The following is a 72089-nucleotide window of genomic DNA, read 5'->3' on the forward strand; positions in this document are numbered from 1 at the left end:
ATTTTATGGGCCCAAAACCATAAATCAAGAAATCGGTCTATATGGCAGCTATATCCAAATTTGAACCGATCAGGACCAAATTGACGAAATATGTGAAAGGGCCTAACACATCTCACTGTCCCAAATTTCAGCAAAATCGGATAATGAATGTGGCTATTATGGGCCTTACACCATAAATCGGAGGATCGATCTATATGGCAGCTATATCCAAATCTGGACCGATCTGAGCCAAATTAACGAAGCATGTCGATGGGCCTTACACAATTCACTGCCCCGAATTTCATCAAAATCGGATAATAAATGTGGCTTTTGTGGGCCTAAGACCCTAAACCGGAGGATCGGTCTATATGGCATCTATATCCAAATCTGAACCGATCTGGACCAAATTAAAGAAACAAGTCAAGGGGCCTAAGACAACTCACTGTCTCAAATTTCAGCGAAATCGGACCATAAATGTGGCTTTTATGGGCCTTAGACCCTAAATCGGAGAATCGGTCTATATGGCAGCTATATCCAAATCTGAACCGATCTGAGCCAAATTGACAAGGGATGTCGAAGGGCCTAACACAACTCACTGTCCCAAATTTCAACAAAATCGAATAATAAATGTGGCTTTTATGGGCCTAAGACCCAAAATCGGCGGATCGGTCTATATGGGGGCTATATCAAGATATAGTCCGATATAGCCCATCTTCGAACTTAACCTACTTAGGGACAAAAAAAGAATCTGTGCAAAATTCCAGCTCAATATCTCTATTTTTAAAGACTGTAGCGTGATTTCAACAGACAGACGGACGGACATGGCTAGATCGTCTTAGATTTTTACGCTGATCAAGAATATATATACTTTATAGGGTCGGAAATGGATATTTCGATGTGTTGCAAACGGAATGACAAAATGAATATACCCCCATCCTTCGGTGGTGGGTATAAAAATGATTGATTGGAACGACGATATCCTCAGTAATATAACGATATTCACCTGTTCTGGATGCCGGGCCACAGAGATATCACAGGGAATTGTAAATCGGTGAGCTTGCGAGACTGGGAAATACCCTTCCAGGGATACTGGAATCTGTGGGTATACCTCTAGCGACATGTAAGCTAAGTTTCCAGGACCAGGCCCGAAGGACAACGAATGATTGATCATCACAAAGAGGGCACTGTAAGCATTTCACAACTATGTGGCCTATTCTAGACTTGAAGAGGTCTACCGCATTGCTGTCACTGTTTAGAACAGAGGTCTCAGTCGTTGTGTCCGTCTTGTCAGCAAAACTACAGACAGACTAAAGGTTGCCAGTAACGACTTTTGCAGACGCTGTGAGGATATCGTACAAGAAGAGACTGTAGAACGACTTCTGTGTGTGTATCTCGTACTGGCAGTCAGAGGGAGTTCCACTTTAGGTTCTTATTTCTTTGAGAACCTAACAGACACATTTATAACCCGCTTTCGCTGAAACTTAGAAAAGTGAGTTTTATGAGGACCATATTTAGTTGCCGGTTTATATGACAGCTATATCAGGTTATGAACTCATTTGAACCATACTTAGCACAGTTGTTGGAAGTGAAACCAAAACACCGCGTGCAAAATCTCAGCCAAATCGGATAAGAATTGCGCCCTCTAGTGGCTCAAGAAATCAAGATCTAAGATCGGTTTATATGGCAGCCTAATCAAAACATGGGCCGATTTGGTCCATTTACAATCCCAAGCGGCCTACTTTAATAAGAAGTATTTGTGTAAAATTTCAAGCTTTCGACAGACGGACGAACGGACGGACTTGGCTAGATCGACTTAAAATGTCATGACGATCAAGAATAGACGTACTTTATGGGGTCTCAAAGGAATACTTCGAGGAGTTACTAACAGAATGACGAAATTAGTATACCCCCCATCCTATGGTTAAAGGTATAAGAATTCCATCGGAATCGCGTAATAAATGCAGCTTTTATGAGCGCAGGACCCTTAATCGGCAGATCGCTCTACATGACAGCTATATCTGAATATAGACCATATTCAAGTCGGATATCGGGAGGCTTAAAGCTACTTACTGTTTCTAATTTCATCGAAATCGGATTATAAATGCGCCTGTTACGGGCTTAAGACCCTCAATCGGCAGATGGCAGCTATATGTTAATATGGTCTGATATGGGCCATATTCGGTTTAAATATCGGGGCCCCTAGCACAACTTCTTGTTTCGGACAAAAGAAGTGGCTTTTACTGGCTAAAGACTTAAATCGATTGATCGTTCTATATGTCAGCTATATCTAAATACAGTCCGATTTAGCCCACTCAGGAACTTTACCTGCGTTTAGAAGAAATACGAGTCTGTGCTAAATTTCAACTCAATATCTTAATTTTTAAAGACTGTAGCATGATTACAACTGACAGACACACGGACATTGTTAAATCGCCCTAGAATTTTTCGACGATCCGCAATATATATAGTTTGTAGGATCGGGAATGAATATTTCGATGTGTTGCCAACGAAATTACTTAATGAATAGTTTTCCTATCCTATGGTGGTGGGTATACAAATTGAAGTCGAATATCCCCGAAACCAGTGGAGAAATATCGAGTTGACAAACTTTTGGGGATTTCAGCTCTAACCATTCCAAATTTCACAGATATATGTCTACCCGTTCCCACACGGCATATATTTTACGTGTTTTTTTTCTGTTCTATCCCACTGTGCGGCGTAAATCGAGGGAAGACGTTAAGCGAGACGACGTACATCGAGGTATTACTAAACTGTCCTGTCTCCTAGCTTGTGTACGGTATAGAGAGACATATCTGGTATGAGCTATTTAAGCCGAAATGCGCAGGCAAGCTATTGAATAGGCCTCATGAATAGTTCAGCTGGTAAAGCATCGGCTTCTGCTGCCTTGTTCGGTAGCTGTGTGACTGTTATGCTGACCACAATCTGACTAGACGGGGTAATTTCTATGGATTTCGTATGTTAACATATTCGTTACCAGCATTCCTCCTTTGTCGCTACAGAAGATTGTGCCCGTACCTATTGGTCCATTTGTCATAATACGTCCCAGTTTTCCCAGTTTTCAGAATGAGGATTTACTTTTTGGAAAGTAGGTGAATGTTGCTTGCTGGTTTTCCCTATTTTGTCTTCTTTTGTATATATTTGCCAACTGAGTTGCCCTATTGACCTCTTTGTTTGTATATGTCTAAAGTTTGATTTCCATTTAATTGGTCTAAAACGAATTTCCATAAGCTAAATACAAATGATAACTAAACTTTCTCCATGATGGTACGAAGCTGTTAAGTAAATTCTTCAATAAATCTACCTTAAGCTGTTAAGATCACATCTTCTTCACTCTTAAGCTTATGACCTGTCCATTTGTGTTTCTAATAGTATCCATCAGTTCTCTTCTTTCCTTCTCATCCCGTATGGTATGGACAATATTAATCCGCTTATATGATAAATGATTAATCACTTAAAAAGCCATAAGGAGCGGAACTACTGCACAAGCAGATGTCAGCAATAAAAATCCCTGGATTCATTACAATAAGTGACAAGATATAGAAATACAAATATATATCTTATATATATATATCAACATTTATTTAATGTCCCAGATATACAACAACAACCATGCAATATACTTGCAAAGCAATTTATGTGCCATAAACATAAAAGAGAATCCTTAACATCTTTACTTACCATTTCACAGGAATGCAATCCATGGTAACGGTTACACTGTCAGGGAGAAAGAACAAAAGGTAAACTGGTTAAAGTTGTGGAGTGACACTTGAAAAAGGTAGATGTGGGTTTTATAATTTTGATTTAAATAGGCAAGACGTCAAGATAATGAATTTCCAGTTAATCCTATTAGAAATCCAAGGTTACTTTAAAGCCTGGGCTTATATGGAAGCTACATAAAGGATGGAAAAAAATTCAGAAAAATGCATGAAATCTTTATTTGAATCGATTGTACAGTTCATATAATTTCAAGTTTGAAGATTATTTCATGCAAATGTTGACCATAACTGCGCCGCAAATGGCCCATCCGCTTAGTCCAATTTTTGCATACTCTTACCAATATTTCGGCTGGTATCTCACGAATAAATGTTTCAATGTTTTCTTTCAATTCGTCAATTGAAACGGGCTTGCCTGTATAGACATGAACTTTAACATAGCCACACAAAAAATAGTCTAAAGGCGTTAAGTCGCATGACTGAAGTGGCCATGTGACCGTTCCCGAAAGTGAAATTAAATGTACACCGAAATCGCCTCTCAATAAGTCCTTTGTTACGCGAGCTGTGTGGCATGTGGTACCGTCTTGATGAAACCACATGTCATGCAAGTCAAGCTCCTGGATTTTGATAAAAAAAGTTGCATATCATATCACGGTAGCGCTCACCATTCACAATTACGTTACGATTCGCATCATCTTTGAAGAAGTACGGTCCAATGATGGCACCAGCCCATATACCGCACCAAACTGTGACTTTTTCTGGATGCATTGATAACTCTTCAAATGCTTCTGGCTGATCTTCACTCCAAAATCGACAATTATGCCTAATTACGTACCCACTGAGCCAATAATGAGCTTCGTTACTGAAGATGAAGAAGCGCGTGATGAAATTTCTTAAAAGAGCACGTATTTTGATAATAAAACTCAAAATTTTCAAGCATTGTTCGTTTGTAAGGCGATTCATGGTTAAATTATAGACCAAACTGCAGATGTTTAACAGTGAAACAAAACACGAAACGTGAGTAAGCTGTTTAAACTAGTGTTGCCAAAAAGAGAATAGCTAAATAATTACCCTTAAAAACAGTTTGCGACCATTAACAATCCTTACCGACCTAGTTTAGGTTAGGTTGAAAAGAGGGTGCGGATCTTAATCCGCCCCATGCCACTATGGACATACACCCAAGCCACTAATCGGCTTGTTGTGCGCTATAAAAACTAACAAGTGAGAGCGTTAGGCCATGCCGAATCTTATATACCCTCCATCATGGATAGCATTTGTCGAAATCTTTGCGCGGTATCTCTTTTAAGGCAAACAAAGAATAATGAATAAGAATTGTTATGCTATTGGAGCTATATCAAGTCCGATTCGGACCATAACTGAATTGAATGCTTAACATTGTAGAAGTCTTTGTGTAATATTTCAGTCCATTCGGATAAGAATTGCGGCTTGTAGGGGCTCAAGAAGCAAAATAGGGAATATCGGTTTTTATGGGAGCTGTATCAAGCTATAGATCGAATCAGACCATATTGGACACGTATGTTGAAGGTCATAGAAGAAGCCTTTGTACAAAATTTCTGCCAAATCGAATGAGAAGTGCGCCCTCTAGCGGCTCAAGAAGTCAAGATCCCAGAGCGGTTTATATGGCAGCTATATCAGGTTGTGTACCGATTTGCGCCATACTAAGCACAGTTGTTTGATGTCAAAATAAAACACTTCGTGAAAAATTTTAGCCAAATCGGATAAGAAATTCTCCCTCTAGAAGCTCAAGAAGTCAAGACCTATGATCGGTTTATATGGCAGCTATATCAGGTTATGTACCGATTTGCGCCATACTAAGCGCAGTTGTTGTAAGTCATAACGGAACACATCATGCAAAATTTAAGTCTAATTGGATAGGAATTGGGTCCTCCAGATGCTCAAGAAGTCTAATCGGGAGATCGGCTTATATCATGGCCACAGTTGTTGAAACTCAAAATCAAACACTTCATGCACAATTTCAGCCAAATTGGATAAGAATTGCCCCCTCTAGGAGTTAAAGATGTCAAGACCTAAAATCGGCTTATATGGCAGCTATATCAGGTTATGGACCGAATTGAACCATACTTAGAGCAGTTGTTGGAAGTCATAACGGAATACGTCATGCAAAATTTAAGCCAAATCGGATTGGAATTGGAACACGTCATGCAAAATTTAAACCAAATCGGATAGGAATTGCGCCCTCTAGAAGCCCAAGAAGTCTAATCGGGAGATCGGTTTATATGGCGGCTATATCAGGATATGGACTGATTGAGACCATACTTGACACAGTTGTTGGAAGTCAAAATAAAACACTTCATGCACAATTTCGGCTAAATCGGATAAGAATTGCGCTCTCTAAGAGCTCAAGATGTCAAGACCCAAGTTCGGCTTATATAGCAGCTATATCAGGCTATGGACCGATTTGAACCATACTTAGCGCAGTTGTTGGAAGCTACAACGGAACACGTCAAGCTAAATTTAAGTCGAAGCGGATAGGAATTGCGCCCTCTAGCGGCTCAAAAAGTCTAATTGGGAGATCGGTTTATATTAGGCCATATAAGGTTATGAACTGATTTAGACCATACTTGGCACAGTTGTTAGGAGTTATAGCAGAACACTTCATGCCAAACTTCAGCCAAATCGGATGAGAATTGCGCCCTCTAGTGGCTCAAAAAGGTAAGATCCCAGATCGGTTTGTATGCCATGGACCGATTTAGCCCATTTACAATCCCAAACGACCTGCACTAATAAGAAGTATTTGTGCAAACTTTCAAGCGCCTAGTTTTACACCTTCGAAAGTTAGCGTGCTTTCGACAGACCGACGGACGGACATGGCTAGATTGACTTAAAATGTCATGACGATCAAGAATATGTATACTTTAAGGGGTCTTAGACGCATACTTCTGGGTGTTACAGACGGAATAATGAAATAAGTTTACCCCCATCCTATGGTGGAGGGTATAAAAAGAAAATTTTAAAGTAGGAATTTCGTTCTACTTACAAAATCCTTAATTGTTTTCCATACCATCACCCTAAGTTGGTTCATGTCCGGTATTATGTCCCCACCTATGTATCGGTGTCTTTTAGCCGCGAAAGCCGGGTAATGACATAGGAAATGCTCCAACGTCTCATCATCTTCCCCAAATCGGGGATCTTCCCCACATGCCCTACACACGCTATCACTTGCCGCACCGATTTTGCATAAGTGAGCACGTAGTCGTATGTGTCCCGTTATGATTCCAAAAGCTATACTGACCCACGATGTGACGCAGACATGGGTTCCTGGGCATGAGGGGATTCCAAGAAGTGGACGAGTGAGCCAGGAGAGGTTCGTCTGCGCCGAGCGGACCAGTCATCGGTCTTGCCTACGTGTTATATGTCAAGCTACTGAACACAGTAGAGGGAAGGGCCAGGGCGGCGTCGGTGGCGAGGTGGGACTCGGTAGATGGTTGCCGGACTGCAAAGGCGCTATGACCGGTCATCGACCGAAGGATGACGGAAGAGTTGCTGGCGTTCGATAAGAGGTCGACGAGTACATTGACAGGGGTCATAACCGGACACTGTGCCATAGGCCGCTTGCCGGCGGATACCGCACAATTACTTCTGTAGGAGTTGCCTCGTTTAGGTTGAGGAGGAGGCTATTGAGCACTTGCTGTGTTCCTGTCCGGGTCTGCAGAGACGTAGGCTCTCCTTTCTGGGGAGCCGTTTCCTCTGTGATCTGGGTGAACTTTAAAACGTACCTCTGGTATGTCTCCTGAGGTTTGTTGAGGGAACAGTATGATTCCGACGGGGGGTGCCACAAGCTCCGACGTAGATAGATCCGTGCTTGCGTAGGGACGGGTGATTCTTCACCTCTCGCTCGGGTTCTTCACTCCTCCTGTCTTTTTCCTTTAATCGTGTATAACCTCTCGTACGTGGTTCTTTCTTTTCCCTTTCTCTCTCTATAGGGTACCACAATGGGCCAAACTGGCCTTCGAGTGAACTCACCTTTGGTGGGAAACCCATTCAACCTAACCTAACCTTACCTACTTCTAACTTCCTTTCAATAATACCCTCATCCTCTCACGATCCGGATCACCCCATAGAATTCGTTCATTGTCCACGCCCTTAACTTGGACTGCGTTGACCCGAAAGTCTTCAGGTTAACCAAGTTTATTGACGGCTGTCCTCTGGCCTTCACTGCCAAATCGTCTGCCCATTTATTACCACTTACTCCGTTATGGTCCGGCACCCAAATGATACGGATTGTGCCATCCTCAGAGAAGACGTTAATCTCCTTTTTACATTCTAAGACTATTAGTGGCCTTACCGTCCTGGTTGTTATTGCCCTTGTGGACATTTTACTGTCCGCAAAGTTGTCTACACTCGTCGTCCTCGCGTTAGCATCGCACCACCTCACGCATTCCGTGTTCGCACGGATCTCCGCCTGCAGGACCGTATTATGGTTAGGCAGTCTAAAACAGATCTCAGTCCCTGGGTTCTTAATTTTGTCCCCCAGGTCCACTCTGTCCTCTAGTTTTGATCCATCCGTGTAATATGATCTTTCAGATGGCAATACTAGGGTTCTGTGAATCCAAGAGCGTGCCGCTGGCAGCAGTCCCTCGCCCCCGCACTCGCCCTCAAGTCTCATTTCAGGTATCCGATCGGAAACCTCTTCTCATCCTTCCAGGTTTCCTATAGTCGCCTCGATTATACAGCGATGATATGACCTGCTTCTATCCTCTATCCATTTTCTCATCGCCTTGAGTCTGGTAGCGGCAGTGGCTGCCTCACACTTAATCTGTATGTCAATGGGTCGGATATCTAGTATAGTCTCCAGTGCCCTAGTGGCCGTTGTCCTTATCGCTCCGCCTTTGTCAAGACAACATGTTCTCTGAACCTGTTGTATGATCCTTATGTTGCACTCTTTCTCCATAGCAGTCCACCAAACTACTGAGAGCCAGTGGACTATCCTCGGATTCAGGCCCCATTTCGACAAATGGATGTACAAAGCCGAATCGAAATTTCAATTATTTTTTCGATTTGAAGCTACAGTGAGTTGGGCCCCCCTATATAGGCTTTTCCCCCGTCCTACGGTGAAATACAGTTTTATAGCCTTGCGAATGCAAATTTTGCCTATGAACATTCCACTAAGGAACAGGGGCAAACTTCTCACATATCAATGAGTGGCTTCTTTTTATAGCCGAGTCCGAATGGTGTGCCGCAATGCGACACCTATTTGCAGAGAAGTTTTACATGGCGTAGTACCACACAAATGTTGCCAGCATTAGGAGGGGAAAACCACCGCTGGAAACGTTTTCTGATGGTCTCGCCAGGATTCGAACCCAGGCGTTCAGCGTCATAGCCAACCTCTGCTCTAGTAGCCTTATAATGTATTTTTTTTTCAGTGCAGCAGATTCTGTTTGGCCACAACAAAATAAAGCCACCAGCATATATCGCTTTGTCATAAATGTTGTTGGACAAATAAACCATACGAAAATCCAATGCAACCATGTCAGGATACAAAACTTCCACATGAGAAATGATGGCAATAATCTTGGTGACACTAGCAGATATAAAGCGACATCACAATCAAATAACAATACCCCCTTCGCACCAGTGGCAATGTAGTAGCAATGAAAAATCAGAAATGGTGCCCAGCAAAATTGAAAATTTATATGACACAGATAGATAGCCAAGGCAGCAGTCAGTCATTGGTGATGGTGGGGCAGCATGAAGTTAAGTATGATATTTACTCGCCCAAACGATGATGATCATGATGTTTCCCTTCAGTATTGTTCACTTAGTGTCCATAAACCCAGAAATGATTTGCCGGTAACAAAAAAAAAAAAAATGTAAAATAAAAGAGAATAGCCAAGAGAAGCATAATAAACAATAATCTTTATTAGAACATCATGTTGGTGAGAGTGTTAGTGAGTGTCAGAGTTTATTTGCAAAAGATTTTGCCAGGATATGACAGCAAAGACCATTTTGCAGTGTTTGTAATGTTGGTAGGCAACATGTTTGCCATTGCTGTTAGCGCCCCAAAGTATGCTCTAATATTTTAAACAATTCAATTATAAAGTGTCTTGTGTCACATTGTTATCACAGAACTAAAGCTTTCTTAAGCCCTGCAGCTATGCAATCAATTGCCATAAAATTAATGAAATTATTTCATTAAATAACAATCACAACCACCATGGACAAACTTTCGCAGTCTTCTTTCTTTCCTGCTTGCTATCTATCGCTTTTGGTGTTGGGCCTCTAACAAGTGTTGTCAGGTTCAATAATATTGTCTTCAACTGATATGCCTGAAGCAAAAGACGAGGAAGGAAAAGTTTTTGCCTTGTGCCTCCCTTCTTACCGCCTTCTAACCAAAATTGATAATTTTCATTTTCACTTACCTTGCGCTTGAGTTTGGCCAACTTTCTGGAGAGGTAAGCGGCTGCATTTGAAAATGAAATTCAAATACATAATTCAGAGGAATTTTGTAAGTTTAAGTTGAACTGTTTTTGAAGAGTTAAGTGATGGAATTTTAGCGCGGTGTCAAAGTAGGAGTGGTTTTCAATTTTTTGTTAATTAAGCGGTAGAAGTAAAGATTAGAGGCTATATGGTAGTCATAGTAGGGATTTAAACCTAACTCTGATTTCTCGTTTCTGCAATGAAGACTTGACGGTAGCGGCCTTGGAGATACCACACAAAACCATTACTGATACTGGCCTCTATGTACATAACGTACGATGAAGACAACCCCCTACAGACATAGTCCGGGCTCTGGTCAGTTGGTGCGAAATCAAGGAGGAGAAGCCAACATACATCACTGTCTCTGCGGAATCAAGGATACCAACAATAGAGCTGAATCACTTTTTGATTACATTTTATCCACGGGCCTTTTTGTATGCAATAGGAGCATTGCCCCTACTTTCCACAACCGGATCAGGGAACAGGTTATAAATATAACGCTTGCGACAAACAGTGACTCGATAAAGATCTTTGGCTAGAAAGTCTCCAGAGGTCTCTTCTAGTCGAGCACGAGATAGGGCGGAGGAGACCATACAGGAACCCGAGGAAGACCCATTAGCTGAAATTCAGGGAACAGATGCAGAAGCTGGGGCCACACGGAAGAGGCCTGGGTCGAGAAGTGTAAGCCCCTGGGCAAGTTCAAGCGAAATTCTGCGGAGAATTGGAGGCACTAGTGGGACTTTTGATTGCTCAAAGAGCTCTCGAAGGATCCTAGCACGCCTAGCTTCCTGAGGAAGAAGGTCCGGATGTATACGGCCATTGTGAGACCGGTACAGACGCATGATGCATTGGTAGAGTAGAGAACCGTAGATAACAAGGAGGCCACCGTAGCGCAGAGGTTAGCATGTCCGCCTATGACGCTGAACGCCTGGGTTCGAATCCTGGCGAGAACATCAGAAAAAATTTTCAACGCTGGTTTTCCCCTCCTAATGCTGGCAACATTTGTGAGGTACTATGCCATGTAAAACTTCTCTCGAAAGTAGTGTCGCACTGCGGCATGCCGTTCGGACTCGGCTATAGAAAGGAGGCCCCTTATCATTGAGCTTAAAACTGGAATCGGACTGCACTCATTGATATGTGAGAAGTTTGCCCCTGTTCCTTAGTGGAATGTTCATGGGCAAAATTTGCATTTGCAGATAACAAGACTCGTGTGAGAGAGTTCGTGGAGATCCATAGACTGAACTGCGTTGGAGTCACTGTGGCTCTGAGATTCACACCGCAAGCGGATCTGGAGGCGAAACTGGATACGCAGTTCATTAAGGCCTATATTCCGAACTGGACCGCTAAGGTTGCACTTAGGCTAGAGGAGCTCGGCTCTGAATGTCATGGATACGGTAGGGTAGACTGAGGCGTATTTCCAACTATCTGGCACCGGCTTCAATTGAGATGAGGACATTCAAGATTACCTTTCCCGGGAGGGTTGAATAGAGGGCGAATGCTGTTTTTGAGGAAGATGAGACCTCGGGCTTCACTGATGACTCCAAGTCAGGGACTGGATTGGCCAGTCTGACCGACGCACTCAATATCGATAAGTCTCTGAGATTGTTGGACGTGTGTACGAGCTTTCAGACAAAAGTCGGTGCCATTACGGTAGTCGCAAGAGAAATCCTGGTAAGGGAATTGCAAATTTGCCCATGAACATTCCATTAGGGAAAAAGGTGATGTACGATTCGAGCTATAAGGTCAATGATAAGGGACTTCCTTTTTATAGCCGAGACTGAATGTACCTACCCGTATAGTACCTACCCGTTTAAAGTTTTTTTGTGAAGTTCTCGCCAGGATATAAATCCAGGCGTACGCAGCCATAGACAGACATGTTAAGCTATGCGCTATGGTGGGAAGTATTTTTGTGCTAAAATTCGAGCGTTTAGGTTTACTCGTTCGAAAGTTAGTTAGTCTATTAGGTGCGTGTCCCTAACGAGTAGCGCAACGTAAAACCAGTCATTCACGTTGGGCGCCGGAACTGAAGGTACTAAGGGCCAAGAGCGAGAGAGAGAGAGCACATGGAAGATGACTGGGTCGAATACCGTGAGCCCCTGGCCAAGTTCAAGCGAAATTCTGCAGGGAATTGGAAAACACTATAGAGGCATCTAGGTTGCGCAAAGTGCTTTCAAAGGATCCTAGCGCGCCCAGCTTCCTGAGGAAGGAGGACATAACTTACATCGAGAGTGTACAAAAGACGGTGGAGTCGCATTTTGCGGCAACCAGGAAGAGGTCGACGATAGAGATATCGCAATACCTACAGAAGCGGTCTTGGTGGAAGACCTCATCAGGGATATTGTGCGCAGTCTGTACTTTTGGGCTATTAAATCGGCCAGATCGGTAGGTATTATCCTGGTTCTACTGCAGGAGTCCCTTGAAGTCACTTTGCCCCTGGCTTGAACGGATTTTACGGGTGAGCCTGGCATGCATCTATGTATCAAGGGCATGGTTGGATGTCAGTGGGCTTTATCCCCAAGGCGGGGAAAATAAACAACAGCGCGACAACGGATTACAGGTCCTTACCTGACCTGAAGATGAGGTAGGAACTGATGCCGAAGAACTTCAGTGTGGCATAAGACGTATACCACAAAGGCAGGTCGGTAGAGACGCCCCTCCACGAAGTGCTACACGAGGTTGTGACGTCCCTGCGACAGATAGATACACTATAGCGGCCATCTTGCGAGCTATATCAGGCTATATACTGATTTAAGCCATACTTGGCACAGTTGTTGGAAGTCATAACACAACACTACATTCAAAATTTCAGCCAAATCGGGCAAAAATTGCGGATTGTATGGGCTCAAGAAGTCAAATCGGGCGATCGGTTTATATGGGAGCTATACCAGGTTATAGACCGATTTAGACCCTACATGGCACAATTGTCGGAAGTCATAAAGAAACATCAAGCGCAAAGTTTTAGCCAAATCGGGCAAAAAATGAGGCTGGTAAAGGCGCATGAATTCAAATCGGGCGATCGGTTTATATGGAAGCTATATTAGGTTATAGACCGATTTGGGCCGTTGGTGGAAGTCTTAACAGAACACTACATCCAGCCAAATCAGACAAAAATTGCGCCTTCCAGGTGCTCAATAGGTCAATATTAATATGCGACGAATAGTGACTCGATGAAGATCTTGGGCTGGAACGTCTCCACAGGTCTCTTAAGGTCGAGCACGAGATAAAGAGGAGGGGACCATACAGAAACCCGAGGAAGACCCATTAGCCGAAATTCAAGAAACAGATGAACTCGCCGTAGGTTTGTCACGGAGTGCTTAAACTAGGCCTTTCTGAAGGCATGACTCTAACGAGTAGCGCAGCTTTAAAACAGTCACTTACATTTGACAACGAAGCTGAATGTACAAAGGGGGGAGAACAGGAGGATTTTTAATAAGGCCAAGAGAGAAAACACAGAAGAGGTGTGGGTCGAAAAGCGTTAGCCTCTGGGCAAGATCAAGGAAAATTTTGCGGAGAATTGGAAATCACTAGTGAGGCATTTAGGTTGCGCAAAGAGCTCTCGAAGGATCCTAGCACGCCAAGCTTCCTGAGGAAGAAGGACCGGATGTATATAAGCCTCAATTTTTATCCGATTTGGCTGAAATTTTGCACATAGTGTTTTGTTGTGACTTTCAACACTTGTTTTAAATACGGTCCCAATCTGTCTTTAACCTGATATAGCTCCCGTATAAATCGATCTCCCGATATGACTTCTTGAGCCCCTGGAAGCCTCAATTTTCATCCGATTTGGCTGAAATTTTGCACATAGTGTTCTGCTATGACTCCCAACAACTCTGTTAAGTACGGTCCAAATCGGTATCCCGTATAAACCGATCTCCCGATATAACTTAATGAGCCCCTGGAAGCCTCAAATATCATCCGAAATTTTGCACATAGTGTTCTGCTATGACTTCCAACAACTCTGTTAAGTTAAGGTCTATATCCTGATATAGCTCCCAGATAAACCGATCGCCCGATTGACTTCTTGAGCACCTGGAAGTCGCAATTTTTTGTCCAAATTGGCTGAAATTTTACACATAGTTTTCTGTTATGACTGCCAACAACTCTCCTAAGTAATGTTTAAATCGGTCAAGAACCTGATATAGCTCCCATAAAACCGATCGCCCGATTTAACTTCTTGAGCCCTATAAACCGCAAGTTTTATCCGATTTGGCTGAAATTTTATGTTATGCGTCTCAACAATTATCCCAAGTACGATCCAAATCGGTCTACAACCAGATATAGCTCCCAGATTTTAGCAGAATCCAAGGTGGTGGGTTCCCAAGATTCGCCCCGGATGAACTTAGCACGCTCTTAGTTGTTTAAAGTAACTTCATTTGGGCATAATTATTTTAAATCCAATTATCATAGCCTCAGTTTTTTTTTTAACATAAATCTCATTTATTTCAATTTAAAACATCCTCAGACTCGACCTACCCACCCTCTTGTCACCGGAGAAAATCAAATGTCATGGCTTACTCAAAAGCACAGCTCATCGCCAACAAGCAACGAATGCAACAGCCAAAAATACGGCAAACGACCAACTCCGGCAGAAAGAAAACATTAGAAGTTGGTATTTACGAGCGTATTGGCAAATGCCAGCAGCAATTAACACCACTTTTGTGGCACTAGGCAAAACTCGAGCAAAGAGCAGCTACTTGACTTCTTTGTAAATCACTTGACTTTTAATTAATTATTCCTCCATTGCCGCGCCCACTGCATCACGTTATCCTGGCCAAGCAAGAGCGAGTAAGTCATTTGCTCCATTCGCCACTAGAGTTGACAGCGGTAATGGTGATGTCAACACTGTAAAGCATTTGCAAGGGGAAAAACATGGCTGAAGTGAAAATGAGCATGACTTTGTGATTGTGATAGTAGTAGCATTGAAGATGATGGCAATGATGACGATTATAACGCCACTCTATGGGAGAGGGTTAGAAGTACTGGTACTTTGATGAAGTTGTTAACGTAGTGGCTAGCGGACAGTGGGACACTGCGAGCAACGTAAGTGGTAAATGAGAATAATGGCAACAAATTTTTGCATGCTTTCTGAAGAAAGCGGGTAGGAGAAGTTTTTGAAATGAACCCTGGTTTAGTGGCGAATAGGCCCTTAAAAGTTAGTCATTCGGCAGATGGAATAACCTAGTACTACATCGAGAGAAAAATTGTCAAAGTATGGTATCAATGGTATAGATAATAAAGCAACACCGCGAATTTATACCGTTGGTATCAATTTTCCGTTCGGTGTAGTCACCAGTAGGCGAAAACTTCGGTTTGGTAGAAGACTTGGGGAGAAAGAACCGCTGCCGCCCTCTATGGAAACTAAGTACCTGGCAGTGATTCTTGACTAGATACTAAACTGGAGAACATCGATACTCCTATCTTTCGAGTTGTACAGGTATAGAGAGCATTTAGTCATTTTTTGGAGGGTCGTGAACGACTTAAGATTATGCGGCCCAATTTTTGGCCAGTCCGTATCAGTCTAACCGTGCTTATAAACTAAGGCTGGTTTAACGATGGGAACTAGAAGGCATCTTCCTTCTCCTCTCTCAGCCTGATTGCAACTGTCATTAAATCCTTTGGCTAGGCACAATGCATTTGGTTGGGCCGATTTTGGAATGAGTCTGTGTGTAGCTGTACCCTTCGCAGAGTACTGCAGAAGGTGAAGAATACTTCGTCATTGCTGATCACAGGGATAAGAAATGACGTGCCGAGGAAGGTGCTGAATGCCATACGCACTCTAAAGCCTTTCTACCTAGATATTGAGTATACGGCATAGAAGATCGTCCTTATACTGAGGCATTCTTGTTGAGGGATTTAACTGCGTTTTCCCTGATAGGGAGATCTAGGCAGAGTGAATTCCAACTTTAGTTCGATATCTGTATACACGACAGGTTGCAGATTGTAGGGGGCATTGAGTTCCAAAGAAGGTGTCTTTCAGGCGGAGGTCTTCACGATTCTACAGACCCTGAAGACGATTTCGATGAAGGCTCTGGCATTGGACCATGTGGGTATAGACTGTATATGAGATGCAAAGAGCGTCTTCGAAACATGCGGAAGGCTAGGAGTATTTTCTGGACGGGAAAAATGTTTTTCAGGCGAAGGTCTTTACGGTTCTGAAGTCCTAGAAGACGATTTCGATGAAGGCTCTGGTATTGGACCATGTTGGGTCAAGACTGCATATGAGATGCCAAAAGCGTTCTCGAAACATGCGGAAGGCCAGCAAGTTTTGCTTTTGCTGGGTCCATGGCGATCAATGAGTGACGCGAAATGATATTTACAGGTGTGGCGTTTTCAGACGGAGAACTTCGCGTTTCTGAAGGTTCTGGTAATGATTTTGATGCAGTAGCGACTGCCCGAGCGGACTATCACGCTACGTGTAGACATTTAGGTGCGCTGGCGTCGGGCCATGTGAGGTCAAGACTGGTTATGCGCAGGGCTGCAGAGTCGGAGTATTAACCGGATTCCAAGAGCGGTTCGGAGTCGGGGCAAGTCCTACTACGGCTTAATAGTTCGACTTCGACTCCTGTCTCAAAACCTCAACTCCGCTCGACTCCGCAGCCCTGGTTATGAAATGCAAAAAGCATCTTTGAACCATTGGGAAAGGTTTCATGCTTTGCTGGACTTTGGACCGTCATAGGTGGAGGAAAATGAGCTGGCAGCAAATGGATTGCTCATGAATGCTAATCGGCTACTTCATCAAAGAACCCTCCTCCTCTATGCTTACTTCTTGATAAGGGCATGCAAAACCGTCCCGGGGTGGCGCTGAATGTTGAGTGTGCGGCAACGAAGATCATCTAAGATTGAGGCAGTTGGGAACCTGATGTTTCTAGGAATTTGGGAACTTTTTCTTTCTTTTGAGAGTGGTGATGCCGTGTGATGGCGGAACTACGGACTAAGTAACAGAGAAGATTTTTCTAGTTGGTCGATTGAAGCGGGAGCTCTAGTTATCCCTTCTTTCCCTGAAGTCTATATTAAGCTCCAAGCAAATGGTTAATCATATAGGCTTCTAGACGAATGTATCGTCTTTCAGGCAGAGGTCTTAGAGGCTCTAAAAACGATTACGATGCAGATGCGCTGGAGGATTAGGCTGTCACGTTATACGGGGACAGTCAAACGATATATAAAGCTTTAGTGTAGGACCATGTGAGGAAGAGATTGGTTATTGGACGCAAAGAGCATCTTTGGACCATGGGGAAGGCTTTCAGGGCTTGATGGATCCCAGGCTGAGCTGGCTGGGAATGGATTGCTGATGAGTGCTGATTAGATAATGAATCATTAAACCGCCCCCAAATCTGGGTATACCTTCTTTCCCTAGAGTCTTCAATGAGTTTCAAAGAAAAAATTAATCATATCATGGGCTTCTAAAAGGGTCTATCGTCTATCGTCTTTCAGGTTGAAGTCTAGAAAGTCTTGTACACAATTTCGCCCTGCCCTATGGGACTGTTACGTTATAAATGGACGTTATACGTGGATAGTCAAGCAGTGCTGAAGGCTTTAGCTTCGGGCCATGTGAGGATGAGACTGCTTATGAGATATGAAGAATTTCTTTGACCCATGGGGAAGGCTATCACGCCGTTATGGGTCCAGAGCCATCAAATAATAGCAAGACGGGTGGGCAAGACGCTCCGAGCTGGAGATAAGCTGGAAGGAAACATAGGCTGTATAATTTTTTGATATCGGGAGGGGGGCGGACCCTCCCCCTTACCTTAAAAGTACTACCCAAAAATAAAAGTGGACCGATCGGGACAATATGAGATTCAAATGAAAGGTATTCAAGAGTAGAGTACGAATTTCATAATAAAAGTTGGGTCCAAGTACCTGGGGGCCGCCTCAGCTCCAAAACCCCTTAAATTAGGTTTATTTGACGATATGGGACTAAAATGAAAGGTATTCGGGAGTAGATTACGAATATGATCACGAAGTAGGAATAGGCTTTATAATTTATTGATAACGGAAGGGGGCGGACCCTCCACCGTTACCCCAAAAACACCACCCAAAATCAAAAGTAGACCGATAAGGACAATATGGGTATCAAATTAAAAGTATGCGGGAGTAGATATCGAATTTGGCATACAAATTCATGTCGAAGTATAGGGGGTCACCCCACCCCCACAAAAACGCCTAAAATGGGCATATTAACCAATCACGGATATGTGGTACTCGGTTTGTTTGTTCCGTATAGACTGAAAAACGGTAGAACCGATTTTCTCGAAATTTTCGCATATTATGTAGGTTGTTGTGGAAGGAAAAATAGGCTATATAATTTTTCGGTATCGGAAGGAGGACGGTACCTTCCCCTTATGCCAAAAATCACAACCCAAAATCAAAAGTGGACCCATCGGGACAATATAGGTATCAAATGACAGGAATTGGAGAGTAGAATACGAATATGGTACAAAATTTTGAGTGTAAGTACCCATCGGACCGCCCCAACCCCAAAACTGCTTCAAACAGACATATTGGACTTTCATTTCAATATGGGGCTCAAATGAAAGGTATTCGGGAGTAGATTTCGAATATGGCATACAAAATCAGATCGAAGTATTGGGGGTCATGCCACCCCTGAAAAACGCCATTAGACCCATTATGACTATATGATACTTGGCTGAACCGATTTTCTTAATATTTTCATAGATTGTGTACGTTTGTCTGGAAGGAAACATAGGCTATCTAATTTTTAGATATCGGGTGGAGGCGTACCCTCCCCTTTACCGTAAAAACGCCACCCATATCCGAAAGTTGTCCGATGGACGCAATAAAGGTATCAAATGAAAGGTACTGGAGACCAGAACACGAATATGATATTAAAATTTGGATTCAAGTACCCCAATTTGGATTCAAGTATTTACCGGCCATGGCAATATGGGGCTCAAATTAAAGGGATTTGAAAATGCAGCACGAACTTGACATCCATATTTGAGTCGAAATGTATGAGGTGCCTGCCTTTCCCCAAAGAGAACATTACCACCAGGAACCAAGAAGGGGCAAATTCCCACACATCAATGAGTGCTTTCCGATTCCAGTTTAAACTCAATGATGGGGAACCTTTTTTATAGCCGAGTCCGAACGGCGTCCCGCAGTGCGATACCTCTTTGGGGAAAATATTTTAAATGACCATGCACGGCATTGTACCTCCCAAATGTCGCCAACATTAAGAGGGGATAAACAGCCCCCAAGAAGGGGCAAATTCTCACACATCAATGAGTGCTTTCCGATTCCAGTTTAAACGCAATGATGGAGGACCTTTTTTTATAGCCGAGTCCGAACGGCGTCCCGCAGTGCGACACCTCTTTGGGGAAAATATTTTAAATGACAATGCATGGCATTGTACCTCCTAAATGTCGCCAACATTAAGAGGGGATAAACACCGCTTTCTTCGATGTTCTTGCCAGGATTCGAATGCGTTTAGCGTCATAGGCTACAATAGCACGAATTCGATATCCACATTCAGGTCGAAGTGTCCCCACCGTAAAAAGATATTAGAGAGTTGAAGAAGGCGCAGCAGAGCGGGCCCGGTTCGGCTGGTCTATTATATGAAAGTCAAAATGTGTTAGTTTGCTCTTTTGGTTTTTTTTTGTTCCGTATAGTGTTGAAAACGACTGAACCGATTTTTTTTTAAACTTCCGCAGATTGTGTAGGATACGTTGCGATACGTTACGTTAGTTTTTGAGGTGAAAGTTGGCTATCATCTTACTGTAGCTTTCCACACTCACAGTTAAGTTACGATTCGCACCATCTTTGAAGAAGTACGGTCCAATACAACCACCAGCCCATAAACCGCTCCAAACTGTGACTTTTTCTGGATGCATTGCAATGCTTTTGGCCGATCTTCACTTCAAAATCGACAATTCTGCTTATTAAAGCACCCATTGAGCCAAAAATGAGCTTCGATTAAACTGACCATGAAATGGAAGGCGCCCGTGACAAAGTTTCTTAAACGAGCACGCATTTTCATAAAAATTCAATAATTCGCAAGTGTTGTTTGGTTGTAAAACGATTCAATTATATGTAGATCAAACTGAAGATGTTTGACAGTGAAACAAAACATGAAACGTGTGCGAGCAGTTTAAACCAATGCTGTATGATTTGAGACGCATGGAAAATGGTGCGTAAGAAACATTTTTTCTCGTGAGTGTGAGTGAAAAATCACTCACGCGCACATCTCTACAACATATACGATAAACAAATAAAGTAATGCAGATTCGAGAAAGACCCATGAGTCTCGGCTAGGGGTCCAAGACATTTAAAGAAGCATTTAATTTAAAAAGCCACTTTAGGGAGCAGCTAAGCCGCTATCTGGAGTAAATACTATAACTTCCGTTCATTAGGCCTCCGAAGTAACTTTGCACCGAAAAGGACATCAGCTGTAATCATAATTTTTTACTTTGCCTGAACTTTTTCTCTTTTTCTTGATGTTAACGCCTTTGACTTTGCCCCATTGACACTTTCATATGCCCTCTGTGCTTGCCCCACTAACTCGTCGGTCATGGTTTTTTCGGGGTCTTCGCTTAATGCAAACTCTATTACTTAATTATAGATTTTAATGTACTTAAAACGGAGTATCAAACATAATTAACACTTTCCACTATAGCCCCTTCACTCTTTTTGTATGACAGAGACTGGGTGGGGAAGGGCTATATTAGAAAGGGATGTCAATAACATTAGTCGGTAATTTTTGCAACATCCTCAACCAGTTCCTTGCAGTAGGGCAGGACATCGTTGCTTATTATGCCAGTAATGTAAAGTGACAATTTTTCCAGTATCCTTTTGCCTTCTTCACCCCCTCTCTGTTCCTAACTTTAGTTTGCCAAGAATTATTGCCAAGTGTTTGTAAGTTATTCTTATTGCTAAATGAATGAGGGAGGTGGAGGCCAAAGGGTTCACTGATTGAGAAGGAGGCAAGTTTGAAAGGCCTTCGGTAATTCATTTAACGCCGTCTGACATTGATGTTCTGCCAATGTGCGTAACAAAATGATAATTGATACAATATGACCTTTTCGCGAAAAATTCTATGACAGAGACCAGAAACTAACAACTTTGCAACTTGGCAAACTTTGTGCCACGTCAATGGCAGTGTGGGCAATGGTGGAAAATTTCCCAGTAATGGCATGGGAACTGTATAGGAACTTTCTTTCTAATTAAGACTCTAATTGCATGGAAGACGACACTTTCCAAAATGCCAGTAGGTGTGAGTTTTAAAGGAGTTAAGTGTAATTAAATTCTATTTAAAAATTTCCAAACAATTTCTAATTGACATTCGATATTATTAGGAAAATTTAATTATTTCATTAGATATTGTGAACTTATGTTTGCTAAAAAAAAAAGACCACCATAGATCGACATAGCACTAATGACAAGCCTTTGTGGTACTACAGGCCAAGTAGTTAAAATGTTGATGTCAAGATATCCTTTGCCCTCTATATCACCAATATAGGTATAAGAAAAACATACTCCTGCAGAGATAAAGAAGGACATCTTGTAGTTGGTACAGGTTCTTTGCTGCAGTTGCGAAAGGAAACATTTTACCAGCTGTTGGTATTTTATAGTAGTGACGATAAGGATAGCACAAAAATGATCCCTGATATCCCGCCTATATAGAATAGTCGTATCATTAATACGGCTGAAAAAAATACAAGGCAGCAAGAGCCGATGGGCTACTTTAAGGCTGGTTCTTTACTGCGGATGTGGAAAAAAACTGTTTACCAGCTGTTGATATTTTATAGTGGTGATTAAAAGGATATCACAGAAATGATCCCTGATATACCCTGCTTGGAAAAATATAAGGCAGCAGGAGCCGACGGGCTACTTTAATGTTTAAATGATTAAAAACTTCCCAATGATAAAAAAAAACTCAATATACTACCACGTCCCGTGCACAAATAAGGAGTTAAGGTAGTACCCATGTTCCAATTGAAAATTTGCCCATGAACATTGTACTAAGGAACAGGGGCAAACTTTTCACATAGCTTTAGTGCAGAAATATCCCAGGGAACTGTAAAGCGGACGAGCTTGCGAGACTAGGAACTACCCTACACAGGGATAATGGAATCTGTGGGTATGCCTCCAGCGACATGTAAGCTAAGTTTTCAGAACCATGCACGAAGAGCAAAGAATGATAGTTGGTCACAAAGAGGGGGCTGGGAGCATTCCAAAACTATGTGGCCTAATCTAGACTTGAAGAGGTCTACTGCTTTGCTGTCATTGGCTAGAACAGACGTCTCAGTCATTGTGTCCGACATGACAGGCCACCGTCTAATCGGAAAACAGGTAAGCAGCAACGACTTTTGCAGAAGCTGTGAGGACATCGAAGAAGAAGAGACTTTGTGTGTGTCCCGCACTAGCAGTTAGAAGGAGTTCCACTTTAGGTTCTCATTTCTTTGAGAACCCGTCTGACTTAGCGGATGTGAACATTCACAAGTTATGGGGCTTTTTAAAGCCATCTGGATGGTTCAACGGTAGGAACTAGAAGGCATCTTCCTGGTATCACAATGGAGGAAAACCTCTAAGTGAGTCTGATGGCAGACTATCACTTAAACATAACCTTACCTAACCTAACCTTAGTGCTGTCCGATTCAAGCTTAAGATCAATGATAAGGGACCTCCTTTTTATAGCCGACAGCCTTCCGTCCCATTGTCTCTGCTCTCTCATTCCCTTTTACAACTCCATGGCTATGGACCGAGATGATGCGGATTGCGCCCACATTTGGCGAAGACGTCTAAGACCGCTTAAGACTTTTCCGCACTGGTTATTATGTCCCCAATGGCCAATTTAGTGTCCGTAAAAGTGTTCGCATTCGACGTTCTCGCACTGTCTCAGTTTATCATACGCATTCAGTAATGGCCCGCATTTCCGATGTAGTACCGTGTTCCTCGATCTCTTGATCGCTTATACAGAAAATTTCTTGGATTTTTTTTCTTTAGAGAAAATTTTATGGAAATTTTGTCTTTAGAGAAAATTTCATGTAACCTTTGTCTTTAGAGAAAATTTCATGAAAATTTTGTCTTTAGAGAAAATTTCATGGAAATTTTGTCTTTAGAGAAAATTTCATGGAAATTTTGTTTTTAGAGAAAGTTTCATGGGAATTTTGTCTGTAGAGAAATTTTCATGGAAATTTTGTCTTTAGAGAAAATTTCATGGAAATTTTGTCTTTAGGGAAAACTTTATGGAGTTTATTGGTCTTTAGAGAAAACTTCATGGAAATTTTGTCTTTAGAGAAAATTTCATGGAAATTTTGTCTTTAGAGAAAATTTTATGGAAATTTTGTCTTTAGAGAAAATTTCATGGAAATTTTGTCTTTAGAGAAAATTTCATGGAAATTTTGTCTTTAGAGAAAATTTCATGGAAATTTTGTCTTTAGAGAAAATTTCATGGAAATTTTGTCTTTAGAGAAAATTTCATGGAAATTTTGTCTTTAGAGAAAATTTTATGGAAATTTTATCTTTAGAGAAAATTTCATGGAAATTTTGTCTTTAGAGAAAATTTCATGGAAATTTTGTGTGTAGAGAAAATTTCATGGAAATTTTGTCTTTAGAGAAAATTTCATGGAAATTTTGTCTTTAGAGAAAATTTCATGGAAATTTTGTCTTTAGAGAAAATTTCATGGAAATTTTGTCGTTAGAGAAAATTTCATGGAAATTTTGTCTTTAGAGAAAATTTCATGGAAATTTTGTCTTTAGAGAAAATTTCATGGAAATTTTGTCTTTAGAGAAAATTTCATGGAAATTTTGTCTTTAGAGAAAATTTCATGGAAATTTTGTCTTTAGAGAAAATTTCATGGAAATTTTGTCTTTAGAGAAAATTTCATGAAAATTTTGTTTTTAGTGAAAATTTCATGGAAATTTTGTCTTTAGAGAAAATTTCATGGAAATTTTGTCTTTAGAGAAAATTTCATGGAAATTTTGTCTTTAGAGAAAATTTCATGGAAATTTTGTCTTTAGAGAAAATTTCATGGAAATTTTGTCTTTAGAGAAAATTTCATGGAAATTTTGTCTTTAGAGAAAATTTCATGGAAATTTTGTCTTTAGAGAAAATTTCATGGAAATTTTGTCTTTAGAGAAAATTTCATGGAAATTTTGTCTTTAGAGAAAATTTCATGGAAATTTTGTCTTTAGAGAAAATTTCATGGAAATTTTGTCTTTAGAGAAAATTTCATGGAAATTTTGTCTTTAGAGAAAATTTCATGGAAATTTTGTCTTTAGAGAAAATTTCATGGAAATTTTGTCTTTAGAGAAAATTTCATGGAAATTTTGTCTTTAGAGAAAATTTCATGGAAATTTTGTCTTTAGAGAAAATTTCATGGAAATTTTGTCTTTAGAGAAAATTTCATGGAAATTTTGTCTTTAGAGAAAATTTCATGGAAATTTTGTCTTTAGAGAAAATTTTATGGAAGTTTTTGGTCCTAAAAGAAAATGTTATGGAAGTTTTTGGTCTTTAGAGAAAATTTCATGGAAATTTTGTCTTTAGAGAAAATTTCATGGAAATTTTGTCTTTAGAGAAAATTTCATGGAAATTTTGTCTTTAGAGAAAATTTCATGGAAATTTTGTCTTTAGAGAAAATTTCATGGAAATTTTGTCTTTAGAGAAAATTTCATGGAAATTTTGTCTTTAGAGAAAATTTCATGGAAATTTTGTCTTTAGAGAAAATTTCATGGAAATTTTGTCTTTAGAGAAAATTTCATGGAAATTTTGTCTTTAGAGAAAATTTCATGGTAAATTTGTCTTTAGAGAACGATCTCTATTCAAATATTTTTTCACCATCCGCATCTTTTAAAATCGTTCTATTAACCTTCTCTTCTTTAATCAAATAACTCACCCAAACAGAATAACTTTAATTTAAATATTTATCAGCAGCAGTGTTTAGTTTCAATGAATAATAAAAAATGTTTATTTCTATAAATAAACCCCTCCACTTAGTAACAACAACAATAACAAAGCTGCCTACCTAAACATCATGTAGTAGGGAGGCACACAACGCAATAAGCAAACAAACAACTAAACGCTGGGTTGGTCAGTATTCTCGAAACATTGTGTGGCTATAAATAGCAATAGTTTGAATGGTTCGATACAGTTGTTCGTACCAATGTGTGTGAAGACGATTAGAACTGCAGCGGCGGACGGCATATTATGTCAGGCCTTATAAAACTCAAGGCCTATATCTTTTAATACAAACATATTACACTTTTTAACTGTGTGTCATTGGAGAGCAAGGCCTTATAACGGTAACTGAGAATTGCTAAATGGTTTTCCATGGAAATAATCATTGAAAATTTTAAATCATGTGTCCTTTTATATCATCTTAAGAGTCAAAATTGTCTTAAATGTAATAAAATTCGTCAAAAGGGTTAACAAATATAAAAACCTATAAAAGCACATTATCTAGGTATGTAGGCCGCTTTATGTAGCCTGTAGGGGTTTTAGGCCAGGGCTGATCTCCATAAAGGAATTTTTTATAGGAGTCACTAGGGAGGTTATGCATACATTTTTTTCAATTTTCCTTAAACTATTCTAATAAAGCGTTTAGTCAATAAGAAGTTTTGAATATCTAAAGAAATATTTGTACTGCTGCCTTTGGGTCTTATTATGGTGGCCAACCTTTCACACTCCGTCCCTGCCTAATGTATCTTTATATTCATCCGCACAATCATACAATTGTACATCGTATATGCTTCTTATGTTGTTTGTAGGGTGGAAGATAAGCCAAAGACCACAAACAATGGCATTGAGTGGTTTTGAGGGTAAACACACAAACTCACCTACATAGCACAGTGCTTGTAACTAAACGGCTGACGATCAAACGATAGCCTCTTGAGTTCTGGATGGCATGCAATTTGCTGTGTGTGTATCATTATGTGGTGACTCAGTGCTGTATGTGAGTAAAACGAGCGCGACAGCAACACGGTCCTGTGGCGCAATGGATAACGCGTCTGACTACGGATCAGAAGATTCCAGGTTCGACTCCTGGCAGGATCGAAAAGAGTTTTTTTGGTTTTTATTTTTTTTTTAAATTTTAAACAAGTGTTAAGTTCGGCTGGGCCGAATCTTGCAAAAACCACCACCATGGATTCTGTTAAAAATAAATTTAGTTAAATAAATAAATTTAGTGAAGGGCATAATTTTATTCTACATACCAAACCAGCAAAAATTAACGCTTCTAGGAACCGAATAAGGATAATCGAGAGACCGGTTAACATGGGAGCTATATCCGGTTAAAGACTGATTTGGACCGCATTTGGCACAGTTGTTGGAAGTCAGTACAGAAAACCTCATGCACAATTTCAGCCAAATCGGACAAAAATGGCAGCTTCTAAGAACTCAAGAAGTCAACTCGGGAGCTATATCAGATTATAACCGACTTGGACTGTACTAGGCAGAGTTGTTGAAGGTCATAATTGAACAAATCGGACAAAAATGGCTGCTTCTAAGAAGTCAAGAAGTCAACTCAGGAGCTATATCAGGTTATATACCGATTTGGACTGTACTAGGCAGAGTTGTTGGAGGTCATAATTGAACACTATGTGCAGATTTTGAGCCAAATCGGACAAGAATTGCGGCTTGTCAAGAAATCAAATCGGGAGATCAGTTTCTGAACCGATATGGTCCATTTGCAATCCCCAACGAACTACATCATTCTGGGGAAATCACGATAGCGGTGGAAAGAATAAAGCTAGCCGCTTGAAATTTTGCAGATATGTATACATCTTAGTGATGTAGGTCGTTTCAAGTTTAGGTTTTATACCCACCACCGACGGATGGAGGTATATTTATATCCACCACCGATGAATGGAGGTATATATATATTCTTGATGGTCGTTATAATCTAAGATGATCTAGCCATGTCTAGGGATATTGAGCTGAAACTTTGCACAGATTTTTTTTGTCCATAAGTTGTTTAAGTTCGATGATGGGCTATATCGGAGTATATCGTAATATAGCTCCCATATGTACCGATCTGCAGATTTAAGTTTTTAGACACACTAAATCCACATTTATTATCCGATTTCGCTGAAATTTTGGCACAATGTGTTGCCTTAGACTTGTTGACATTCCTACAGAGTATGGTCAAGATTATTATTCGATTTTGCTTCAATTTGGCAAATTAACCTAAATTAGGTTTTTCGTTAACCCGTACTCTATGTGGTTCAGATTGGACTATATTTGTATGTAGCTATATATATCGAACTCTCGTTCGATCGGGAGATCGCTATACATGGCAGCTATATCCAAATATAGTCCGATCTGAACCATATAGAGTAGGGATTTATTTTACGTTTCGCTGAAATTTGGCATAGTGACCTCTGTTAGGCTTTTCGACGTACGTACCGTATATGGTTTCGATCGGTCCATTTTTGGATGTATTTGCTAAAAAGATTTATACTGTTTTACAAACATGAACAGTGAATTGTACTGTTTAGACCATTCGACGTCTGTGCCAAGTTTGGTTCAAATTGGACCATCTTTAGATATAGCTGCTATGGGTTAATAAATGATGCATTCTTCACCGGATTACAACGAAAGGTTGTTTACACGTATACCTAAGGTGCTGGTATCCAAGGTTCCTAATAACTTTTTATACCCACCATCATAGGACGGGGGTATACTAATCTAGCCGAACGAAAGATTGTTTACACTTGTATCCGAGTGATGGGTATCCAAAGTTCGGCCGGACCGAACCTAATAACTTTTTATACCCACCATCATAGGACGGGGGTGTACTAATCTAGCCATTCTGTTTGTAACATCTCAAAATATTCGTCTAAGACCGATGTCTCGACGCCCTGAGTCGATCTAGTCGTCTCCGTCCGTCCGTCTGTCAATATCACGATAGCGGTGGGGATTGCAAATGGACCAAATCGGTTTAGACTTAGATATAGCTCCCAATAAATCGATCTCCCGATTTGGCTTTTTGAGCCCCTGGAAACCGCAATTTTTGTCCGATTTGGCTCAAATTTTGCATGTAGTGTTCTGTTATGACTTCCAATAACTGTGCCAAGTACGGTCCAAATCGATCCATAGCACGCTTTTACTTGTTTTTATTGTAGCACTCAAAGATTCATGAATTAAAGTTGGACTTATCAGGAAGTACCTTATTAGCCATATTTAGCCCCTTCGATTATTTTTTGTTTCCAATTTTTCATAATGTTAATCGGTCCATTTTTTTTATCGATTGCCAAAATTTTTATCCGAATTTGATAAATTGTTGCATATATGATTTAGTTGTTCTCGTTTGGCTCCTCTAAAATATGTGGTGGTGGCTATAAATGCCGCTATAGGATGGGGATATACTAGTTTGGTCATTCCGTTTGTAATACCTCGAAATATTGATCTGCGACCCCATAAAATATATATATATATATATATTGGATTTGGATATGGCCCACATATAAACTGATCTCCGCATTTGATTTCTTGAGCCCCTAGAAGCCTCAATTTTCATCCGAATTGGCTGAAATAAATAAAGACTTGAGTTATGACTTCCAACATACATGTAAAGTATGATCCGAATCAGTCTATAAACGGATATAGCCCCCACATAAACAGATTCCCGGATTTGACTTCTTGAACCCTTAAAAGCCTCAATTTCATCCGATTTGACTGAATTTTGGAACAAAGACTGAATTTTGGAACAAAGACTGAATTTTGGAACAAAGACAGAATTTTGGAACAAAAAAAAAAAAGACTTGTGTTTTAACTTTCAACATTCATGCCAAGCATGATCCGAATGGGTCTATTGAAAGATATAGCCCCCATGTAAACCGTTCTTCGCATTTGACTTCTTGAGCCCTTAGAAGCGTAAGTTTTCACCAGATTTGGCTGCAATTTTGCCCAAAACCCTATTTAAAGACTTACAACATCCATACCGAGTTTTATCCGATTCGGGCAATATGGTGATACAGGCCCCCTAAGTATCGATATCCCGAAATGACTTCTTGAGACCAAAATAATTCAAATACAAACTGAGTTAGTTAATAAGCGGAGTCAATGGTGGAGTGGGGGGGGGGGTATCAATGCGGGTAGATACCCTAGATTCGCCCGGCCGAACTATCACGCTTTTCCTTTTTTTTTAATTTGAAATGTTTTTAAAGTTTCCAAAACAAGTGTTACATTTTGAATGTCAGTTACGATCCTGCCAGGAGTCGAACCTGGAATCTTCTGATCCGTAGTCAGACGCGTTATCCATTGCGCCACAGGACCATTATGCCATAGGCAGACAGTGCCATAACTAAACCAAAGTGTTGGGACCAGTAACACACTAGACTGGAAAATCTAAAATTAGTTTATTAATGGTGTGTAGTCAAATAAATATGTAAAAATGTTTATATAAACAATTTTTCTCCAAAAGTATGGCACTTGAACCTTACACGGTCAATCAAACTTCACTTCCCTTATACAGTTGCAACCCAATACAAATATTATGTGGCAAAGAGAAAGTTTTTGTGAAAGGCAAAGGTATTAAAAGAATACATTTTTTGTACTATCACACAATACAGATAAAAATAAATAAAAAAATGCAATGGCACGCAGAATGCCTTATAATCTTTCATAAGTGAATTTTAATTTTTGAAGTTTTTTCTCCACCAACAGCTCTTATACAGGGTGTTGTAAGAAATTTTTGATTTAAATATCTCCATGGATATAAGCTCGGAATTATATCTTGTACCTGTACCTGTATATATTAACTGTATTGTATTATCTTAGAGTCTTGCACATGATGACATACATGGTGTACACTAAAGAATGTATGCACATGAATTTTACCTAATGATCGAATGAATTACCCCTTCTATAATTTTCGTCTCTAATTATCTGTGAAAGTTTTTTAATCTTTAAATTTTATCTTCCTTAAAATAAATTGTAACAAATTTATTGTTCATTCCGATCCTGCCAGGAGTCGAACCTGGAATCTTCTGATCCGTAGTCAGACGCGTTATCCATTGCGCCACAGGACCGTTATCTGAAAACTATAACTCTTTACACATCTATCGCTTGTAAGGAGACTGGGGGCATACAAAAAATTTATAAAAAGTTTTTTGTTCTGAATATTAAAAATAAATTGAGTTAGCATAAGAATTACATTTACATAAGAGAGCTGTACCACGTGTGACGGGTTGGGCCAAAGACAAAATACATAATGAATAAATAAATATTTATTTTTGTGTTTAAAAAAATAAAAATTTAAAAAAAGATGCTGTGTGTCTGGCAATTTCTTTTCTGTAGTCATAAACATCTATCATTCCAATGATATTCATTATCATGGTCAAACAGCCTGCATCTCTCCTCTTTGGGAAATTGGTGAAAGAAATTGATGAATGAGTTGGTATTTGATTTACTTTGGTCTCAAGAAGTCATCAAAATATCGGTACTTAAGAGGGCCTATATCACCATATTGACCAATTCGGATAAAACTTGGCACTCATGTTGTAAGTCTTAAGATAGGATTTTCGGCCAATGTTCAGCCAAATCAATTGAAAGTTTAGGCTTCTAAGGATTAAAGAAGTCAAATCCCGGGTTGGTGGCTATATCTGTTTATAGACCAATTCGGATCATACTTGGCATGGATGTTAAAAGTCATAACAGAAGTCTTTGTTCAAAATTTCAGCCAAATCAGATGAAAGTTAACTATTTTGAGGGCTCAAGAACTCATATCCGAACTCATTTGTATGGGAGATAGTTTAGGCTTCAAAGGGTTAAAAAAGTCAAATCCGGGGTTCGGTGTATATGGTGGCTATATCTGTTTATAGCCCGATTCAGATCATACTTGGCATGGATGTTAAAAGTCATAACAGAAGTCTTTGTTCAAAATTTCAGTCAAATCGATTGAAAATGTAGGCTTCTAAGGACTCACGAAATTAAATCTGGGGATCAGTTTGTATGGGGGCTTTATTTGTTTATAGACCGATTCAGATCATACTCGGTGTGGATGTCAAAAGTCTTAACAGAAGTCTTTGTCCAACATTTCAGTCACATCGAATGAAAATTGAGGCTTCTAGGGGCTCAAGAAATCAAATCTGGGAATCGGTTTGTATGGGGGCCATATATGTTTATAGACCGATTCAGATCTTACTTGGCATGGATGTTGGAAGTCATAGCAGAAGTCTGATATAGCTACAAACCGATCTCCCGATTATATTTCTTAAGCCTCTAGAGTGCGCAATTCTTACCCGATTCGGCTGAAATTTTGCTCAATCACATTTACTACGATCCCCAAAGATTGCGTCTGTTATGGTCTGAATCGGTCTACAACCTGATATAGCTCCCATATAAGCCGATATCCGGATTTGACAGTTTGAGCACCTGGACGCAGCAATTATTATCCGACTTGGATGGAATTATGCACGTAGGGGCTTATTGTGATTACTAACATTTGTTATAAGAATTGTTCAAATAAGATTATAACCTGATACAGCTCTCATAGCTGTATCAATCTCACGATTAGTTTTCTACGGATCTCACGATTAGTTTTCTACGGATCTCACGATTAGTTTTCTGCGGACCCTGCAAATTTTGCAAATTTGCACGTCAACATTACATTAAGGAACATGGGCAAACTTCCAACATATTAATGAGTGCTGTTCGATTCAGGTTTTTAGCTAAATGATAAGGGTCCTCCTTTTTATAGCCGAGAGGATTTACGGACCCTAGGAGATTACTTTTTTGTTTGATTTCACAGATATTTTGTACTTACAGTACTCTTGGGTCCATAGTGTTGGGTTTCCAAGATTCAGCCTGGACAATTTATCACGTTTTAGCTTGCTTCAAAATACTAATTTTCATAGCAATGGTCAGAATTTTTATATTAATTTTGTCATTTCGTTTGCAACACATCGAAATTTCCATTTCCGGACCTATAAAGTATATATATTCTTGATCGTCGTTAAAATATAATACGATCTAGCCATGCCCGTCCATCTGTATCTGTTGAAATCACGCTACAGGCTTTAAAAGAAGATAATTAGCTGAAACTTTGCACAGATTCTTTTTTTCCATAGGCAGGTTGAGTTCGAAGATGGGTTATATCGCATCTTTCTTGATATAGCCCCCATATAGACCGATTTGTCGGTTTAAGGTTTTATGCCCATTAAAACCACATTTTTTATACGACGTCGCTAAAATTTGGTGCAATGGTTTGCGTAAGGCTCCTCGACATTCGTACTGAGTATGATCAAGATCGGGCTATATTTGGATATAGCTACCATTTAGACTGGTCTCCCAATTTAGGGTCTTGGGCCCATAAAAGAAGCATTTATTACCGGATTTCGCTGAAATTTGGCACAGTAAGCTTTGTTCGAACTTTCAACATCCGTATTTAATATGACTCCCATCGGTCTATATTTCGACATAGCTTCCATATAGACCGATCTCCCGATCGAAAGTCTTCAGTCCTAAAGCATATAAAATCATGAGCCCATGAAAGGCGCATTTATTATCAGATTTCACTGAAGTTTGACATAGTGACTAATATAAGGCTTTTGGTCATCTTTGCCCTATTTGTTTCAGATCGGACTTTAGCTGGATATGGCTGCCATATATCGATCTCCTGATTTTAGTCATTGGATCATAAAAGCAGCGTTTATTACCCGATTTCGCGAAATGTGACACAGTGAGCTGTGTTTAGCCGATAGCCGTGTTCAATATGGCTCCAATCCGTCTATATTTGGATATAGCTGCCATATTTATAGCGATCTCCCGATTTAAGGTCTTGGGCCCATTAAAGGGGCATTTTTTATCCGATTTATCTGAAATTTGACGTAGTGACCTATGTTAGGCTTTTCGACATCCGCGCCCAATATGGTTTAGATTGATCTATATTTGGATATAGCTGCCATATTGACCTATTCTATTTAAACGACTTGAACAGTGAATTTTATTTATTAAACCACTTGACATCCGTACCGAGTTTGGTCCAAATCGGCCTTTTACTTGTTTTAGATCAAATTGAAAAATTATTTAGTTTTTCTAACACAATGTACCAAAATTGTAGATACACTTTGCAATGCAATGCGATCCTGCCAGGAGTCGAACCTGGAATCTTCTGATCCGTAGTCAGACGCGTTATCCATTGCGCCACAGGACCCTACATATATGGATCATATCGAACATCCATATTTGTAATATTTTTAGATAGATCAATTATAAAATTCGTTAGGGCATTTTGTTTCCACGATCAGGTCTTGTATCTAAACTCATGAAAGCTTAGTTTTGGATTCTAATGTAGTTCTAGTGAAGATAGAGAAGTTTTAATTTTTTTTTAATAACTGTAATTCCTTTAACCCAATTCACTCTGAAAGTTTTTGGTCAGTATCTATTTAAACGATTTCTTGTGACAAATTTTTAGAACATAAACTATTCCAAAACCAGTGCAAAATTTTGGAAAGATTGGTCAAAAAATGCGCTTGCAGTGGCTCAGAAGTGAAAATCGGTCGATATACATATATGGGATCTATATCTAAATCTGAACCGATTTCTTTGAAATTCACCAGTATTATTAAGAGTCATAGGAAAATCCTTCCTGCCAAATTTCGAGATAATCGGTTAACCAATGAGCACTTTATTGCAATATTTCTTAATTCGGACGAACTTATATATGGGAACTATATCTTAATCTGAATCGATTTCGAGCAAAAATTTTGGGAAGATTGGTCAATAAATGCGCATGCAGTGGCTCTAGGAGTGAAAATCGGGCAATATGTATATATGGGAGCTATTTCTAAATCTGAACGTAGTTCTATAAAATTCACCAGTAATGTCGAGAGTCAAGAGAAAATCCTTACTGCCAAATTATGAAAGATTCGCTTAACAAATGACCACATTATTGCATTATCACAGCAAATCGGAGCTATATTCAAATCTGTGCACAATTTTTCCTAATCCAATAGACTTTGTCTCTAAGCCGAAATACATGCCTGTACCAAATTTGAAGATGATCGGACAAAAATTGCAATCAGACATACGTACAGCTGGACAGACGGACATAGCTAAATCGAATCCGAAAGTGATTCTGAGTCGATCAGTATCTTTCTTCCTTCTGGGTGTTACAAACGAATGCACTAAGTTATGATACCCTGCGCCACAGTGGTTGTTGTTGTACGCCGAAGCGGCAGCCCATGCCGATGAAGGATTCTATCGGGTCAATCTGGTACGTGTGATGTGAGTGATGAAGAGTTTAAACATGTAAATTTACTTCATAATGCATGCAGTTTACAGTATTGTAAAAACTCATTAAAATTCAAGCGTTGCCATATGGCAACACCAGGGTGATCTACAGATTTTTTTGTTATAAACATAAAAATTCTGTTCGATCCTGCCAGGAGTCGAACCTGGAATCTTCTGATCCGACGCGTTATCCATTGCGCCACAGGACCTTATATACTAAGTTTGTTAACATATATATTTGGATTTTGTTAATTTTATAATTAAGACACATCGAATCAAATTTTATATATTTTTGGAAATTTTAAATAAAAAACAAATTTTATTTATAACACATTTTATAGTTTTAATATCGAGCTATCACTTCTATTTTTCTATTTAAAATTCATAAACCAAACCAGGAACTACTTTGCTGTTATGCCTATAATATTACACAACTATTAAGATAATGATGGTTGTAGATCAGTGCATGAACACCGTGCTACCGAACATAAGGTAGCGAGTTCGAATCCCATCGGCAGCGGCAAGAAGATGCAAATTACCGGAGAATTTAGTGGATTAAAAACCTAAATAAAATAATGTCTAAATTAAGAATAAAAATAAAGACCAGCAAATAGCGATAATATCTTCTGAAGGGTTTTTGTTCGTACCCTTATAGGTATATATAAGCCCAGGTAAGTGAACGGTTAAGTACTTTAGTTCCAGTACATGAACGGTATGAAATAATTGAAAGTGATTACAAAAGAGCAAACAAAATTCACGCGGATGTTTTTGGGAATACTCCTTCTCCTCCTATTACTGTGGCATTGCATCTTCTTTATACCATTGTCACTATTGTGGTGGTAGATAGGTTACAAGGTATTATTTTGTACTTGATTTGTCTGCTTTAAATCAAATTCAAATATTTTTTTTTATTATTGTTAAGATCGAAATTGCTTATTAGGCACATAATAATTATTTCGATCCTGCCAGGAGTCGAACCTGGAATCTTCTGATCCGTAGTCAGACGCGTTATCCATTGCGCCACAGGACCGTTTTATTATATGGTGTTTAACCACTTACAGTTTTCTTAAGTGACAGAACCAGTATTAAATCGAATATCTAATTTAAATACAGTTCTGTGGTCATAAGAGCTATTTCAAACGAGTTTTGAAAAAAAAGTATTGCCAAAATAGATTCAAACTTTTATTTAATGATTAATTAACTGCTACGGAACTGTACCTCAAATAGACGGCTAAGAGTTGCTGGGTATATCTTGAGAAACAAAGCAAGCATAAGCCATATCTTTGAGTTACATAGTCTTAGAGAGGCTGTATGTGACGACTTTATTTTATTTAAAAATGAAACTTTGTCAGGTTTCATAACATGCAATTATTAAAAAAGTCGTTTAAATAGTTAACAAACTTTTAATGCCTAGTAAAAAACGTATCTTTGTCGATCCTGCCAGGAGTCGAACCTGGAATCTTCTGATCCGTAGTCAGACGCGTTATCCATTGCGCCACAGGACCATGTAACAGACAACACAGTAAAGTATTCAGAATTTTTTAAGATTCTTTGGTGCCATTTGAAGAAGTCTTTTAAAGGCGATCAGGGTGGTACCCGCAAGCCGGGACGACCAAATGCCCTATGAAAAGACCAAAAGATGAAAGGCATCCCGAAACTTGGTGTCATAGATTTTAGATTTTGTTAACAAACTTTTAAAGCCTAGTAAAAAAAGTATTTTTGTCGATCCTGCCAGGAGTCGAACCTGGAATCTTCTGATCCGTAGTCAGACGCGTTATCCATTGCGCCACAGGACCATGTAATAGACAACACCGTAAAGTATTCAGAATTTTTATACCCTCCACCATAAGATGGGGGGTATACTAATTTCGTCATTCTGTTTGTAACTACTCGAAATATTCGTCTGAGACCCCATAAAGTATACATATTCTTGATCGTCGTGAAATTTTGTGTCGATCTAGCCATGTCCGTCCGTCTGTCCGTCCGTCCGTCCGTCTGTCTGTCGAAAGCACGCTAACTTCCGAAGGAGTAAAGCTAGCCGCTTGAAATTTTGCAAAAATACTTCTTATTAGTGTAGGTCGGTTGGTATTGTAAATGGGCCATATCGGTCCATGTTTTGATATAGCTGCCATATAAACCGACCTTGGGTCTTGACTTCTTGAGCCTCTAGAGTGCGCATTTCTTATCCGATTGGAATGAAATTTTGAACGACGTGTTTTCTTATGATATCCAACAACTGTGCCAAGTATAGTTCAAATCGGTCCATAACCTGATATAGCTGCCATATAAACCGATCTTGGGTCTTGACTTCTTGAGCCTCTAGCGTGCGCAATTCTTTTCCGATCTGAATGAAATTTTGCACGACATGTTTTGTTATGATATCCAACAACTGTGCCAAGTATGGTTCAAATCGGCCCATAACCTGATATAGCTGCCATATAAACCGATCTTGGGTCTTGACTTCTTGAGCCTCTAGAGTGCGCAATTCTTATCCGATTGAAATGAAATTTTGCACGACGTGTTTTGTTATTATATCCAACAACTGTGCCATGTATGGTTCAAATCGTTCCATAACCTGATATAGCTGCCATATAAACCGATCTTGGGTCTTGACTTCTTAAGCCTCTAGAGGGCGCAATTCTTATCCGAATGGAATGGAATTTCGCACGACGTGTTTTATTATGATACCCAACAACTGTGCCAAGTATGGTTTAAATCGGTCCATAACTTGATATAGCTGCCATATAAACCGATCTTGGGTCTTGACTTCTTGAGCCTCTAGAGGGCACAATTCTTATCCGATTTGAATGAATTTTTGCACCAAGTATTTCGTTATGATATCCAACAACTGTGCCAAGTATGGTTGAAATCGGTTTATAACCTGGTATAGCTGTCATATAAACAGATCTGGGGATTTGACATCTTGAGCTTCTAGAGGGCGCAATTCCTATCCGATTTGGCTGAAATTTTGCATGACGTATTTTATTTTTACTTTCAACAACTGTGTCAAATAAGGTTCAAATCGGTTCATAACCTGATATAGCTGCCATATAAACCGATCTGGGATCTTGACTTCTTGACCCCTAGAAGTCGCAATTATTATCCGGTATGCCTGAAATTTTGTACGACGGATCCTCTCATGACCATCAACAAACGTGTTTATTATGGTCTGAATCGGTCTATAGCCCGATACAGATCCCATATAAATCGTTCTCTCTATTTTATTTCGTGAGCCCCAATGGGCGCAATTCTTATACGAATTGGCTGAAATTTTACACAGGTCTCCAACATATAATTTAATTGTGGTCCGAACCGGACCATATCTTGATATCGTTTTAATAGCAGAGCAACTCTTTTCTTATATCCTTTTTTGCCTAAGAAGAGATGCCGGGAAAAGAACTCGACAAATGCGATCCATGGTGGAGGGTATATAAGATTCGGCCCGGCCGAACTTAGCACGCTTTTACTTGTTTAAGATTCTTTGGTGTCTTTTGTTGTCATGTTGGTAGAATGAATGAAGAATCTCCTGCGAAGAAGTCTTTTGAAGGCGATCACCGTGATACACGCAAATCGGAACGACCAAAGCCCGATGGAAAGATCAAATGGTGATAGACATTCCGAAACGTTCGATGTCATAGATTTTAGAAGGAGCGCAGAAGATCAAGGCGCTTGAAATGCTATTTTAAGTTCGGCTAATGAGACAAATGGGACTAGTAAAAAGGTATTAAATCCGACCGGGCCGAACTTTGGATATCCATCACCTCAAATATATATACTAACAACATTTTGTTAAAGTACGTTGAAAAATGCATCATTTATAAACCCGTAGCAGCTATATCTAAATGTAATCCGGTCTCTACCATAATCGAGAAAGCTATATAAGGTTCAAACACCACTCTTTGTACCAATTCATCGGTTTAAAACTACATCTTTCATGGGCCTGAGAACTTAAATCGCAAGATCGGTATATGTATGTATATGTCAGCTATATCCAAATCTAGAGTGATCTGAACCATATAGGGCAAGTATGTCGAATAGCTTAAAAGGCCTCACTGTGCCATTTTTAGCGCAATTGGACAATAGATGCGCCTTTTATAGGTCGAAATTCTTAAATCGGGAAATCGATCTATATCACAGCTATATTAAATATAGAACGATCTGGGTCAAATTGAATACGAATGTCGAAGACTTTAACACAGCCCACTGTGTCAAATAATAAACTTGCTTTTATGATCCCAAGAACATAAATTTGGAGATCAGTACATATGACATCTATATCTAAATATAGCCCGATCTGGACCATACTCGAATGTCAAGGGCCCTAAAACAACTCATTGTGCTAAATTTCACTGAAATTCGTTAATTTATTCAGCTTTTTTGGGCCTAAAACTTAAAATCGGGAGATCGGTATATATGGCAGCTACATCCAAATCTAGACCGATCTTGGTTATATTGAACTGGGATGTCGAGCGGCGTAATGTAACTCACTGTCCCAGATTTCAGCGAAATCGGACAATAAAATCGCATATTATGGGTTCCCGACCTTAAATTGAGAGACCGGTATATATGACAACTATGTCCAAATACAGATCGATCTTGACCATACTCGGTACCATTGTCAAAGGGCCAGCATAATCGGTTAATAAATTCACCTTTTATGGGCCTTAAATCGGGAGATCAGTATGTTTGACAGCTATATCCAAATCTGGACTGAGCCGCATTGTACAGGGATGTCGAAGAGCCTAACAAAACTTAATATCCCACATTTCAGCGAAATCAGGCAATAAATGAGCCTAGAATAGCTCGAGAAATCGGTCTGCATGTCAGCTATATTCTTAACATACAATCCAGGTCGTATTGAACAGGGTTGTTGAGTGTCCTACCACAACTTATTGTCCCAAAGTTCAGCGATATCGCTTAAAAAATTTGGCTTTAATGGGTCTGAGACCTTAAATCGGCACATCAGTCTATATGGGAGCTTTATCACGATATAGCCCATCTTCGAACATAACCTGCCTATGGACAAAAACAGAATCTGTGCAAAGTTTCAGCTGCATATCTTAATTTTTAAAGACTGTAGCGTGATTTCAACAGACAGATGGACGGAGGGATGGACATGGCTACATCGCCTTAGATTTTTACGACGATCAAGAATATATATGTACTTCATAGGTTTGGAAATGTCTATTTCGATGTGTTGCAAACGGAATGACAAAATTAATATACCCCTCTTCATTGGCGGTGGGAATAAACAAGTAAAAGCGTGCTAAGTTCGGCCGGGCCGAACCTTGGGAACCCATCATCATGGATTCTGCAAAAATATGGGATCTATATTTAGTTATAACACCAAATGGGACCATACTTGGCACAGTTGTTGAGAGTCATAACACAACACTATATTAAAAATTTCAGCCAAATCGAATAAAAATCGCGGTGTGTAAGGGCTCAAGAAATCAAATCGGGAGATCGGTCTATATGGGAGCTATATCATGTTCTTGACCGATTTGAACCGTACTTGGCACAGTTGTTAGGTGTCATGACAGACCACCATGTAAAAAATTTGAGCCAAATCGGATGAAAATTGCGGCTTCCAGGGGCTCACGAGGTCAAATCGGGAGATCGGTTTATATGGGAGCTATATCAGCTTATAGACCGATTTGAATCGTCTTTGGCACGATTGTTGGAAGTCACAACAGCCAAATCGGACAAAAATTGCCGTCTTTCAGGGGCCCAAGAACTCAAAAGTGAGATCGCTTTATTTGGAGGCTATATCTAAATCTGAACCGATATGGCCCATTTGTAATCCCCAACAACCATCAAATGGTTAACTCTACGCATTCGACCGCTATCGTGATTTCCACGGACGGACGGACGGACATGGCTAGATCGACTCAAAAAGTCGATACGTTTAAGAATATATACCTTATGAGGTCTAAGACGAATACTTCGAGGTGTTACAAACGGAATGACTAGATTAGTATACCCCCATCCTTTGGTGGTGAGTATAAAAAAGGTGGCATTCGTTCTGTAAAGTGAGGATTATAGCAACCAGAACTACTCAAAAATGTTTATAGCTGCTGGTCTTGTTATTTTATTTCATTTAAAAAAAATTATTCGATCCTGCCTGGAGTCGAACCTGGAATCTTCTGATCCGTAGTCAGACGCGTTATCCATTGCGCCACAGGACCACGTAGTAGAGTAATATTCTCAGAATTTGAAGATTCTTTCATGTTTTAGGTATTATAAGGTGAGTACCATGGAAACTTTGACTATCCAAAAATATTATTAGTTGATATGACTTTGTTTATATTCTGATCCAAAAACATCGATCCTGCCAGGAGTCGAACCTGGAATCTTCTGATCCGTAGTCAGACGCGTTATCCATTGCGCCACAGGACCCCGTAGATAACGGTATTTTACCATGCACAGTGAAACAAATTACAAAATATGCGAATTATAATAATAATAATAATATTGTACCAATGCAGAAGAGGGCTTGACTGTCAAAAATAATCTTAATATCCACAAATATAAGACAAGTGGGACATATTCATTCATTTCCTTATTTCTTTTGAAATACATTGAGTTAATTTGTAGTTAATTTCGATGACATTTGGAAGAGTAGATAGTATTGATTTATACCGAATATGCACCAAAATATAGCGCTGATTCGGTCTTAAGGTCCTATGAGGACTTCATTGGCGCATTAAGTCTAAACTATAACCATGTCCACGTGGTTCTATACTATAACCTTTAGAAACTATAGGATAATAGAAATTATAGGATAATATTTATACTTGTTGTCAATGATGAGTCTAGTTTGTTTTTGTTCTAAAAGTTTTAATATTGTGTGGTATTTTCCTTCCAGGGTGAAACGTACATGAAGAGACCTATACCTTCATTAAACAATAAAACATGCCGACACCGCTCTATTATTTAAATGTCAGTCTTATACATTGATTTTACTTTTGCCTGAAAATAGGCTTTAGTTATTTTAATGTTAGAGTAAAAATGCTTTTTGATGGCCTTTAAACAAGTTACAAGTAAAAATATACTCAGAGCAGCCGGGCCGAACCTTGGCCCACATATTAACTCACTTGAAGACATGTACGTATTTTACGTAACAAATTTCTAAAAATTAGGCACAAATTGAAGATTCTTGGGGCAGAAGAAGACTGATCGGGAGATCGGTTTATATGGGTGCTATTGTATGAGTTGCCCAAAAAGTAATTGCGGATTTTTTAAAAGGAAGTAAATGCATTTTTAATAAAATTTAGAATGAACTTTAATCAAATATACTTTTTTTTACACTTTTTTTCTAAAGCAAGCTAAAAGTAATAGCTGATAACTGACAGAAGAAATAATGCATTTACAGAGTCACAAGATGTGAAAAAATTTGTCAACGCCGACTATATGAAAAATCCGCAATTAATTTTTGGGCAACCCAATATATCAGGTTATAGAGCAGTTGTTAACAAATTTCAGCCATACCGGAATTTCAGCCAAATCGGCTCAATTTCAACCAAATTGTGTATCAATTATATCTTCCAGCAGTGATAGACTTAAAATCGGGAGTCTTAACAGAACACTACGTGCAAAATTTCAGTAAAATTGGATAACAAATACGGCTTCCAGGTATTCAAGACTTACAATTGGAAGATCGGTTCATATGGGATCTATATCAGGTTATAAACTGATTTTGACTGTTAGATTTGGTTAGGTTTGAGGTTCGGCCGGGCCGAAGCTTATATACCCTCCACCATGGATCGCATTTGTCAAGTTCTTTGTTCGGAATCTCTCTATAGGCGAACAAATGATAATGGATTACGATTGCACTATATTTGGTTTGGATATAAATGACCATAGTAGAAAACCATCTGCATTCAGCCAAGTCGGATAGTAAGTCTTATCCGAACTATAGGGGCTCAAGAAGTAAAATCAGGAGTTCGGTTAATATGGGCGCTACATCAGGTTATGGATCGCTTTAGACTATATTTGTCACGTATATTGGGGGTCACAGTTGTTGTTGCAGCCACATTTGCATATGTAGGTGGCGATCTTCGTCAAGCTCTTATAGGCGAGCAAGCTTGTACCGGTCTATACGACCGAGTGCCGCGGGAACATGATGGCCATTGGTACTTTAAAGGCGCCAATATCGCATCATTGGTACTCAGTATTTAAGCAAGAGCCGGTGCCAACCGTCCTCTGACAGAGACTCTTCACTCGATACCACTGATTGTCCGCGACTGCAGTTGCAGCTACTCCATATACAGCATTCTTCTATCTGCAGGCGCCCGTTAGCTCTCAGCTAAGCTTTCTGTGATAAAATAAATAACACCACACAGATTGCAGCTCAAAGTTCCATCCTATGTGAAACTCATAGTTATCCCGTGTAGGGGGAGGTCATAGTTATAGGTCATAATGCAAAAATTTAGGCGAATTGGGTAAGAAATATGCACTCTAAGAGCTCAAGAGGTATAATCGGGAGATCGGTTTATATGGGACCTCTATCTCAAACTGAACCGATAGTGTCCATTTGCAATCCTTTACCACCTATATCAATAAGAAATAAATGTATAATATTCCAAGCTAATATCATTACATGTTCGACCGCTATAGTGATTTTCGCAGACGGGCGGTCGTAGTTAGCTCGTCTTAGAATTCTAAGACGATCATGAATATATGCATTGTATAGAGTCCCAGATTAATTTTTCGAGGTGTTACAAATGGAATTACTAGATTAGTATACCGCCATCCTATAGTGCTGAGTATAAAAAGCCGGAGTGACTCCACCTAAAAGCGATCCTGCCAGATGTCGAACCTGGAATCTTCTGATCCGTAGTCAGACGCGTTATCCATTGTGCAACAGGACCATTTTGTAAAACATTTCCAAAAGATTTTTCGCAAAAATTTTAGTATACCTCCCATCCCATAGTGCTGAGTATAAAAAACCGGAGTGATTCCACCTAAAAGCGATCCTGCCAGGAGTCGAACCTGGAATCTTCTGATCCGTAGTCAGACGCGTTATCCATTGCGCCACAGGACCATTTTGTAAAATATTTCCCAAAGATTTTTCGCAAAAATTTGCCACTTTGCATGAAATTGTAATTTTCTATTTATTTATAATTCTTCATTTTCTGTTATTTGCATGCTTGCCAAGAACTTCAACAGCACCTGTTCGATTTTTATCAGTTTCGCCTGATGAATGATACCAAATTAGAATGCAGAATATTGTATGGAATCACATAGTGAGGCAAGTGTCAAATAATAAACTTGCTTTTATGATCCCAAGAACATAAATTTGGAGATCAGTACATATGACATCTATATCTAAATATAGCCCGATCTGGACCATACTCGAATGTCAAGGGCCCTAAAACAACTCATTGTGCTAAATTTCACTGAAATTCGTTAATTTATTCAGCTTTTTTGGGCCTAAAACTTAAAATCGGGAGATCGGTATATATGGCAGCTACATCCAAATCTAGACCGATCTTGGTTATATTGAACTGGGATGTCGAGGGGCGTAATGTAACTCACTGTTCCAGATTTCAGCGAAATCGGACAATAAAATCGCATATTATGGGTTCCCGACCTTAAATTGAGAGACCGGTATATATGACAACTATGTCCAAATACAGATCGATCTTGACCATACTCGGTACCAATGTCAAAGGGCCAGCATAATCGGTTAATAAATTCAACTTTTATGGGCCTTAAATCGGGAGATCAGTATGTTTGGCAGCTATATCCAAATCTGGACTGAGCCGCATTGTACAGGGATGTCGAAGAGCCTAACAAAACTTAATATCCCACATTTCACCGAAATCAGGCAATAAATGAGCCTAGAATAGCTCGAGAAATCGGTCTGCATGTCAGCTATATTCTTAACATACGATCCAGGTCGTATTGAACAGGGTTGTTGAGAGTCCTACCACAACTTATTGTCCCAAATTTCAGCGATATCGCATAATAAATGTGGCTTTAATGGGCCTGAGCCTTAAATCGGCACATCAGTCTATATGGCAGTTTTATCACGATATAGCCCATCTTCGAATATAACCTGCCTATGGACAAAAACAGAATCTGTGCAAAGTTTCAGCTGCATATCTTAATTTTTAAAGACTGTAGCGTGGCTTCTAAGGGCTCAAGAAGACAAATCGGGAGATCGGTTTATATGGGAGCTATATCTTAATCTTAACCGATGTGTCCCATTTGCAATCCCCAGTGACCTATATCAATATTAGGTATCTGTGCAAAATTTCAGACGGCTAGCCCTACGCGTTCGATCGCTATCGTGATTTCGACAGACGGACGCAGGAACATGGCTAGGTCGACTCAAAACGTCAATACGATCAAGAATATATACCTTATGAGGTCTAAGAAGAATATTTCAAGGTGTTACAAACGGAATGTCTAGATTAGTATACCCCCATCCTTTGGTGATGAGTATAAAAAAGGTGGCATTTATTCTGTAAAGTGAGGATCATAGCAACCAGAACTACTCAAAAATGTTTATAGCTGGTGCTCTTGTTATTTTATCCCATTACTTAAAAATTTTATGGAAAAAAATTATTCGATCCTGCCAGGAGTCGAACCTGGAATCTTCTGATCCGTAGTCAGACGCGTTATCCATTGCGCCACAGGACCACGTAGTAGAGTTATATTCTCAGAATTTGAAGATTCTTTCATGTTTTAGGTATTATAAGGCGAGTACCATGAAAACTTTGACTATCCAAAAATATTATTAGTTGATATGACCTTGTATATACTCTGATCCAAAAAACATCGATCCTGCCAGGAGTCGAACCTGGAATCTTCTGATCCGTAGTCAGACGCGTTATCCATTGCGCCACAGGACCCCGTAGATAACGGTATTTTACCATGCACAGTGAAACAGATTACAAAATATGCAAATAATAATAATAAAAATACTAATTGCAGAAGAAGTCTTTACTGTCAAAATTTATCTTAATATCCACAAATACAATATATGACAGTGGGACATTTCGTTATACCTTTTGAAATACATTGAGTTAATTTGTAGTGAATTTCGATGACATTTGGAAGAATAGATAGTATTGATATATACCGAATATGCACCAAAATATAGCGCTGATTTGGTCTTAAGGTCCTATGAGGACTTCATTGGCGCATTAAGTCTAAACTATAACCATGTCCACGTGGTTCTATACTATAACCTTTAGAAACTATAGGATAATAGAAATTATAGGATAATATTTATACTTGTTGTCAATGATGAGTCAAGTTTGTTTTTGTTCTAAAAGTTTTAATATTGTGTGGTATTCTCCTTCCAGGGTGAAACGTACATGAAGAGACCTATACCTTCATTAAACGATAAAACATGCCGACACCGCTCTATTATTTAAATGTCAGTCTTATACATTGATTTTACTCTTGCCTGAAAATAGGCTTTAGTTATTTTAATGTTAGAGTAAAAATGCTTTTTGATGGCCTTTAAACAAGTTACAAGTAAAAATATGCTTAGAGCAGCCGGGCCGAACCTTGGCCCACATATTAACTCAATTGAACACATGTACGTATTTTACGTAACAAATTTCTAAAAATTAGGCGCAAATTGAAGATTCTTGGGGCCGAAGAAGACTGATCGGGAGATCGGTTTATATGGGTGCTATTGTATGGGTTGCCCAAAAAGTAATTGCGGATTTTTTAAAAGAAAGTAAATGCATTTTTAATAAAATTTAGAATGAACTTTAATCAAATATACTTTTTTACACTTTTTTTCTAAAGCAAGCTAAAAGTAATAGCTGATAACTGACAGAAGAAATAATGCATTTACAGAGTCACAAGATGTGAAAAAATTTGTCAACGCCGACTATATGAAAAATCCGCAATTACTTTTTGGGCAACCCAATATATCAGGTTATAGAGCAGTTGTTAACAAATTTCAGCCATACCGGAATTTCAGCCAAATCGGCTCAATTTCAACCAAATTGTGTAACAATTATATCTTCCAGCAGTGATAGACCTAAAATCGGGAGATCGATTTATATGAGAGCTATGTCAAGTTAAAGACCGATTTGGCACGGTTTTTGTGAGTCTTAACAGAACACTACGTGTAAAATTTCAGTAAAATTGGATAACAAATGCGGCTTCCAGGTATTCAAGACTTACAATTGGGAGATCGGTTCATATGGGATCTATATCAGGTTATAAACTGATTTTGACTGTTAGATTTGGTTAGGTTTGAGGTTCGGCCGGGCCGAAGCTTATATACCCTCCACCATGGATCGCATTTGTCAAGTTCTTTGTTCGGAATCTCTCTATAGGCGAACAAATGATAATGGATTACGATTGCACTATATTTGGTTTGAATATAAATGACCATAGTAGAAAACCATCTGCATTCAGCCAAGTCGGATAGTAAGTCTTATCCGAACTATAGGGGCTCAAGAAGTAAAATCAGGAGTTCGGTTAATATGGGCGCTACATCAGGTTATGGATCGCTTTAGACTATATTTGTCACGTATATTGGGGGTCACAGTTGTTGTTGCAGCCACATTTGCATATGTAGGTGGCGATCTTCGTCAAGCTCTTATAGGCGAGCAAGCTTGTACCGGTCTATACGACCGAGTGCCGCGGGAACATGATGGCCATTGGTACTTTAAAGGCGCCAATATCGCATCATTGGTACTCAGTATTTAAGCAAGAGCCGGTGCCAACCGTCCTCTGACAGAGACTCTTCACTCGATACCACTGATTGTCCGCGACTGCAGTTGCAGCTACTCCATATACAGCATTCTTCTATCTGCAGGCGCCCGTTAGCTCTCAGCTAAGCTTTCTGTGATAAAATAAATAACACCACACAGATTGCAGCTCAAAGTTCCATCCTATGTGAAACTCATAGTTATCCCGTGTAGGGGGAGGTCATAGTTATAGGTCATAATGCAAAAATTTAGGCGAATTGGGTAAGAAATATGCACTCTAAGAGCTCAAGAGGTATAATCGGGAGATCGGTTTATATGGGACCTCTATCTCAAACTGAACCGATAGTGTCCATTTGCAATCCTTTACCACCTATATCAATAAGAAATAAATGTATAATATTCCAAGCTAATATCATTACATGTTCGACCGCTATAGTGATTTTCGCAGACGGGCGGTCGTAGTTAGCTCGTCTTAGAATTCTAAGACGATCATGAATATATGCATTGTATAGAGTCCCAGATTAATTTTTCGAGGTGTTACAAATGGAATTACTAGATTAGTATACCGCCATCCTATAGTGCTGAGTATAAAAAGCCGGAGTGACTCCACCTAAAAGCGATCCTGCCAGATGTCGAACCTGGAATCTTCTGATCCGTAGTCAGACGCGTTATCCATTGTGCAACAGGACCATTTTGTAAAACATTTCCAAAAGATTTTTCGCAAAAATTTTAGTATACCTCCCATCCCATAGTGCTGAGTATAAAAAACCGGAGTGATTCCACCTAAAAGCGATCCTGCCAGGAGTCGAACCTGGAATCTTCTGATCCGTAGTCAGACGCGTTATCCATTGCGCCACAGGACCATTTTGTAAAATATTTCCCAAAGATTTTTCGCAAAAATTTGCCACTTTGCATGAAATTGTAATTTTCTATTTATTTATAATTCTTCATTTTCTGTTATTTGCATGCTTGCCAAGAACTTCAACAGCACCTGTTCGATTTTTATCAGTTTCGCCTGATGAATGATACCAAATTAGAATGCAGAATATTGTATGGAATCACATAGTGAGGCAAGTATATTTGCTGCATTTAAAATAAGTGCTAGTACATAAAGTGCGTACAAGTAAAAAAGTGCAAAATTCTGCCAGGCCGAGTCTTAGGTACCCAAAACCGCGGATTCTGATAGAAATGTACTTATATTAATACAGTTTATATCAAAGCGGAAAATGATTGACCTTTTAAGGGCCTTAAGAAGTCAAATAAGGGGGTACATTTATATTAGGGTTATATTATCTGGCTATATGAGGGCTATATCTATGTATAAATCTTTCTGGGATTTGTTGGGTGTCACATATCGAATTTGGACAAATCGCGTAAAATAGCAACTTAAGTGGTCAAACAGTAGGACCATTTTATATGGGAGCTATATTCAAATCTGAGCCAATATGGCCCTTTTGCAAAGTTTCCATTTAAATACATACATATTTTAAGATCAGTATAGAAAACAATCAGTGCAAAATATTACGCAGATCGGTTGAAAATTGTAATTACTACGGTCATTAAAGTGCCAATGGGGAGATACATATATATGAGAGCTATATCCAAATCTGATCCGATTTTGATGAAATCCTGCAGATATGTAAAGATCAGTAAAAAAACAATCGTGCCATATTTTGTGCAGATCGGTTGAAAATTGTAGTTACTACTGCCATTTAAGTGTATATCGGGCGATATATATATGGGAGCTATATCTAAATCTGAACCGATTTTTATGAAATCTTGCAGATATGTTAAGATCAGTTGGAAAACAATGCGTCCCCAAATTTTGTGCAGATCGGTTGAAAACTGTAGGGTATAAATATGATGTCAAGTGTTTGGGGGTCATGACATTATGGGGCTCAAATTTAAGGTATTTGGGAATAGAATAGGAATTCGACACAATTTTGGCCAACAATCTCAAGGACCCCTAAAGCTGCTTGAAAGTATATGTTGTCGATTTAAAAAAAAAAACTGTGTCTAAATGAAAGGGTCTTAGTAGTAGAGTACGAACTTTACATTTAACAAGTGGTTGAGAGTCCGCCTTATACCTAAGTTAAGATATAGCCCAATAATAAAAATATGATATTCAAATGCAGGGTATATGACAGTAGGGTAAGAATTTGTTCCGTCCACATGTGAACGCACTAAGCATTCATGAGACCTAGATGTTTAGATTATAAATATAAGTAAATTATTATATTGTGCATTGTAAATAGAAGGCACAGCGGAGAGTGCTTGAGTGGGCTAGTCCTTATTAATTTAGGACAAGTAAAAAGGAGTTAAGTTCGGCCGGGCCGAACTTTGGATACCCACCACCTCGGGTATATATGTAACCACCTTTCGTCATAATCCGGTGAAAAAATCATTATTAATGCACCCATAGCAGCTTTATCGACAATATCCGTGTCGAAAAACTCGACACGGATATTGAGAGGTCTAATAAGTACAAGTCATTGCTCAATTTTGTAGAATAAAAAATATTGGATTTTTTGTAGCCATATCGAAATATAGACCGATCTGACCCATATTCGACACGGATGTCGAAAAGCCTATCATAAGCCACTGTGTCAAATTTCAGCGAAATCGGATTATAAATGTGGCTTTTATGGAGCCAAGACTTTAAATCGAGAGATCGGTCTATATGGCAGCTATATTCAAATCTGAAGCGATCTGGGCCAAATTGCAGAAAGTTGTGGAAGAGCCTAACTCAACTCACTGTCCCGAATTTCGGCGAAAGCGGACAATAAATGCGCCTTTAATGGGTCCAAAACCTTTAATCGAGAGATCGGTCTATATGGCAGCTATATCGAAATCTGGACCGATCTGTGCCAAATTGCAGAAGTTGTCGAAGAATCTAACGCAACTCACTGTTCCAAATTTCGGCGAAATAGGACTATTAATGCGCATTTTATGGCACAAAACCTTATATCGATGGATCGGTCTATATGACAGCTATATCCACATCTGGATCGATCTGAGGCAATTAAAGAAGAATGTTGAAGGGCTTAACACAATTCACTGTCCCAAATTTCGGCGAAAGCGGACAATAAACGCCCCTTTTATGGGCCCAAAACCTTATATCGAGAGATCGGTCTATATGGCAGCTATATAAAATTTTCGACCGATCTGGGCTAAATTGCAGAAAGTTGTCGAAGAGTCTAACTTAACTCACACTCAAGAGATCGGTCTATATGGCAGCCATATCCAAATCTGGACCGATCTTTGCTATATTCGAGGAAGATGTCGAGGGGCCTATCTTAACTCACTCTCAAGCTTGGGAAACTTCAGCGATATCGGACAATAAATGCGCCTTTTATGGGCCCAAAACCTTAAATCGAGAGATCGGTTTATATGGCAGCGATATCCAAATCTGGACCGATCTGGGCCTAACACAACACACTGTCCCAAATTTTGGCAAAATCTGACAATAAATTCACCTTTTATGGGCCTAAGACCCTAAATCGACGGATCGGTCTACATGGGGGTCATATCAAGATAAAGTCCGATATACCTCATCTTCGAACTTAACCTTCTTATGAACAAAACAAGAATCTGTGCAAAGTTTCAGCTAAATACCTCTATTATTATACCTTGACTGAAATTTTGCTCGTGGTGTTTTGGTATCACTTTCAACAACTGCGCTAAGTATGATTCAAATCGGCTCATAACCTTATATAGCTGCCATATAAACCGATCAGGGGTCTTGACTTATTGAGCCTCTAGAGGGCGCAAATCTCATCCGATTTGACTGAAATTTTGCACGTAGTGTTTTGGTAGCCTTTTTATCAACTGTGTTAAGTATGATTCAAATCGGTTCGTAGCGTGGTATAGCTGTCATATAAACCGATCTTGGATCTTGACTTCTTGAGCCAATAGAGCGCGCAATTCTCATCCGATTTGGTCGAAATTTGGCATGAGGTGTTTTGTTATGACTTCCAATAACTGTGCTAAGTATGGCGCAAATCGGTACATAACCTGATATGGCTGCCATATAAACCGATCTGGGATCTTGACTTCTTTAGCCTCTAGAGGGCGCAATTCTCATCCGATTTGGCAGAAATTTTGTACAACGGCTTCTCTCATGACCTTCAAAATATGTGTCTAATATGGTCTGAATCGATCAATAGCTTGATACAGCTGCCATATAAACCCATCTCCCGATTTTGCTTCTTGGGCCTTTGCAAGGCGCAGTTCTTATACGAATTAACTGAAATATTACACAATGACTTCGGCAATGTTCAGCATTCATTTTTGGTCCGAATCGGACGGATAACAGTTCTTATTCAATATTCTTTGTTTGCCTTAAAAGAGATAACGCGCATAGAACTCGTCAAATGCGATCCATGGTGGCCATATAAACCGATCTTGGCTCTTGACTTCTTGAGCCCCTTGAGGGCGCAATTCTCGTCCGATTTGACTGAAATTTTGCACGTGGTGTTTTGTTATCACTTCCAACAACTGTGCTAAGTACGGTTCAAATCGGTTCATAACCTAATATAGCCACCATATAAATCGATCTTGGATCTTAACTTCTTGAGCCGCTAGAGGGCGCAATTCTTATCCGATTTGGCTGAAATTTTTCCATGAGGTGTTTCGTTATGTTTTTCAACAACTGTGCTTAGTATGGCGTAAATCGGTACATAACCTGATACAGCTGTCACATAAACCGATCTCCCGATTTGGCTTCTCGAGCCCCTACAAGGCGCAAAAACAATGCCTTCTACAACGTTCAGCATTCAATTTGTTTATGGTCCGAATTGGACTAAAACTTGATATAGTTCCAATACCATAACAGTTCCTATTCATTTTTCTTTGTTTGCCTGAAAAGAGATACCGCACAAAGAACTCGACAAATGCTATCCATGGTGGAGGGTACTTATTAGAAATTGTTGTAGTTGTCGAGGAAAGCGTTGTACAAAATTTTGGCAAGACTGGTCAGTGGTTCTAGAAGTGAAAATCGGGCATTCAATATAAATAAGAGCTATTACTAAATCTAAATCTATGAAATTCACCAATAAAGTCGAGAGTCGCAAGAAACCTTTCCTGCCAAATTCTAAGAGAATCGATAAACAAATGACCATATAATAATGCAATAATATGGTCATTTGTTTATCGATTCTCTTCTCACTGCAAAAGGGAGCTATATCCAAATCTGAGCAGATTTTTTCCAATTTCAATAGGCTTCGTCTCTAGCCCGAAAAACATGCCTGTACCAAATTTTCAGACGATCAGATATCAGCTCAGATTTTTTTTGCCTCCATTGTCATATTCTCAACCATAGATAGTGCCACTATGCTATGTTAAATTGTATCAGAGAGACATCAATACCTTGCGAGTACCTCGTCTGAGTACCCGGGAAAGTAAAATGCCCTCAGTATAACTAGAGTTTTAGAGCACGCTGCGGAACCTAGAGTACTCCCTTATAAACCAATATCCAGATAATACTTCTTGAGCTTCTAGAGAGCGCAATTCTTATCCTTGTTAATTTTGCACAATGACTTCCACTGTGGTCTCCAACATTCAAACCGAGTTCTATACCTGATATACCTCCAGTAGCATAGCAATGTTATAGTCTCACTCTTAATAACTATTCTTTAATTCTCTATGCCAAAAAGTTCCATGTAGAGAACACGAATATTAGAAAATTGAATTGTATTTCCTTTTTTGGTAGTCAATGCCTTTTGGTCTTCCTTAGCCTCACAACTCGCATGGTGATGCGCACGGAGGGGTAAAATGAAAATGTTCATCAAAAACGACCAATACACCATGAAAATGGGAAAGAGCACCTCACCATTATAGTTCGAATGCGGTGGCAGCAATCATCGCCCAAACAAAAACCAATCAAGCATTCGTGGAAGTGAGAGCGCACAGAGAGGAGAAGTGAAAAATTATACGGGATATATTGTTCATCATAAAGTCATTGGAGCAACGAGCTGGAAATCAACGTTATTATAATGGTTACCAGGATGAATGGTTGGTTAGTTGGTTGGTTTGTTGCATGATGGTTGGATGCCTGGATGGTAGCATGGTCGCATGGATGCATTCTTGTTGATAGATTGCTTGTATAAATGCTGCAATGTGTGGCATGTGAATGCATGGCAACAGGGATATGTTGGGTAGTAGTTGTTAAGTATGCTTGATGTTGGGAAGTTAGCAATTTTTGATAACAGGCCATAACTTTGTCTACCGGCCTTAAGTAAGGAGGAAGATAAAGTCGGAAAAATATTTATGAACAAAAAAAAAATGAAATATTGTAATTTTCAAATAGAAATTATGCTAAAAAAGTTTTCTGCTTAACATATAGATGTAAAATGTGCTATTATGTAGTTTCGATATGCTATATTTTCTATCTCTCTCTCTCACTTTTTTCCCTGTGAAATTCATTCAATTATGGTTTTTTTTTGTGTTAGATGCAAAACTGTTTTTCTCAGTGTATCATGTATTTGCCACAGCCAATTCCCTTCACAAAAACCTATGAATAAAAATGCCATGAAGAAGAAAAGTAAAATATACAAGAAACCAGCCACAACCACAACAATTTCAGCGGTTCTTTTATATATCCTTTTGTCCTTCGCATCATCACGTCATGCATTGGGGATATTCCAAATATTTTGGCATTGCATTTTACAATAAATACAACATTCCATAGCAACACCATAAGCATGCATGAAATGCAGCCAACTGGTGCTGGTGTTGTGTTTCGTTCGATAAGTGGACATTGGGTTCAAGTGCTTTGCTCAACTTTTTCATTGGCGTTGACAAGGCCAAAAGGATGGATGTTGACGAAAACACTTTAGATTGTCATATGTATGAACTTGGCTCTATCACATTTCACCAGAGAGCCGAACCAATGAGGATGTGTCAATATGTTGGTACGTACACATACGAGTATGGGTGTGTGTTGTACGTATGCATGCATAGGTAAAGAGAATGTTGTATTGTATCCCTGCTGCTGCTATTACAATCACTGTATCCGCTTCCACAATAATGTCGTCAACGGAAATTATATTGCCTTTGGCCCTTTTATGCATAAATGCTGGATGTCTGTATACTTTTCGCATTGAACACTTGATGGCAACTGCTGGGCAAAATTACCCAAAAGGAAATATATTTTAATAAATTTATTATATGATTTAATAAGGCCGACTATTATGAAATATGTCAAGCGAATAAGTTGAGGTTAATGGCTTCTGATGATAAAATGAGATGTGATGGAGTCACTGGACTCATTTAAGCATAAATAATTAAGGCCAAAATTGCCATCAACTCAAGTAGCTAAAATCTTGATGCTACCTTAGTACCGGAGAATATCATCGAAAGAATATGTGCATCAGCTTTTTGGATTCCCGTTACATTAGCTTTAGTCTTGGTGAAAATATTCAAGAAGAGTTCCCTCCGCTTAAGCATGGTGTCTTGTTATATAAGTTTCGGCTCACATTCTACAATTCTTATAGTCCTTGAAAGAGAGTGGAACCTATGAAGGACATTAAAAGGATGGTGAGGCTACCTAAACAACCAGTTTTAAGTCCTAGGACCAAACCAAGCGGCAACTAATGAACGTCATGGAGACTCACCCACAGAAATGGTTTGTCTAAGGAAGGTTTGCAGAAGACTCTTCAATACGGCAAAAGCCTGAAGAGCATCATAGAATTGAAAAATCTGTAACTTGCTTCCGTCTTGGTGAAAATATTCAAGAAGAGTTCCCTCCGCTTAAGCATGGTGTCCTGTTATATAAGTTTCGGCTCACATTCTACAATTCTTATAGTCCTTAAAAGAAAGTGGAAACTATGGAGGACATTGAAAGGATGGTGGGGCTACCTAAACGACCAGTTTTAAGTCCTAGGACCAAACCAGGAGGCAACTAATGAACGCCATGGAGGCTCACCCACAGAACTGATTTGTCTAAGGAAGGTTTGCAGAAGACTCTTGAATACGGCAAAAGCCTGAAGAGCATCACAGGACTGAAAAATCTGTAACTTGCATCTTTTGTCCATGAACATTCCACTAAGGAACAGGGGAAAACTTCTCACATATCAATGAGTGCAGTCCAATTCAAGTTTAATCTCAATAAAAAGGGCCTCCTTTTTATAGCTGAGTCCGAACGGCGTGCCGCAGTGCGACACCTTCTTGGAGAGAAGCTTTATATGGCATAGTACCTGACATATGTTGCCAGCATTAGGAGGGGAAAACCATCGGTGAAAATTTTTACTAATGGTCTCGCCAGGATTCGAACCCAGGCGTTCAGCGTCATAGGCGGGGACAGAGGACACATTGGGGGTCTACATTGAGGACCCAGGGACTGAGATCTGTTTTCGACTGCCTAACCATAATACGATCCTGCAGGAGGAGATCCGGGCGATCACGGAATGCGTGAAGTTGTGTGGTGCTAACGCGAGGGCGTCGAGTGTGAACATCTATACCGACAGTAAAATTGCCACAAGGGCAATAACAACCAGGACGGTAAGGACGATAAGGAGATAAACTCCTTCTCTGAGGATGGCGAAATCCGCATCGTTTGGTTGCCGGGCCATAACAGAGTAAGGGGAAATGAAGGGGAGACGATTTGGCAGCGAAGGCAAGAGGACTGCCGTCAATAAACTTAGTTAACCCTAAGCCTTTCGGTCCGACACACTCCGAGTTAAGGAAGTGGGCGACGAATGCGCATGCGACATTGTGGAACAGCGAAACGATCGTTAGTACGGCAAAAATCCTATGGGGGGATCCAGATCGTGAGAAAACGAGGCTATTACTGAAAGGAAGTAAGAAGGAGGTCAGTACAGCTATTGGTATCATAACGGGACACATAGGACTTCGAGCTCACTTATGTGAAATCGGTGCGGCAAGTAATAGCATGTGGGGAAGATGATGAGACGTTGGAGCATTTCCTTCGCGGCTAACAGAAATCGGCACTTTGGTGGAGATACAATACTAGACTGGATTTTTTATTTATTACCCGATTTCGCCCAACTTTAAAACAGTGGGTTATGTTAAGCCTCCCAACATCTGACCTAAATATGGATTAGATCGGACTATATTTAGATATAGCTGCATATAGACTGATCTGCCGATAAAGGGTCTGAAGGCCATAAAAGCTTTATTTTTTGTCAGATTTCGCTGAAATTTGGAATAGTGCCCAATTTTAAGCCTCCCGACATCCGACCCAAATATGGTACAGATCGGACTATATTTAGATATAGCTGTCATATTGACTGATCTGCCGAAAAAGGGTAGGAAGCCCATAAAGGCTTTATTTATCAACCGATTTCGCTAAAATTGGAAACAGTGAGTAATTTTTAGCCTCCTGACACCCGACCTAAATATGGTTAAGATCGGACTATATTTAGATATAACTGCCATAAAGACCGATCTGCCGATAAGGGGACTGAAGCCCATAAAAGCCTTATTTATTACCCGAATTCGCTGAAATTTGAAACAGTGAGTTTTTCTGAGCCTCACGATGTCCGACCTTAATATGGTTCAGATCGGTTTATAATTGAATATATCTGCCACAAAAGAATAGAGACATATATATTAGACCACTCAATGTGGTTGCCGAATTTGGGTGCTTAAGTTATCCAATTTTCAGCGGGTTGTGATAAAATGGGGTTTACACATATACCAGAGGTGGTGGGTATTCAAAGTTCGGTCCGACCGAACTTAATGCCATTTTACTTGTTGTATATCTGGCTGTCATGTATAACAGGTAAATATATATTCCGCCTGCACATACACCTACTACTTTATGAACACATTTTACATATATATCCGAAAATATTCGCATCATCAATTGAATCAGCAAAAATGAAAATTAAACTCCTTAATTAAATGAAATTTAATGGAGTGTGAAAAATATTGTAAAACATATTTCAATATGGCCAAAACAATATGGTTGGGCATATTTCGATCTACTCGTGCGTTTCCTCATCACCTTATTGCAGTGGTGTTCCAGTAAAAAAAAATGATAATAAAACAAAAGCCAATTGGCCTCTGCTGATGTAGAACGGCATTTTTATGATCAAAAGTTTATTAATAAATATGATTATATGTGAAAGTTTTTCTTTTTTTATATTTTAAGCTTCATAGTAATAGTGGAAGCAGTGAAGTCCATATATATTTTATATGATTTACAATCATAAAACTTAATCAAGCATAATTGATGCAGGCTGGGCTTTACTGATGAAAACGTTGAGCTGGAAGAAATTATAGGGAATTTAAATATAAAACAGAATACAGAAAATTGTGGATTATCCAATAGCCTTGGGCTAAATGGTTCGGTGCTTGATTGGCAATAAAATCATACATAAGTATTGTGATGTTGTTGTCAGTTTGTAGTAATCGTTCAGTTTTACAGAGTTGTAAATTAACTTAGTGCAACTTTAATTAAATTTAAAAATAACTTTACGAACGAAAGTAACACATAGTGGTTAATACTCTTCAAAAGGGTAGAAATTGAGTCAAACATATAAAAAAATTCGATATATTGGGTTGCCCAAAAAGTAATTGCGGATTTTTGCATTCTTTCAGCTGTTATTTTTAGCTTGCTTTAGAAAAAAAGTATAAAAAAAGTATATTTGATTAAAGTTCATTCTAAGTTTTATTAAAAATGCATTTACTTTCTTTTAAAAAATCCGCAATTACTTTTTGGGCAACCCAATATTTGTTTCAAACTTTAAATTTTTTCCAGCTCCTAAAATAGGCATATACTAAAGATTCTTTTTGGACTTGAAAAGATTTTTAAATCCCTTGTGTTTTAGACTATTCAATAATGAATTAAAAGTTCCTTTTGACATACCTCCCGTTTTTTTCTCCTCTTTCCCTTATAGCTCCTATTTGGTAACCGAGAGGCAAACAACCTCACCGGAATTTTAGCATTGCAACATTGCAGTTGTTTTCGTGGTGTTGCCACTGGAAACTCATTAGATTGGCGTAGACACCAAATCGCATTAAACAACCAGAAAATGGTTGCTCCAAACCCCCCATTTTTAATGCATGCCAGCGGCCAGGACAATGGCCAAAGTGACTCGAACGCATGAGAGTTGAGACCAAAGTGCATGTAAACTTTGCTATAAGGCCGTCATAGAGTGCCGTTGAAATTTACGAGGCCGTGTAACTCAATTTTAGTAGGCAGCGATATTGGAAAACTAAACGTGGCATATTGGTCTGATGCATGCGAATTTTAAGTTAAATACTATGGGAAATTTTAAAATTCTCTCTATATATACAAGTAAAAAAGTGTTAAGTTGGGCCAGGCCAAATCTTGAGTACCCACCACCATGGATTCTGCTAAAATATGGGAGCTATTGGGTTGCCCAAAAAGTAATTGCGGATTTTTCATATAGTCGGCGTTGACAAATTTTTTTACAGCTTGTGACTCTGTAATTGCATTCTTTCTTCTGTCAGTTATCAGCTGTTACTTTTAGCTTGCTTTTGAATAAAAGTGTAAAAAAAGTATATTTGATTAAAGTTCATTCTAAGTTTTATAAAAAATGCATTTACTTTCTTTTAAAAAATCCGCAATTACTTTTTGGGCACCCCAATATATCTGGTTATAGAGCGATTTGGATAGTACTTGGTACACTTGTTGAGAGTCATAACAGAAATTATGCAAAATTTCAGCCAAATTGAAAAAAAGTTGCGGTACTAGGGGCCCAAGATGTCAAATCGGAAGATCGGTTTAAAAGGGAGCTATATCATGTTTTTGACCGATTTGGACCGTACTTAGCTCAGTTGTTGGAAGTCATAACCGAACACCGATTGCAAAATTTCAGCCAAATCGGATGAAAATTGAGGCTTCCAGGGGCTCAAGAAGTCAAATCGGTAGATCGGTTTATATGGGAGATATATCAGGTTATAGACCGATTCGGACCGTACTTGACACAGTTGTTGGAAGTTATAACAGGATACTTTGTGAAAATTTTCAGCCAAATCGGATGAAAATTGAGCCTTCGGGAGATCGGTTTAAATGGGAGCTGTCATGTTTTTGACCGATTTGGATCGTACTTTGCACAGTTATTGGAAGTCATATGTGGAAAATTTCAGCCAAAACGGATTAAAATTGAGTCATCCAGGGGCTGAAGAAGTCAAATCGGGAGATCGGAATACATTGTGCAAAATTGCGGCTTGTAAGGGTTTGAGAAGTCGAATCGGGAGATCTGTTTATATGGGAGCTATATCATGTTCTTGACCGATTTGGACCGTACTTAGCTCAGTTGTTGGAAGTCATAACAGAACAACTGCCAAATCGGACAAAAATTGTGGCTTCCTGGAGCTCAAGAAGTCAAATCGAGTGATCGGTTTATATGGCAGCTATATCCAAATCTGAACCGATATAGCCCATTTGCAATCCCCAACGAACTACATCAATACTAAGTATCAGTGCAAAATTTAAAGCGGCCAGCTTCATACGTTCGACTGCTATCGTGATTTTGACAGACGGACGGACGGCCATGGCTAGTTCGACTCAGAACGTCCAGACGATCAAGAATATATATACTTTATGGGGCCCTATATCAATATTTCGAGGTGTTACAAATGGAATGACGAGATTAGTATACACCTATCCTATGGTGGTGAGTATAAAAACGTGCCAAGTTCGGGCGAGACGAATCTTGAATACCCATCACCATGGATTCTACTCAAAATTTGCCTATATTAACTCAGTTCGTATTTGAATTATTTTACAAAAAGCAAATCAGGAATTGGTTGCGGCTGCTATGGTCTCAAGTAGTCATATCGGGGAATCGGTATGTAGGGGGCCTATATCAGTATATACACCGATTCGAATCATCATTGGTACGGATACTGGAAGTCATAGCAGAAGTATCTGTGTCAAATTTCATACAATTCAGGTGTAAATTGAAGCTTCTGGGGGTTCAAGAAGTCAAATCCGGGAATTGGTTTATATGAGAGGAATGCGAGTTTATTGACCGATTCGGATCATAGTCGGCAATAATGTTGGAAGTCAGAACAGAAGTCTTCATGCCAAGTTTCAGCCAAATCAGATGAAAACTAAGGTTTGTAGGGGCTCAAGAAGTCAAATACCGGGATCGGTTTGTATGGGGGCTATATCTGTTTATAGACCGATTCGGAACATACTTGACGATGTTGAAAGTTATAATTCAAGCTTTTATACCAAATTTTAGCCAAATTGGATGAAAATTGAGACGTTGAAGAGTTTGGATCATGCTGGGCAATGATATTTAAAGTCAAAACGGAAGTCCTCATGCCAAGTTTCAGCCAAGTCGTCAGAAAACGGAGGCTTAAATGGGCTCAAAAAGTCAAATCCAGGAATCGGTTTGTATGGGGTGCTCAAGAAGTCCAAACTGGGAACTGGTTTGTATGGGGGATATACCAGTTTATTAACTGATTCGGATCATACTCGGCAATGATGTTTAGAGTCAGAACAGAAGTCTTTGGCCAAATTTCAGTCAAATCGGAAGAAAACTTATGCTTTAAAGGTCTCAGGAAGTCAAATATGGGGATCGTTTTGCATGGGGGCTATATCAGTTTATAGACCGATTCGTATTATACTCGACACTGATGTTGGAAGTCGAAACAAAAGTTTTGTGCCAAATTTCCGGCAAATGGGAAAACTGAGGCTTAAAGGGGCTAAAGAAGTCAAATCCGGCGATCGGTTTGTATGGGGAATATAACAGTTTATTGACTGATTCGGATCATACTCGGCAATGATGTTTAGAATCAGAGCAGAAGTCTTTGTGCCAAATTTCAAATCAGAAGGAAACTTAGGTTTTAAAGGGCTCAAGAAGTCAAATACGGGGATGGTTTTGCATGGAGGCTATATCAGTTTTAGACCAATTCTGATCATGCTCGGCAACTATGTTCGAAGTCAATGATGTCCAGAAATCTTTGCGCCAACTTTCAGCCAAATCAATGGAGAATTGAGGTTTAAGCGGTCTTAAGAAGTAAAATCCTGGGATCGGTTTGAATGGGGTGTATACCAGTTTATACAATAGATCGATTCGAATCATACTTGGCACCTAGTGCCAAATTTCAGTCAAATCGGATGAAAATTTAAGCTTCTATGGGGTCAAGAATTCAAAACTGGCGGTCGGTTTATATGGGGAGTATATCCAAATCCGAACCAATATAGCCCATTTGCAATCCCCTATAACCTACGTCGATAAGAAGTATGGTTGCCCAAAAAGTAATTGCGGATTTTTCATATAGTCGGCGTTGACAAATTTTTTCACAGCTTGTGACTCTGTAATTGCATTCTTTCTTCCGTCAGTTATCAGCTGTTACTTTTAGCTTGCCTTAGAAAAAAAGTGTAAAAAAGTATATTTGATTAAAGTTCATTCTAAGTTTTATTAAAAATGCATTTACTTTATTTTAAAAAATCCGCAATTACTTTTTGGGCAACCCAATATCTTAGATCAATATTTCGAGGTGTTGCAAACGGAATGACTAGATCCGTACATCCCACATTTGCACAACTGTTCCCTCAACGACTACCACACTATCTGGTAAGTTTGCTCGAAATCGGTCCATATAAAATGGTTCAGAATTAGATATAGCTCCCCCTTTGTACCTATAGGGTAGGTGAAGGGTATTATACAGTCGGTACCGCCCAACTTTTGCCTTTCCTTACTGGTTTTTACTAGTTTTTTTCGATTTTCTCCCACTGTGCAACGTATGGTATGGTTTTCTCTCTTTTGGAGTGAAAATGCCATTTATGAACCTTCATCCCATAGATTTACGTATATTATATGTTGATCAAGTATTGTAGTTTGAACAGTGATACATAATAAGGTCCTGGAATAAAGTCGCAACTTTTGATCATCAAAGAATTTATGAATCGGACAAAATTTTCTCAATAATCTTCTACAAAACCAGTTCAGTGATATCTTCTTCTAGTGCCATTTTGTTTGTTGGAGATTTTTATACCCTCCATCATAGGATGGGAGTATACTAATTTCGTCATTCTGTTTGGAACTATACGAAATATTCGTCTGAGACCCCATAAAGTATATATATTCTTCATCGTCGTGACATTTTATGTCGATCTAGCCCGTCCGTCTGTCTGTCGAAAGCACGCTAACTTTCGAAGAAGTAAAGCTAGCCGCTTAAAATTGTCGGTCCATGTTTTGATATAGCTGCCATATAAACCGATCTTGGGTCTTGACTTCTTGAGCCTCTAGAGGGCGCAATTCTTATCCGATTGGAATGAAATTTTGCACGACGTGTTTTGTTATGATATCCAAAAACTGTGCCAAGTATGGTTCAAATCGGTCAATAACCTGATATAGCTGCAATATAAACCAATCTTGGGTCTTGACTTCTTGAGCCTCTGGAGGGGGCAATTCTTTTCCTATTAGAATGAAAGTTTGCACGACGTGTTTTGTTATGATATCCAAAAACTATGCCAAGTATGGTTCAAGTCGATCAATAACCTGATATAGCTGCCATATAAACCGATCTTGGGTCTAGACTTCTTGAACCTCTAGAGGGCGCAATTCTTATCCGATTGAAATGAAATTTTGCACGACGTGTTTGGTTATGATATCCAAAAACTGTGCCAAGTATGGCTCAAATCGGTCAATAACCTGATATAGCTGTCATATAAATCGATCTGGGGACTTGACTTCTTGAGCCTCTAGAGGGCGCAATTCTTATCCGATTGGAATGAAAGTTTGCACGACGTGTTTTGTTATGATATCCAAAAACTATGCCAAGTATGGCTCAAATCGGTCAATAACCTGATATAGCTGTCATATAAACCGATCTTGGGTCTTGACTTCTTGAGCCTCTAGAGGGCGCAATTCTTATCCGATTGGAATGAAAGTTTGCACGACTTGTTTTGTTATGATATCCAAAAACTATGCCAAGTATGGCTCAAATCGGTCCATAACCTGATATAGCTGTCATATAAACCGATCAGGGGACTTGACTTCTTGAGCCTCTAGAGGGCGCAATTATTATCCGATTTGTCTGAAATTTTGTACGACGGTTCCATCAAGATTCGTGTTTACTATGATCTGAATCGGTCTATAGCCTGATACAGCTTCCATATAAATCGATCTCTCTATTTTACTTCTTGAGCCCCCAAAGGGCCCTATTCTTATTCGAATTGGCTGACTTTTTACACAGGTCTCCAACACATAATGTAATTGTTGTCCGAACCGGACCATATCTTGATATCGCTCTAATAGCAGAGCAAATCTTTTCTTTTATCCTTTTTTTTGTCTAAGAAGAGATGCCGGGAAAAAAACTCGACAAATTCCATCCATGGTGGAAGGTATATAAGATTCGGCCCGACCTGGGCCTGGAATATGTTTCCACAAGAAGTTTTGATGTTTCCTCACTACGTTCTCTGACTTTTGGTCATATCAAAAGTTCTTATTTTGACCATATATGATCCAGCATTTGGCCTAGTTCAGCTCAATGTGCAGTGATGGCCAACTGCGAGCTCTAAGTTACATTTTCAGGTGTAGGTTTTTGGAATCAACGACTGCATGGGGCAATATTGACAATGATTTTTACCAAAAGGAATCAATGGCCTAAAATTGCTTTGAGGTTTAAAGCCATACAACGATAAAACAAGTTGCAGCGAATGTGGCTACAACGGAGGATGGCAACGAATGCGATAGCAACTAAAGTAACTTCAATTGTTTGCTGAATGAGGTAGGTTAAAATGCCTTTTTTTTGGGATATTTGATCCAACAAATGGATGGGTGTGTATGTTTGCTATGTTTTCATTAAGTTTGTAAAAGTGCGTTCATGTCATTGCAATTTTTGAGTATTCAGGAGCTTAGAGTAGGGAAAATGGATAGAAAAGGCCTTTTTTGAGCATTGAAGAAACGATGGTGCAATAACTTCATTGAAATGTTTAAGAGGAGGAGGGAATTTAAAAGCTTGGAGCTAGATGTTGGACAATAAACCACAAAACCCAAGCACTTAAAAGATTTGTCGGTGTTCTTCTTCTAGGATGCGAACAAGGATGAACGAGATACCAGTTTACATGGAAGCTATATCGGTTATATACCGATTTAAACCGATACTTGGAACAGTTGTTAGAAGTCATAGCATAAAACCACATGCAAAATTTCAGCCTAATCGGACACAAATGGCTGCTTGTAAGGGCCCAAGAAGTCACATCGGGAGATCGGTTTATATGGGAGCTATATCAGGTTATAGATCGATTCGGACCGTACCTGGCACAGTTGATGGAAAGTTATAACAGTACACTTTGTGCAAATTTTTAGCCAAATCGGACAAAAATTGCGGCTTTCAAGAGCTCAGGAAGTCAAATCAGGAGATCGGTTTATATGGGAGCTATATCTGGTTATAGACCGATTTGGACCGTACTTGGCACAGTTGTTGGAAGGTTATAGATCGATTTGTTGGAAGACATAACAGCCAAAAAATTGCAGGCTTCAGGGGCTCAGGAAGTCAAATTGGGAGATTTATATGTGAGCTATATCTAAATCTGAACCGATATGACCCATTTGCAATCCCCAACGACCTATATCAATATTAAGTATCTGTGCAAAATATAAAGTGGCTAGCTTTACGCGTTAAACCGCTGTCTTGATTTCGACAGACGGACGGACGGACATGGCTAGATCGAATCAGAATGTCGAGACGATCCAGAATATATTACTATATGGGGTCTTAGATCAATATTTCGAGGTGCTACAAACGGAATGACTAGATTGGTAAACTCCCATCATATGGTGGTGGGTATAAAACTGAAATTGTCGCGCTTTGTTTGTTTGTTTGTCTGTTCCATATAGACTCAAAAACGGCTAAACCGATTTTCATGAAATTATCACAGATGGTAGAGTTTGACTCCCAGTTAAAAATAGTGTAAAATGCAAATTTTGCCCATGAACATTCCACTAAGGAACAGGGGCAAACTTCTCACACATCAATGAGTGCAGTCCGATTCAAGTTTAAGCTCAATAATAGGTGTCCTCCTTTTTATAGCCGAGTCCGAACGGCGTGCCGCAGTGCGACACCTCTTTGGAGGGAAGTTTTACATGGCATAGTACCTCACAAATTTTGCCAGCCAGATGGTCTCGCCAGGTATTGAACCCAGGCGTTCAGCGTCATAGGCGGACATGCTAACCTCTACGCCACGGTGGCCTCCCAAATATGGTGAAAATAGTGTACCTCACAACCATTTTTAGAAACGCCAAATCTCGCATGGCACCCTATGGTACTCCAAAATCACGAAGTTGGTATAATATTTTGGGACCAACTAACCTGGGGGGACGCCCCATCCCAAAACCCACTCGAAGGTCATGTTTACCGACTAGGACAATATGGGTATCAAATAAAAGGTATTTAAGAGAAGAGTACGAACTTGACATAAAAATATAACCCTCATTTTTTTTTTGGGGGGGGGGGGTCCCCCACCACCCAACAGGACACTTTTGCCGCTTTGGGCAATATGGATATCCAATGATAGGTATTTAAAAGCTGAGTACAAATATGACATAAAAATTTATTCCTTAGAGCCTAAGGGTCCTCCCCACCCCCCAAAACCCCCAGCAGGACATATGTACCGATTGGGACAATATGGATATCAAATGGAAGGTATTTAAAAGTATAGTAGAAACTGATATAAAAACGTATTCCTTGGTGTCTGAGGCGTCTACCACCCCCCAAAAAGACCTCAACAGGACATATTTACCAATTTGGACAATATGGGTATCAAATGAAAGGTGTTGGGATGTTGAGTACACATCTGTTATAAAAATTTGCTCCAAGGAGCCTACGGGCCCTCTTCAAACCCAAAAAACGGGCATGAATGTCCAACGCCACAAAATGGGTATAAAATGAAAGGTCTTTGAGAGTTGATTACAAATCTGTTATTTGGGACAGAGTCTGGGACCGGCACACCCACCTAATACGCTTCAATAAGACGTGTAGTTCGCTTGGGATAATATGGAAATTAAACGAAAGGTCTATGACAGTAGAGTTCGAATCTTATGTTGATATAACGACTCAATTATCTCGGTCGCGTCCTGTCGACCTGCCGTTCAGCCGGACATGAAGATCTCGACATTAAAGGATTCAAATAATGTCGGGGGGACCGACCCTCTTTTCCCAATAAGAACAACACCAAACTGTCAGTTTGGTGTGAGGAAATATTGTACTCAAATGAAAGGACGTGTCAGAGGGCAATCCCCCTCATCCCCATCCTACCCAACAAAAAAGAATTAAGAATAATATATGAAGGCCGATCAGGATAGAAGGGGACAGCATTAAAAGGTCTTTGGTAGTAGGGTACCCTTTTTATTCTAAAATTGGACACAGACATAGGAGAACGTGTGGATCTTTAAAAATGTGCTATCCCAAGTGGTAGCTTTGAAATATGATTTTGAATGTCGATAACCAATGCACAAAAAAAAAAATAAATTAGTGTGAATCTGAACGAGACCCTGAACATCTTGATCGCCACCTTTAAAATGCTTGACTTTATGGGGCTCAAACAAAATCGTGCTCCAGCACGATGTTGATATCATTTCTGGGTCCGCCCCCTAAACTCCCTTCAAACTGGCCATGTTTGCCTACTACGGCAATAAATGTCTCAAATAATAGGTATTTGATGATAGAAAACGAATTTGATATCCAATTTTGAGGCCAAGTGTTCGGGAGTGGTCTCACCCCCTAAACTCTCCCTAAACCAATGGCAATTGGGACTCAAATAAAAGAAATTTGAGAGTAAAGCACAATGCTGATATTTTTTCAGGGCTAAGTACGTGGATGGCCGCCCCACCCTACATACCCCTCAAACTGGACGTATTTGTGGATTATGGAAAAAGGGGCTCAAAGGGGGATGATATTTGTTTTAGGACCAAGATTTTCAGGGCTAAGTGCGTGGATGGCCGCCTTACCCTACATACCCCTCAAACTGGACGTATTTGTGGATTATGGAAAAAGGGGCTCATGGGCTGTTTTATGCCCAAGTTTTTCAGGGAGATCTCATCTCATAAACTTCCCTTAAAACATACATATATACCGACTATAGCAATATGTAGCTCCAATGTGATTTTCGGGAATGGAATATGAATCTGATATCCATTTTCGGGGCAAAGGGTTTGGCTACTCCAATTCACCAACAAAACCAAGAGAATTAGGTAGAACTAACATCCAAACTTAAATGGGCGGACGCTCCCCTTACCCTGATTTCAAAATCACCAGATCTCGGAGATGGGTGGGGCGATTTAATCGAAATTTAGTTTGTTTATAATAACTCAAAAACAGAAATTTGGTATACTTATTTTAGATGAGATGTCTAAGGCGGAATACCCCCCCCCCACCCCCCTCCAAAGCCCACCAAATGGAAATTTGAACCAATAATGACAATTTGAGGCTCAAATGAAAGGTATTTTAGAGTAAGAAAAAAACTTTATCTCGTTGTTTTGTATACGGTTGTGTTTTTTGGCCGCTCCTGATTGTTTTGCTGCAAAGTCAAGCTATACGTTCATACACATCACTATAGGCGCTTCAAACTATAATACAACCTTGGCTGTTTCATCGATGACGAAATTGGTCATTATTGAAGAATAGTTCTACGCAATTTTGCATTTATTTTTTCATCTTATTTGCAAAACTATTTCTGAATCACTGGAAGGCGCCCACATTTTTCACTAACACAAGGAGTAAAATACAAACAACAGCTGGACTGCTCTATCAAACCTATAACTGCCGGACAAATCGATAATCATCATACAGCTGGTAAAAGAAATAATCGTTATCGAAAAACACAGGGTGCACTGCAATACTAAATGAGCAGCAAGCGCACTCTTTTATCGACATCACCTGATCATAAAGAACATACACCAAAAAAATACGCGCCGTCCCTAAATATGAGTGTAAGCAGTCATCAAGACGTGTTTACATGGAGCAAACTATGCGAAGTCCTGGACGACAAATTGAAGGGTGTAGCAAAGAAAGAAGATCTGACGGATATCAAACATGAAATTGAAGAATTAAAACATGAGAATTCTAAATTAAAGGAAGACATAAAGAAATTAACAAACCGTCTAGAACTAGTTGACCAGAAATCGAGAACCACAAATATCATGGTGAGTGGACTATCCTGTAATAATATCCCGGCCGCAAAAAAGAAGCTCGCCGACATCTGTAAAGACGTGTTGAATGTAGATGTTACCGTCACATACACCAAAATGCTATCCTCTGGAAAATCTTTTGTGTTTACACTAGGTACCGCCAGCGAAGTCCAAAGGGTTTTAAATGCTAGAAGTAACCTTAAGGGACAAGCAATTTTTATTCAGAAGGATTACACTGCAGCTGAACAGTCTATTAGATACAATCTCAGGCAAGTTAGCAAAGTAATATCTAAGCATAAAAAAGATGTAAAAGTACGGCTTGGTGAATTTTGTATCTACATCAACGATAAACGCTTTACTTGGTTCAATGGAAAGATACGTTCTTCCGCTACAAACGATGTAAAATTTCTAGAAGATATATTAGCTGAATGCGGTTTTAGTTGTGAGGTTGTTTGCAACGAAAACGTAGTATTAAATAAAAACGATAACAATCCTTATGTACAATAGCTAGCTGATTCGTGCCATATAATAGCTTATAACGTTTGTAACCTTGAAAAATCGCTAAATTTTGGAAACTTTATAACCTTTTTAAATAAGTTTGATATTTTCTTTTTGTTTGAAACCCATGTTGTTGCTAATAAACAAACTTATTTCTCATCATTTTTTCAAAATTATTGTCTACACTGGGTTGAAGCAATTAAAATACATAAATCGGGTCGTGCTAGTGGAGGTTGCCTATTCGGTTACAAAAGAGAAATGAAAAAGAAATACAAGCTAAACTTTACCGAATGCAATAGCCATACAATGCTATCTGTGAATATTGACGGAAATTTATTCCAACTTATCCCGACCTATCTGAATAGTACGAGCTGGAAGAACGATGCAGATAAGTTTGTATCATTTTTGAGCAGTCTAAATCCAACCAGCTTCTGTATTATGGGAGATCTAAATGCAAGAATAGGTGAACAACAAGTCCTGGACGAAAATATAATCAGGGACCAACCTCATATAAATGTAATTAGGTGCTCTAAAGATAAGAATATAAATACACAAGGGAGACGGCTTTTGAATATGATTGAGGACATAGGTGGTATTGTGGTAAATGGAAGGACTTTAGGTGATTTGGATGGAAAACTTAGTTTCTTTGGTGTAATGGGAAGCTCATTGATAGATTACTGCATTTGCTCATCTGATTTGTTGCAATATATTGAGAATTTTGCAATACTTGCTAAGCCGTTTTCAGACCACATGCCCATCTGTCTCCAGCTTAAAATCCCAAAGCATTCTAGCAATGTGACTAAACAGAATGATACTAGAAGACTTTATTGGAGCGATAGAAATATGACTCAATACGGGTTAAATCTGGGTAACACCCCAGTGAATGGATACTACCGTGCAGATATGTCTGTGGACGACATGATCTGCGGTATAACGCAAAAGATTAGACAGGCACATGTCAAAAACACAAACAGGAAATTTTTTGAGCCTAAACAGCCGTGGTTTGATTGGACATGCTTCCGTTTGCGTTCAGTAATGCGCAGGAACCTTAAAGCGTTTAGGGCTCTCCATACTGATGTTAATAAGAAAAGATATTATTCATCGAGAACCAAGTTTCAAAGACTATGTAGTAGGAAGAAATTGGAATATTATAATGAGAACCTCAGAAGACTGGACAGAGTAACGAGTAGCAAGGATTGGTGGAACTTGTCGAATTCATTGAAGAATAGATCACAAAATTCAAAAGGAAATCTTAATGCTGATGATTACATGGTACATTTTAAGGCATTACTACTTAACCGAAAGGAATCCGAGAACATACACTGGTGTTTGCCTTATTACGTCGACCCATTCCTTGACTCTCCCTTTGAACTGTGTGAACTATTCTTTGTTATTAAAGGGCTTAGAAGAAATAAGTCTCCAGGGCTGGATGGAATCCCTTATGAGTTCTATAAATACGCTCCTCGCAATTTTCTAGAAGAAATATTGGCTGTCTTCAACACTATATTCCTTAATGAAAGGATTCCGTTATCTTTCAGAGAATCTACCTTGATACCGTTGTTTAAAAAAGGTGACGTTAACATTGCGGCTAATTATAGGGGACTCTCACTTCTAAACACTAACTGTAAGATCTTTAACTCTTTGCTTTTGAATCGGATATCTGCTTGGATAGAAAGAAATGACATTCTAAATGAGTTCCAGTCTGGGTTCAGAAAAGAGTACTCCACGCTTGACAATATATTCAATCTGGTTAGCATTGTTAATTTGAATAATTTGAAGAACAAGGCTACCTACGCTTTCTTTGTAGATTTCTCATCTGCTTTCGATCTGATCCCCAGAAACAGCTTATTTTATAAATTGTCAAGCTATGGACTCTCTACGAAGATTGTGCGGATATTGCAACTATTGTATGAAAATACTACGAGTAAAATCTGGGACGGAAATGCATTCTCAGATCACTTTTCGGTGGAAACAGGAGTGAAGCAGGGTTGTACACTCAGCCCAGTACTGTTTTCTTTATATGTTAATGACTTACCCGATTCTTTACCAGGAGGTGTGAACGTAGCAGATACTAACATTAAAGTTCTTTTGTATGCAGACGACATTGTCATTCTGTCTGAAACTGCAGAAGGGTTACAAGATATGATTAACGTTCTTGAGGAGTATTGTTTGACATGGAGTCTGAAGGTAAACCTTGCCAAATCTAAGATACTTATTTTCCGGAAGGGCACAAGAGTCGCTAGAAACTTGAATTGGCGGTTTGGGAATCAGAATATCGAAATTGTGAATAGTTACACTTACCTTGGTGTCGAATTAAGTTACAACTTATCTTTTAGAAAACATCTTCAGAACAAGCTCACTGCGTCTAAAATGGCGATAAATTCTACTTGGTCAAGATATATTAATCACCCAAAAATATCGAAGGCTAATAAACTTAAAATTTTTGAATCGTGTTCAAAGTCTATAATGTGTTATGCCGCAGAAATTTGGGGATGTGTAAGATATGAGGACGTGGAGAAATTGTTTAGATTCTTTATTAAGAAAATGTTATATCTGCCTAACAATACGCCTAACTACATGTTATATCTGGAAACTGGATTCAATTCACTTTTCTGTTCTACATTGAAGACACATTTTTGCTACATTGACAGAGTACTCCAACTAGACTGTCGACGATTACCACGTATTCTTTCGCTGAAGATCATAGAACTGAATATGTCTTGGGCAGAAGAGTGGTCCAATATATGCCAATCTCTGCAATTTTCTTTGCACTACAACGCGACACATTTACCCTCGTACTGGAAAGAAGTTATAGAACTACTTAAATCAAAGGAGAGATTAGATTTTGAGGTTAGGGCAAAAGGCTCACAGTTCCATGACCTTTACCCACAGCTTGAATACACCAGGATACCGGAACTCACTGCGAACTTATCTTCACGTGCTACAAGTATCATTGTAAAGGCTAGAGGCGGGTTACTTAATTTAAATGCTAGATCTTTCAGAGACAATACCGATGGCGTTTGCTCAATTTGTAACACAGACGAAACCGAGAACACCTTCCACTTTATCGGCTCGTGCCCAATATACACAAATCTCAGAATTATTTACTTTAATAAGCCCACACTTAATGTAAACGAAGTAATAAGCATATTGAATGGCACGAATTTTTTATCTCTATACAAATATTTAGAAAATTGTATTAAATATAGAAACTTTATACAAAATGAATTTAACTTTTAAAATAGCACTTTCTCTTTTTTATAGTCTCCAATATGTAAACAACTTTATATAACATAGATTAACATACTATAATCAGCCAACCTTTGGTAATATCAATGAATTATATGGCTAACAGCATTCTTGCTATGCCAGCTTTATAGATTTACAACAACACTGAATCTCAAACCTCTATCATTGTGTACTCAAAAATCTATTAATAAATAAAATAAAATATAATAGA

General features: G+C 39.3%; 2 protein-coding genes and 13 non-coding genes across 15 annotated transcripts; 3 read left to right on the forward strand and 12 right to left on the reverse strand.

Annotated features, from left to right (window-relative positions):
• The first annotated feature begins 26108 nt into the window (after positions 1-26108).
• Positions 26109-26181, forward strand: Trnar-acg (transfer RNA arginine (anticodon ACG)). Its single transcript has one exon. It is a non-coding gene; the product is annotated as a tRNA-Arg (tRNA).
• A 3149-nt stretch (positions 26182-29330) lies between these two features.
• On the reverse strand, positions 29331-29403 carry Trnar-acg (transfer RNA arginine (anticodon ACG)). The gene has a single exon. It is a non-coding gene; the product is annotated as a tRNA-Arg (tRNA).
• A 682-nt stretch (positions 29404-30085) lies between these two features.
• On the reverse strand, positions 30086-30158 carry Trnar-acg (transfer RNA arginine (anticodon ACG)). The gene has a single exon. It is a non-coding gene; the product is annotated as a tRNA-Arg (tRNA).
• A 3052-nt stretch (positions 30159-33210) lies between these two features.
• Positions 33211-33283, reverse strand: Trnar-acg (transfer RNA arginine (anticodon ACG)). Its single transcript has one exon. It is a non-coding gene; the product is annotated as a tRNA-Arg (tRNA).
• Positions 33284-35319: 2036 nt separating this feature from the next.
• Positions 35320-35392, reverse strand: Trnar-acg (transfer RNA arginine (anticodon ACG)). Its single transcript has one exon. It is a non-coding gene; the product is annotated as a tRNA-Arg (tRNA).
• A 402-nt stretch (positions 35393-35794) lies between these two features.
• On the reverse strand, positions 35795-35867 carry Trnar-acg (transfer RNA arginine (anticodon ACG)). Its single transcript has one exon. It is a non-coding gene; the product is annotated as a tRNA-Arg (tRNA).
• Positions 35868-36085: 218 nt separating this feature from the next.
• Positions 36086-36158, reverse strand: Trnar-acg (transfer RNA arginine (anticodon ACG)). Its single transcript has one exon. It is a non-coding gene; the product is annotated as a tRNA-Arg (tRNA).
• A 4319-nt stretch (positions 36159-40477) lies between these two features.
• Trnar-acg (transfer RNA arginine (anticodon ACG)) lies at positions 40478-40550 on the reverse strand. The gene has a single exon. It is a non-coding gene; the product is annotated as a tRNA-Arg (tRNA).
• Positions 40551-40688: 138 nt separating this feature from the next.
• Trnar-acg (transfer RNA arginine (anticodon ACG)) lies at positions 40689-40761 on the reverse strand. The gene has a single exon. It is a non-coding gene; the product is annotated as a tRNA-Arg (tRNA).
• Positions 40762-43335: 2574 nt separating this feature from the next.
• On the reverse strand, positions 43336-43408 carry Trnar-acg (transfer RNA arginine (anticodon ACG)). Its single transcript has one exon. It is a non-coding gene; the product is annotated as a tRNA-Arg (tRNA).
• Positions 43409-44939: 1531 nt separating this feature from the next.
• Positions 44940-45012, reverse strand: Trnar-acg (transfer RNA arginine (anticodon ACG)). Its single transcript has one exon. It is a non-coding gene; the product is annotated as a tRNA-Arg (tRNA).
• Positions 45013-45151: 139 nt separating this feature from the next.
• Trnar-acg (transfer RNA arginine (anticodon ACG)) lies at positions 45152-45224 on the reverse strand. Its single transcript has one exon. It is a non-coding gene; the product is annotated as a tRNA-Arg (tRNA).
• A 2617-nt stretch (positions 45225-47841) lies between these two features.
• Trnar-acg (transfer RNA arginine (anticodon ACG)) lies at positions 47842-47914 on the reverse strand. Its single transcript has one exon. It is a non-coding gene; the product is annotated as a tRNA-Arg (tRNA).
• Positions 47915-67701: 19787 nt separating this feature from the next.
• LOC131997663 (uncharacterized) lies at positions 67702-68638 on the forward strand. The gene is made up of 2 exons (XM_059368875.1): positions 67702-68146; positions 68286-68638. Exons 1-2 carry the CDS (start codon positions 67847-67849, stop codon positions 68313-68315), a joined length of 330 nt encoding a protein of 109 aa, XP_059224858.1. The 5' UTR covers positions 67702-67846; the 3' UTR covers positions 68316-68638.
• A 249-nt stretch (positions 68639-68887) lies between these two features.
• Positions 68888-71907, forward strand: LOC131997861 (uncharacterized). Its single transcript, XM_059369704.1, has 2 exons — positions 68888-70253; positions 71894-71907. Exons 1-2 carry the CDS (start codon positions 68888-68890, stop codon positions 71905-71907), a joined length of 1380 nt encoding a protein of 459 aa, XP_059225687.1.
• The last annotated feature ends 182 nt before the right edge of the window (positions 71908-72089 follow it).

Source organism: Stomoxys calcitrans, chromosome 5, assembly GCF_963082655.1.
Source record: "Stomoxys calcitrans chromosome 5, idStoCalc2.1, whole genome shotgun sequence".
NCBI lineage: Eukaryota > Metazoa > Arthropoda > Insecta > Diptera > Muscidae > Stomoxys > Stomoxys calcitrans.

Coding starts and splice junctions, on each gene's coding strand:
- LOC131997663 (XM_059368875.1), top strand. CDS start 67,847: ATGAGCAGCAAGCGCACTCTTTTATCGACATCACCTGATCATAAAGAA. Junction 68,147..68,285: donor CGAGAACCACAAATATCATG/GTGAGTGGACTA, acceptor TGTTTACACTAG/GTACCGCCAGCGAAGTCCAA.
- LOC131997861 (XM_059369704.1), top strand. CDS start 68,888: ATGAAAAAGAAATACAAGCTAAACTTTACCGAATGCAATAGCCATACA.